Source organism: Equus przewalskii, chromosome 3 (assembly GCF_037783145.1).
Source record: "Equus przewalskii isolate Varuska chromosome 3, EquPr2, whole genome shotgun sequence".
In the NCBI taxonomy this organism is placed as follows: Eukaryota; Metazoa; Chordata; class Mammalia; order Perissodactyla; family Equidae; genus Equus; species Equus przewalskii.
Window position 1 is genome coordinate 64,278,269 of NC_091833.1, and position 72,089 is coordinate 64,350,357.

The 72,089-nt window shown below is 38.6% G+C and overlaps 1 protein-coding gene across 1 annotated transcript; it reads right to left on the bottom strand.

Annotated features, from left to right (window-relative positions):
* Nucleotides 1-443: 443 nt before the first annotated feature.
* Nucleotides 444-13,798, bottom strand: AMTN (amelotin). Its single transcript, XM_008530666.2, has 9 exons — nt 13,679-13,798; nt 13,501-13,569; nt 11,131-11,214; nt 10,089-10,154; nt 9,085-9,174; nt 5,922-5,957; nt 4,203-4,229; nt 1,432-1,696; nt 444-737 (listed from the first exon to the last, which is right to left on the bottom strand). The coding sequence occupies exons 2-9, from the start codon at nt 13,552-13,554 to the stop codon at nt 727-729; spliced, it is 633 nt and encodes a 210-aa protein (XP_008528888.1). The 5' UTR covers nt 13,555-13,569; nt 13,679-13,798; the 3' UTR covers nt 444-726.
* Between the last annotated feature and the right edge of the window lie 58,291 nt (nt 13,799-72,089).

Here is a 72,089-nt window from a genome sequence, read left to right on the forward strand (position 1 = left end):
GAATGAACGGCAATGGTCCAGGTTATAAATTTAAGTCAAATTAAATTCTACCTTTTACATGTGTGGAGCAAGAGTGATTTACTTTATCAATGTCATTTCTCACTCTCAGACACACCAAAATAAAACATTAAATGCCACAATTACTAGCAGCTTGAGGACAGGCCATATGATTTATAATTCTTTGTTTCCATTGTGTATTTTAGATGATAAAACATAATTTGCTTATTGAAAATTAAATTTGTGGCTCTTATGGGAGAGAGTGGGTCATAAGGTGGTTGTGAGGAAATCAGAAATTGTCCTTCCACTGCTGCATGTCCACTCCCGTGACAAGCACTACCTACTTCCAAGGAAAGTTCTAAACCTAGAGGGTCATCTACGGATCCTGAGGTAATGTAGTTTCTGAAAGGCTCCAACTCTCTTCCATTCCCAAAGAAGAAAAAGAGTCAGTTTCAGAATATGTTTTAATATACATATCTTCCAGGTCCAGGGTGGCATAATGTTACATTTCAAAGACAAACGTATCCATTTAATTATTCTTTTTCAAAAGTCAGTATTCTCTAGGAAGAATATGTTTTCTGAAATTTCAAGAAAGCTTTTAGATCAACTAAGAATTGATTTCTTCTGATTCTCTTCAGTATGTCTCACTGTTCCATCATATGATCAATGAAAAAGATTCACATGTACCACTACATTTGAGGTGGTTTAGTTGAAAAAATTGGAAACAGCTTACTGAATTCCTGGAAGAAAATAAAACATTTCTTAAATGTAGGTAAAAGCGTATTGAATTTAAACATTTTTACTTGACATCAAAATTTCTTTCCTAGGAGCAAGAGTATCAATATCAAACCATTCTTTTGTTACCTCCAAGGACATTTGGTTCTAGACATCTCCACTTGTTAAATGATTATCTTTGATCTTTGGTGTTAGAAGAGCTTATTTTTGCCACATTTCTTAAATCACATCTGACGGGAATGGCACATGGGTTCACCTACTATGTTAACTCCGGTCTATTACAGTGGCTGCTTGCAACATTAGGTTGAAAGGTTCTGAGGCTCATCCATTATTGGTGAGTAGAAAAGAGTATTATGATTGATTAACTGGGTCTGCTGCGGGCCTGTGTATGTTTGGGGGCACAGGGGGAGACAGGAAAGGGAGAGCACAGTCTGTTTCCAAATATTTCCAGCTCTGACCTAAGGTGGAATGTATGTTAGGTCAGCAATTAAATGTCTTCTTTTTGGGTTGATACATTGGGGTTGGTGGTCCAGTAAAAATATTCCCTCACATTGCCGGAATCAACTGTGAATGAACAAAGGGGTTCCCTGATTTTGTCAGGATCCGTGTTTGTCAGGGCAAGACAAGGAAGAACTCTTGTTTCACTCCGCAGGTGACTTTCATGGCCAAGGGGCATTTTTTTTTGCTGGAAGAACTTACCATTGGGGGACTTTGTGATGGTTTCCTCAGTAGTGCGCATGCCCCTCTGTATGCCTGCAGGGGTGGTCCCTCCAAAGTCATCGTCTGTGTCGCTGGTAGTTGGCAAGGGGCTCTCTGAGGTTCCCTGGATGGCGGGCTTTACTCCTCCTTGTCCTGCAGGAAGGATTCCGTTCTGGACGTCTGGAGTGGCCTGACTGGTGGGCAGGATGCCTCCAGGGAACAAGGGCTGGAAGATGAGGCCTGCGAAGATTTGCGGGGCCGCTGGCTGGAATGAGGGAAGGAAACAGAAAACGAAGTCAAAAGAACACATTGGAAGGCTGGTCAACCAGCCTTTTCTCCTTTGAGGGCAGTAAGTTTGGGCAGGAATGGCAGGATGGAGAAGGTAGAGTCAGAGAAAATAATAAAGACCGGGAATTGCTCAGAGGAAAGGCCTCCCTCTTCTGAGCCTGATTCTGGTTTCATTACTGGGCTTCCTTGCTGTGCCCCATTTCCCTTAGAAAGGGGAAGCCAGAAGCAAACCAGTCACAGGAAAAGGAATAATGCATAATTTGTTACCATCAGGTGTATCTGGAGGTAGAACCAAGGCAGAAAATCCACACAATTACAGAAGGCTCTATCTCCCTTATTGACCTACTTTTGCCCATAATTTTTTAAAGGTAATTTAGGAGACTAAAAATGAATGGACAAATTAGTTCGAGTAGATCAATCAATCTTCATCTCATGGTTTGCATCCCTTTAAGTTTCTTTTGATGTATTTTTCAAAGGCATTGGAATATTCAGTCAGAACTATTTCCCTTGGCAATTCCAGTTACTCAACGACACTCCTCTCTATCAGACTTTCAATAGTTTGCACACTGGTAGTGAATGCTGTTGTTGCCTACACTTGTTTTTTTTTTTCTGGGAAAAAAATTACTGTGAGAAGTTCCTCCTAAGAAGAAATAATTTGATGTCAGCTGGTTTTGGAGTTCAGGCAGGAACCAGTCCTCTTGGACCTTGCAGTTCTGATGGCATCTTCATAGAATAAAAAGAGTGGAGGGCTCATAATTAAGACACAGGTCAGTTTCCTTGAGTGTGGTTCTCAAATGTTAGTTTGCATATGAACCGTTTGAAGAGCTTGTCAAAAGGACACATTCCTAGGCTCCCCTGTTAGAGAAATTCTGTTGAGCAAGTCTAGGGCAGGACCCAGAAATCTGAATTATTTATTTATTTTTTTGGTGAGAAAGATTGGCCCTGAACTAACATCTGTTGCCCATCTTCCTCCTTTTGCTTGAGGAAGATTGTCCCTGAGCTAACATCTGTGCCAATCTTCCTCTATTTTGTATGTGGAACGCTGCCACAGCATGGCTTGATGAACAGTGCATAGGTCCGGCTTGGGATCTGAACCAGTGAACCCTGGGCCACCAGAGAGGAGCGCAAACTTAACCACTACGCCACTGGGCGGCCCCAGAAATCTGCATTTTTAACCAGCACTCCAAGTTGTCCTGATTTGGTGGTCCGGAACTGAAGTTTGGGAAATACTGTCTTAGATTTACAAGGCACTGAAACCAGAATTAGACTTATGCTGGAAGAGAGACAAGAATAGAATAGAGAAGTTTTCAAATTGGGGATGGTGACATCCATAGATTTGAAATAAAGAAGGTGGGTGTTGCCAATCTTTAAAAAATACAAAAAGAACAGACTATAAATTACCGAGTACATTCTATATAGTACAGGTAAATATTGTTTCATGAAACTTGTGTGCATATGTATGTGTGTGTTAGTTGAATGAAAAATGTAGCTGTTACTGTGGGTTTTACTGGAAAAGTTTGAAAACCACTGGTGTAGGGGATAGAAAAATGGCTTTTGATCTGGATTTACTCTTTTTTGACCTTGGAACCTAAGTTTCTTAAGCTCTCTGAGCCTCCGTTTCTTTATGTATAAAATTGGGCTAAAAAAATCTCTACTTTGTCCTTTGATGAGGATTAAAAGTAATGGGTGTAAACGGTCTACCAAGGTGCCCGTTATATAGAATCGGCTCAGTAACTGGTAGTTATGGGTGTTTGGGTATCATTGTTGGCAAAACATGCCCCGTTACTTGACTTTATTTATGTACAATCCAGAAAAATCTCTATCTTTTTCATAATAGAAAGATTTTTAAAAAACTCTCTCTCCAGGTATTCCCTCAAGTCTTTACTTCAGTGTCATATTTAGGTACCACATTAATTCAAGTAATTTTTCTCTAAAAATGACTTACAGGAAAATGCATGGAAGTACCTAGTAATGGTAATATGAGTTTTATTTAGGTTCAGCCCTCTACTTATTCATATGTATAGGGAAGAGTTCATTCATCACTGTAAGATGCTAGAAACATAATATATTTTCCTACAAAAGTTAAAAATTTAAGTCAAGAAAATTAATCTTTGCTGCAATAAATATCAATATGTATATTATTCTGTATCTGCATGTGTTTTAATAATTTGTCATCCTAGATTTTAATCAACACAAAGTTTAAAGATATGCCTTGGCTTTCTGGACAGAACTGAATCTGACATCAATATGTAGAAAACAAAAGCTAAGTCAAATTAATGGAAAAGTAGCTGAAGAAAGATGATGAAATCCCCAGCTAGACAAAGGACAACCCAATGCAAGGATCTACAAAAATGTTCAATTTTCTGTAGTAGGCACCAGGTTTAGGGTTTGTGGTCAAAAGAGACTATATGAGGACAGAAAATAGCATTATGGTAGCAGTGAAAAGAATTTGAAATGCTAGTAATTAAAAAATTTTTTTTTACCAATTCCTCTGAGCTTAGGATAGTACCCTAAAAGGAAAATAACACACTTTATTAGACAAATTTTAATATATTTGAGGCAATATGTGTATAAGATAACTTAAAAACTTAATAGTTTTAAAGGTTATAAGGACAGATTTTTTATTTTCGACAATATTCTAAACTGCCTTTGTGACTTGTATCACAAAACTCAAGTCAGCACGTGATATTGGACTGCTAACATTTCATATCTGAGTGATGTGAGGTCTTCTGTATTTTAAAAACTATGTATTTTTCTATTATTAAGTAATAGATGGACATTGGAGGGAACTTGGAAAATACAGAAAGCAATAAAGAAAAAAATATAATCCCATCCTTCAGAGTTTAATGTATTTTCTTCCAGATGTTTTTCACACATTTCTTCTTTACATGATAGAAGTCATGTCATATACACGATTTGTGTCTTACCTTTTCTTTTAATACTATACAGTGATCATTTAACCACATTACTGACAAATTTTAATAAATACCCTTTTGAATGGTCACAAAGTGTTTGCTTTTATGTTGTACAGTTTACTTAACCATTTTCCTTTTGTTTAAATTTAAGCTGCACTCAATATTCTTCTCTAGTATAAATATTATTTTGATGAATATATTTGTTAATAGACTTTTACTATATTTCAGATTATTTCCTTGGGATGTGTTCCCAGAGGTGGAATTCAGAGTTGATATGAATTTTATATTCGACTCTGCTTTTAGAAGTAAAAGCTGCCACTTGATGCTCTTATTTGATTTTGGTCTTTGGTAATTTTATCAGTGATCTCAAGAATTATCTTTCCCAACGGAAAATAGGGAGGGAGAAGAGAAAACATTTGATTTTTTTTTTGAGGATAAGATTTATAGTTAATAAATAAATTTGAGATTAAAAAATAAATCTTGCAAATCATTGATCATTAGATCAGCCCCATTAATTAATTTTTTTCTTAACAGTGTAGTTTAAAGAATCGACTGGTTGCTTCATCTGTGACATTTACTAACTATGTGATTGCAACTGCGTAACTGTAAGTATCTCCAGTTACTCATCTTAAAATTGAAAATAAAAATATTGTCTACCAAAGGTTCTTTCAAAGAGCACATGAAATAGTACATAATAAATAATAAAGTACTTAGAACAGGGCCTGGCATATACCAAGTGCTCAAAAGTGTTGGCTCTTGGTGACATCAGCCAGCCCTGGTGGTCTAGTTGTTGAGATTCAGTGCTTTCACTGTTCTTTCCCAGTCAAAAAAGCACACCACCCGTCTGTCGGTGGTCTTACTGTGGTGGCTGCGTGTTGCTGTGATGCTGAAAGCCATGCCACCGGGATTTCAAATACCAGCAGTGTCACCCATGGTGGACAGAGTTTCAGCGGAGTTTCCACACTAAGACAGACTAGGAAGAAGTACCCTGCCACCCACTTCCAAAAAACTGGCAATACCCTATGAATAGCAGCAGAACATTGTCTGATGTAGTGCAGGAAGGGGAGACGATGGCACCAAAAGACTGGGCAAGGTGCAGCTCTGCTGTTCACGGGCTTTTGAGGACTCAGAATTGACTCCATGGCACTAACAACAACTAGTTAATATCAGTGTCCATACAGTGCAAAGTAAACAGGAACTCAGCAACTATCTGGGGAATTGAGGCAGGATTCAATATTTCACACTAAAATGATTTCAAATCAAAATCATCTTAAAAAATAATCTTACCTGTGCTCCAAATTGTGCTACAAAAATCGGTAACATCTGGAAAAAATAGTGAAAAATTCAGTAAAAAAAAATATTCAAAGGTAAATTCTGGCAGATGATATAAATATTGAGACTTTCTTAAAAGGGTGCAGTATCTGTTGCAATGTATCATCTGTAATCATAGATATAGATTCATAGAGCTGGATGGGAAATGCAACTCATCCATTTTCTAAAAAGATTAGACCTGGAGAGATTTAAAAACCAGTCCAAGGCAGCACATTTAGAAGGTGGAATTTAGTAAATTGAATGAACAAAAAATAACTTTGGCCTCAAGCTATCTTCAAACTGAAAATTACTCCAAGTAATAATGATATAAAATGCGATAAAAATGCATGTGTTTCTTTTATGTGGCAGAAGACATTAAAACACATAATGGATATTTTAAAATAGATTTCTCGAAGCATATATATTTAGTTTCATAGTAGCTGCCTGGATATTTTGCTGTTAAAATAGAGCACTGATAGGAACTGATGAATGATATTGTTCAATAACCCCTGGCACCGGCCGAGCTCTTAGAACAAAGTGAGAAATAGCGCTATTGGTCACTGATAACTATGTAAATATGAGTTTATGGTTGAAGCAATTTGGGTGAAGGGTTGGTGTGCTGTAGTACTCTAAGGATTAACTTAGAGTTTGTCACGGATTTATTTTTATTTCTATAGAAATTCACACCGTTTCAGGAAAATCATCAAAATGGGATGTTAATACTAACCAACCCAAAAGATTTGAAGTCTTATGAAATAGACTCTTAATTTTATTACTTCCAAAGATAGTTGGTATAGTGATAACCATAATGCCAAAAGGTAAAAAGTACATGCATTTAAGAAAAAGCCTTCCTTCCTATCAGATCCTTGGCTTCTAACAACAACAACAAAACCCACTAATCTTCAGGGTGACAATGGGAAAATGGGTTGGGGAGAGGAGACACTCGGGTTTTGAGAGAAAACAAAATAGAAATTTCTTCTTTAAAGGGAAGTTAGAAAGAGCAAAAAGATACAAATAGGAAAACACGGATGTCTAAGTAAAAATTGTGATGAAAGATAATTTAATTGTTCACCAATGCAACAACAAGGAGAAAAGTTAGTATTAGTTGAAGATAGAGAATTTATTTGAAATAATAATACCTGGCACTTATTAAGTGTTTACTATGTGGTGGGCACTATTCTAAGTGTTTTGCGTGTATTTACTGCTTTAATCCTTATCACAGCTCTAGAGGTAGGTTCTACTTTAATCCCCATCTTAAATTATGAGAAAAGTGGGCCATAGAGCAGTTAAGTAACTTGGTCAACATCCCACAAGTAGTCAGTGGAAAGTTGGAATTTGACCAGAAGTTATATAGTTCTAGAGTTCACTCAACTACGTTGGCCTTGCTTTGATAAATTAGAGCTACAGAAAGGTGACCAAGTTTCTGACAGGGGACGTAAGCCACTCTCTGCCTAAGGAAAGGCAAGGTCAGAGGTTACTGGGGTTGTATAGGACAAAGTCAAGTACAGGAACCTTTGGTGGTGGCATAGCTGGAGAAACTGAAGGATCCTCACCAAAAATGGGGATTCATTCATATTATTGCATGTTGGGGAGTGTGTAATGTCAAACCCTCTCCATTGAGCCTGCAGTCATATCTATGGTGCCCACTAACACTTTTGTCTGGAACGGATATTCTTTGGCAAATATAAAGTTGTACTAAGTCTGACTTCAAGGGTCGAGCAGGGTAGCAATTGAGCCTGGATCTGGGCAGTTGACGTATAGATCACACCAGGATCACATGTTAAAGAGATTCTCATTTTATTTGCCCGTCTCTCTAGCCTTTTTCAGAGGATCACTTTTACTATTAAGGTATAAATAAGCAGCCAAACTTTGAGTGAAGCCTCTAATATATCTGGAAGTAGTAAGAACTGACTGATAGACAAAGATACATTTCAATTTTAAAAAAGAAATGTACAAATTAGTTATGTTACAAAACTTCACAAATATGAATAAATGAAGCAGTACAGAGATTTTTGTGTTATTTTGAACAAATGAAGGTATAAAGTATTAGTTGCATATGACATGGAATTTAAATTGAGCAGCTTAAAATTATGTTGTCAATTAAACTCAGACTTCATTGTAATTATTAATTAATACAAACTTGCTCTTATTTAAAACCTGGAAGTGTACATCATACAGGTAAGAAGATGGTTAGGATATATTGGTCTATGGCTTAGAGAAGCAAATTCTGGAAAAATAAACCCAATTTTTGCAATACAGTGAAATACTAGGCAATCCTCAAAAACAATGCTGTAAGTGAATATTTCAAACCGCAAAGACTATTCAAATTCCCTATAATTAACATATGTATGTACTAAATAATAAAGCTACAAAAAAAGAGAACATTATGTGGGAAAGATAGGGCCTGAGGTCACCTGATGGGGAGAATAAATTGTCCATAATAACTAACTTAGTCTATTCATAAAGGGATCATTATATTTTTCTCCAGAGACTATTAAGCTATTTAGAGAAATTTCATAAGGTAAAAATTTAGGCTTTGTCCGTAGTTAAAGATGCAAACACTTCCAAAAGGAGTGATGCTCTAAATGTGTCATTTAAATTTGAGTGTGAGAGGGTTTTCCAGGATTTTTCCTGAAAGCAAGTAATGATGGGAGGAGAGAAAGTACTAGAAAGCCTTAGGGACTTGAAAGACAGCATGAAAAAAGGGCACAAAACCAAGAAGATTAGATTTGCTGCAGATAAATGATCCACTTCTTAATTTTTCTTGGAGATGATTCTGTCACCCAGAAAGTCTTCAATAGAAAGCACAGCATGCTAGAGAAGAATCCCGACACCTCTTGATTTCGCCCTTTATATTTTTTACTTTTCAGTATTCCCGAACTTTTCACATTTTCTGTTACCCATTACAAACAAGTTCTAGAGAGGTTAAGGGAGAGCATGCTTAGTTTTCTGGGTGTGTTTTCATGGATTTTCAGCAAGAACCAAATTGCCGAAGATAGTTCTATGTTTGTAGAATATCCACCTGCAGATTTTCTGGAGGAAACTTTCAAAACCTTGAAGAGGTTCTTTTCTCCGCTTTAGGCTCCCATCTGAGTGAGAATGCTCCCCAATGTAAACTGAGTCCCCTCATTGAACTTACCTGTGACTGCAGCTGTTGTTGTGCCTTCAGACCCCCCAGGGTCAGTGGGAGGGTCTGGGCACCAGGTGCCACTCCTGCAGCAGGGTTTAGCTGTAGGGCAATGAAGATTTTCATTGTGTTGTTTCAGTTGAACATTCAGGAAACCAGAAGGTATTTGCTAAATGTAAAACACGTTTAAAGGGAGGATTTGCTATGTAAATATATAGCATACTCTTGCATTAGGAATTAGATATAGAAATGAAGTTCAAAGACTTGTTTAGTCTACTAGTATCACAAGGTCAGACTAACTTTTTACCTAGTAGGTTTTTCTTCAGCATTTGACTCATTCTCTTTGAAAATCATTTAGGTGATTTTATCCTCACCTTTCTCTTTTGCCTATAGCAGCAATGGTTCCTGGAATTTTTCTGATGGTTTTCTTCTGAAGAAATGAATTCCTTTGTAGGCATCCCCATGAAAATTGTGAGGGTCGGAATAAAATATCTAGTTTGAACATGGGATAATACTATATTTAAGTCTGACCACTGGAAAAAAGTCCACTCTAATCAGGAAAGATATTTTCATCCCCCAAACAGATTAAACTATACAGATATTATATGAGAAAATCAAAAATCTTCCTAGCTTTATTAATTTGCTCTTGTTATTAGGGTGATGACAGTGGTCGTAGTGTTTGTATGGGTGTACGGGTGTTATGGGGCAGTGAGGAAAATATGTGGGAGGAATGAGGAGAGAAGCTTGGAGAATAGGTGAGGAGAACTAAGACAGTAAAGACTGGAGAATTAGATTAATTCCTTTGGAGATTCTCTTGCCAAGAAAAACTTTTTTGATGTATTGAACAGCATTCGACTTCCTTTGGCTTTTCTCTGTCTTCTCTCTTTCAACTTATCTACAATGAATATGTGTGTATGTGTACATCTGTGGATACACACACACACACACACATGCTCAGCACTAGGTATTATATTTATTTAACAATGGATATTAAAATGATATAAAAGAGTACTCACCAGTTGCAGATCTGACCCCAGTTTGAGCATCTGTGTCAATGGTATTAGATTTAAAGAAGGGAAGACCTGCAAGGCATTGAAATTGATGCATGAGACAAGAAGTTGTCTGTTTCTACTATGCTGTCAATGGTGGATATCCTCAAGTAACCTATATTCCCATCAGAGGTGGATTTACCATGGATCTAAGTGAAGGTGAAGCTTCAGGTCCTCTCACTAGCATTGTCCCCTTCCATGGCCCTGGTGAGCGCCCTGGGAATGTGTTGTGTTTATGGTAGTTCTCATCTTAAAAATGTGTAACTCACTTACTTCTTATCTCACTATGAATTTTTCACTTTAGTACTTAATTTTACATAGCTAATTTGATATTCTTTTTCTAAAAAATGGTCTCCAAATTGTATAAGCTTCAGGTTCCTGAAGAAGTGAGATTGGCTCCTGACTTGAGTGTTTTCTAATGACCGTGGACTAAAAAGAGCGTGTTAGACTCTGGTGTTAATTGAACTGTTTCACAAAGTCTGGATGGAGGTAAGGAGAGGTCCTTCAGAGCAGAGGAGGGATAGGACTGGGAAGAAGGGTAGTAGCCAAGAGACAAGGCAGTTTTCAAAAGTATTTAAATATTCTTCGAAGACACACATTTTACAGTAACACATCAGTTCATCAGCAAAAAAAGAACTTAAGAAAACCTTGAGGAAATCTGCAGTTATTTTTAGAGATTACCTCTTAATTCCTGCCAGCTCTGGGAATATCACATATGAAACGTCACAGTATTTCAAGGGCATAGACGACCAAGCTTTGTCAATAGGTGTAGCTGTTGCTTTTCAGTTTACCAGATTTGCTTGCTAAACCAAATTATTATTTAGACAAAAGGAAAAAGAATGAGGATGATTTGTTTTCCTGGCTCAAAATTTTCAGAAAACTGTATTGGTTTTTGTATTTTTTTCTCCCCAAAGGAAAGCTTCTCTCTCTTGTTCAGTCACGAGACTCTGTGTAAATTTTGACTTCCAATCCACTGGTCTGCAAATGTTTCCTCTTGTGGGACTCTTACCTGATTTGGCTGCTGTTGGTTTAGTTGTGTTGCCTGATCCGGAACCGGCTTTGTGGGAGGAAGTCCCAAAGCAGGGAACTGCATCTGTGATAACAAATATTTGACAGAGCAGGGATGTGTTTGAGGTTTCATATCCATTTACTTCCAGGAGATAACAAGTTGTACCCAGTGCAAAAATGTCTATCTTTAGGCTCTGTGTGTTTTGGAGGAGTTTTAATTCCCTGGAGCATTTTGTGCATGATAGGAAATGGAATTGTAGAGTGCAAAAATCCCAGACAAGGAGGCGTGTGGTGGGGAGGGAGAGAGGGTGGGGTAGGCACGTAGATTTCCAGTGGTAGCTCCTAGGCTCACATATTTTTCCTTTAACTGCCTTCCTCCTTTTTCAGGGTGTGAAATACATAGTCTGCACCTTAGCTGTGTACACATTTGCTTTTCCTGATGCTTGAAGATAAATTGCCATAATCTCTACTGGATTTTCGTGGAGCTTCCTGCTTTTGCCTTTTGCCTGACAAGTCACTTCCTGTAATGGAAGTTCAGTCCCTTTCCTGGCCAGGGTATTTTCCTGGTGTATTAAGAATCGCCGAATTTAAGGGGTGAAAATGTCCTTGCCATCCATATGATCTAATTATATGGTTTTGTTTTATAAATGAGGAAACTGAGGCCCAAAGAAGTAAAGTGACATGCCCAAGGTGACATGGTGAGTGGCAGAGCCAGTACTAAGATCCCTGCAGGTGCTCTTGGTCCTTGAAGAAATGGATCCTTCCATAAGCTTCTCTCAGCAGTTCCTCTGCATTCAGGTGGAAGCTCCCTGGCCAGGTTGACTCTCATCAGCCTTTGCTCTTGGCTGCATCACAGAGGACAGTGTGGTGTGGCCCTCCAGCCCTGCATCAGCCCTGGGGTCACTTGGATATACCCTACAGCTGCCACTGACTCTTGGTTTCACTTTGGACTTTTCCCTCAGTTGTAAGAAGCAAGGCTGGCATTATCCGTCCTTAGAGGTCCCTTTAAGGTTTAAGGTTGGGTAAGAATAAATTCTGCAGATAGGTCTTTTTATCCCCCACAATCTATTGTCAGCGTCACAGCCCGAGTGGTCCTTTGAAAACAACATTCTGATCCTTTCACTCCTCTGTTCAACCCCTCCATTGACTTCCATTTTCACTCAGAGTAAAACCCAGAGAGCCTACCACAGCCTACAAGACCTCATGCCCTGGGCCCCACTGCATCTCTGAGGGCCCACCTCATTTCCTCTCACTCACTCGACTACTGCCATCCAGGCTACTTGCTATTTCTGGGACAGATGAGGCTCACTCTTGCCTCAGAGCCTCACCTCCACTTGTTCCCTCTGTCTGGAATGCTCTTTCCCCAGCCATTGGCTCACTCCTTCCTCTGCTTCAAGTCTTTGCTTGAATTCACCTTCTTCTTGAGGCCTACACTGGCCACTCTTCTGAAGACGCAACCTGCCCCATCTCCAACGTGCCTCCTGTTGCCCAACTTTTGATCTACTGAAAACAATCACCAGGCTGTCTTGCGTCCATACTTGCAAATTGATTCATTTTTTGTGCTTTTATGATAACTCAATAAATTCATTTACAAATAATAAAAAAAACCCTTGTCAATGTGTCCTGATTTTCATTTGATAATTGCTACTGTACCTAGTAGACATTTTAGTGCCACCTTCACATCCCCTGCAACCACTGCCCTCCAGCAGGTCTCATGCTGTTGGCTATCAGCAATCTGCGTTAACCTACATGCTACTCCTTTGTCCACCTTGAGTGATAGCTGTGCTCCTGGAAAGTTTTATTTACCTTGAGTTTTTACAAATTGTACGATAATTTAAGTACACTAGAGACACCCTAGTTAGAAGAAACTTTTGGTAAATTTATTTGGTAAAGTGCAAAATCCGTGTTTAAAAGAAATTAACCTCCTAACTAACCTTGTTTAGAAATTAAATTTTTGCAGACAAGTTCTTTTAAGAAGGGCATATATATATTTGGAATGAAATAAGAAGGCAGTTGGTTATTCACGTCTTGTTCCACCCTCTCTCCATTTTCTTCACAGAACTAATCACAGTTATAATTTAAAGTTTCTTTTGAAAAATTGTTCATTAGTATCTACAGTTTTTTGGCTCTGTCAAAATAATTGAAATTCTATTATGATAGTATGCATGCATTTAAAAGATGTAAGTACATTGAAATTTGCACTAGCACCTTATTAGTTTGTCATCTTTCACCTCGGAAAATAAAAACGGGAACCCAAGGGAATGGGTCACAGAACAGAGCAGTTTTGATGGAAGGCAGGAAGAGAGAGAGGTCGACAAGTAGAGATATTGCTAAGGCTAGTTGGCACAATAAAGAAACATATTGCACTTACTGGTAATGACAGAGTTGACCCAAGAAGACAAAATAGCAGAATCACAGTCTTCATGTTTCAAATTGCTGCCTGTAACAACAAAATTGTGTTACTCTTTCACTCCATTTTTTTTTCTTTTGAGAGAAGATGATGCTTGAAAAAAAGATTGCTCTATTTGAAACATGGTCAATTACTGTACCTTTCTGTCCACTAGGCAAAATGTACAGGTAAAACAATATTCAAAGTCCGGTTGATTTCTCCAGTTTCTGTGGAATTTAAACTCAACTCTGGGAGGCTGGCAACTGAGAGACCAATCAGGACTTAGCTGTCAGTGAAATCATTTGGTTTCTTTCACTTCCCAACACTTCATTAGGTGAGTTATTAGCCATAGACATCATATTACCCAATGTCTACCGTGTGAATAGAGGGTGTTTCAGAAAGACATGCCTTGTGTAATTAAAAAAAGCAGACAATAAAAAAATTACAATCCTTTTTCATCTCCAACTCCTTTCCGAATGACTTCTCAGATGTACCTGTTTTATCATGTGTGTATGAACACGTAAATCAAACATCAAAATATACTGCTTGGTGTATAGTTAAAAAAATGAGGCCTGTTATGTGTATTGCTCTGCAACTTACTTTGTTTACCTAAATAATGGACAACTTTATGTGCCAGTACATATAGATTTATTTCATATATTTAATGGTTACATTATATTATATTTCCTTTTGATGGACATTTAATCCATTTCCATTTTATTTTGTAATTATAAAAGTTGTACAATGAACATCCTTATAAAACTGTGTTTCACACATGTGGGAGTCTTTCTGTAGATATTATTCCTGGAAATACTGTATTAAAGGATATGTATGTTTTAAATTTCAATAAATGTGGCCAAATTGCCTTCTAGAAATTGAATGGTTTGCTTTATTGTAACTGGAAAAAAGAAACTTGGAAAAAGATAACCTAAGCAAAACACAGAGGTCCACTGGGGTTTCTTTCACAAAATAGCCTGAAATACTAACTGTAGGTTTCCAGGGCCCTGGGCTTCACCTGAGGTTTTTGAGATATGCCACCTCTTTAATAATGTGTTTATGGAGGAAGGTGGGGTCTCTTCAACAACTTCTGAGCCCAAATCAGTGATGAATCTGTGTCATGCTAGGATTTCATGTGGAAGGCCACCTTACATTTGGCTTGTCTTAGGGTACAGAATGTCTGTTAATGGAAAATTGTCTGGAACAATGAGGTGTTACCAAAAGCTTTTCTGTAATTATTCAATTCATCACCCAATCAACTTTTGTTACTGTCAGATAGGAAAGGGAACACTGTCTAGGCGGGGACACACAGAAGTTAACAAGTAATGATACGCTCGATAAGTGCAACACTAGGAGTATTCACATGTATGAAGGAGAGTGTGGTTAACTTTGTTGGGGGCAGAAAGGCAGATAAGGCTCAATAGAAGAAGTGACCCTTGAGCTGGGTTTTGAAGGATAAAAAGAAATTCATTACGAATGCAAAGAGAGCATCCAGGTAGACCAAGTGTCTAGACATGAAGGAGTGATGTTGCTCCCTGTCACTGGAACAAAATGGGGGAGGGTAGCAGTGGAAGATGAGGATGGGAATATACCTAATTTTAATCACCTGTAGTAGTTTTTTGTTTGTTTCTGTCACTCATTTTGGTTTTTGATCAGACATTATCTTATACGACTCCTTCATTACTTCCTGGTTGCACGTTTCTCTTGAACTAGATGGAATGTTCGTTGGGCCTTGTCCTATATGTCTTTAGTATCTTCCATGTTAATAATATTGCAAAGCACCAGATGATCACTGCATGTTGATGAATAAATGGTAGAGGTATATACTGTAGGGAGTTGGAGCAAGGTTGTGTTGAGGCAAGACTTCAGAGGAGAGATGGGGCTTTAAGTGGATTTGAAGAAGGTATCTGATTAATGGGACAGAGAATAGCATGGTAAAAGGAATGATGGTGAAAGGAGCCACGGAACGTAAGTGCTGAAGGGCGTGGAAGGGAAGCAACTTTGTTCATGTTCTCACAGGCTTTCATAAACACATTCGTTAATTTTTTTATTCAGTCAGTTCATTCTATCAACTCATCATTTAGCATATATTCACTGTATGTTCTCCTACCATTGTTTCAGTCCCTGGGAAGAAAAGAGTGAATGGAAGAGGGACAAAAATTCCCGCCCTCATGGAGCTTACATTTTGGTAGGGGAAGCATTAAACATTCAAGCAGCCTCATTGTGTGGGAGGGAGCCCCTGACACTGGGGGATCCACTTTCGCCTGGGCATTATTTTCAGTGGATGTCGAGGGGGAGGAGCTTTCTTTAACATTTATTTTTCTTTTTGGTGGAGGCAGAGCTGAATTGTATGCTGCTGTTGCTCCTGGCCTTAGGTGAGGAGACTTGTGTTCTTTCTGCAGCCGAGAGTGTGGTGCTAGCAAATAGCTCATTGGAATTGAATCACTGTTTGTGACTGTCTGAGCTTCGGGTGATTCAGGGAACTGACGGTGCAGTTATGGGTCCAGCTCCACGTGGGAAGGGACACGCCCTAGCTTGGAACTGAGCAGTCCATGGGATTTGACCCAAACAAACAAGAGAAATTAAGAAGGCTGAGTAATTTCTTAGACGAAAAATTTTAAGTCTGAAAGCAGCTAACTTGCAATAATATAATTATGGAGTTGGGTGTCAAGAAATGCATACTATAAAAGGGAAAAAATTCCTAAATCCCAAAACTGAGAGACATCAGCAAAAAAACCCTACAAAAACCCACAACAACCTGTGAGGTAATCTCTTTTTCTGAAATGACTTAGGTTATCAGGACTCATTAAAGTGTTTCACGAACTACAGGTGACATCTCTTGGTGTGTAGGTCTACACATTTCTTGGTCTTGTCTATTGGTTTTAGCTTTAAGTCTGTTTGGATTATAGGCCCTTTTGAGAATCTGATTGAGTCTACAAACCATCTCCTCAGAAGAATGCACGTATGCCCACGAACACAATGTATAGCAGACAACTTCAGAGGTTTCATGGGTCTCCTGAGAGCCCAACTGTGAAGACCGGGTGAAGAGTCTCTGGTTTAGAAGAATCTTGGTGGAAACCTCTCATGATTTGTGTGATCTCTGAACTTTCTAGGATTTCTCAAGCCAAGTAATGTACCCTCTCCCCACCTCCATTGTACCTAATGGGTATGGGAAGATCTGGAATTACCCAGACCCAAGGTACTCTGTTCGTGAATTCCAGCCTAAGAGGACCTGTTTGGCAATAAAAGGATAAGGCAGACTGGAAACCTCTCTTTCCTTCCACCACTTGCTAATTCAATTACAACGTTAAAAGGATTCGAGATACGTGATTGATATTAATTACAGTGATAGATTGAATAAATTAAGTAAATTAATAATTGGTAAAATTAAAAAGCAAAATTAATAACTTCGGTTAGCATTCCCCAATGCATGGTAATTCCAATGACACCTATTAAATGTAGACCTAAATCGTGTCAGGCCAGGCATTGTACTAGATGCTAGGGTGCAAAAGTGCGTAAGGCAGAATCTCTGCTTACATTCTGTGGGAAATTCAGCAAGTATCCAATCACTGTATAATGTGCAGGTGAAATGGAAGAATGCTCTAGAGGCCAGGAAAGAGCCTCAGTGCATTTTTGTCTTGTTTCTCTGCACTTTTTCATGGTATTCCATCTCCCCAGAGTCCTCCCTTTTGTCTCTGGCCGCCAGTGTTCTATTCATCCTTAAAGATCCTGCTTTATGCTACAATCTTCACTTAGTTTTTCTTTCTTCCTCTGATTTGGAGTCAGCCTTTTCCTTCCCTGACACCCTATTGGAATTCGTGACTTTCTTATTTCTTTCATTCTACCTTGGCTGGTGCTACTGTTATTTGTATTCCTGTTTTGAGAGATTAGATTCTAAGGAAGATCCTGTGTCTTGCTCACTTTTGTATTCTCTGTAGCACCCAGCAAAAGATCTTGCATGTGGTAGGTCAATAAATATGAGTTGAATTGCAGTAACACCTGCTTGACTTCGTAAACTTACAAAATTCTTTGAAGACGTTGGCCAGTTTGTGCCACCCCAGAGAAAATTAGAACACGTGCTTGGAAACCCGCAGGAGAGCCGCTTTCCTCAGGAGTGGTTTGGCGAATGCCAGAAGGCATGCACTAAATTAGGTATATCTAAAACGCTACTAAATATTATAAAACTATATAGGTTTTTACCAATCTTTTTGAAGACTAGGTATCAGGAAAATATGTCCGCACATTTTGGCATAGTGGGTTGGCCCTTGGTCATAGGTGGTAAAGTTCTGTATATAACATCATTAAAAACACAGGATATATTATACGAAATTTCCACATTCAACAGAGTTGAGCTCAATAGACTGTGGTCACATCGTACTCTGTTATTGTAAAGAAAAACTCACTCAATTAAAAGTACACACTTTTGGATCTAAAAACATGGGCTTGGTTGTAGGTAATTTTTCAAAATGGGAAAGAATGTCCTGCAAATGGCAATATACAAGGATGCTGAGGGGAGGAGTAAGAAATGCAGTATCAGTGTAAGGGAATAATTCATGCTTTCAGTGTCTGGATGATGGTATGGTGGTTTAGATAAGGTTTTGGAATGGTATTGGGTAGTCTCAGAGTCCATACAATATTGCCAATTGGGTAGTTACTTTTAGTTTTGTAGAAGTAATCAGGAAAATACATGGTTTCGAAGTCAAATAGGAGGTCAGTACATGATTCTGTGGTGCCATCAGGAGATTCTGTGTTTCCACGTTAGATGCAGAGTCAGTGTAAGATGGGGTGCCATCATAGAGAGATGCTTTTGTTTCAAAGTAATTGCTGTAGGTGCCAGTTTCTGGGCTATTGTAGGATGGAGTGGTTTGTTTTACGGTTATAGCAGATGTTAGTGTGGGAATTACGGTCAGAGCCGAGTTGCAGATGTGCTCTGGTGGTGGTGGTAAAAGTTGCTTTAGAAGAAGTGGTAGTAGAGGCGATGAAAGTTACAGTGGGGGTTTGTGTTTGAGGGTGACAGCATGAAAATGAAAATATCCGGATGTGGGTTTGAATAGAAGAGCACAGAAGGAAAAAATTCATTTTAATTAGGTTGAGTTTGTCCAAGTCTTTTGTTGATGTGTAGATTTGGATGAAGTTGGTGTGATCAGATATTTTTTGAGGTGGCTTTGGACAAGATTGACATATATATCTTTTTATGAATAGCAGATTTTAGAAAACATTTTGATAGATGAGATTTTTATTGACTAAAATGTTTTGTAGAAGTTTTTGGACAGCCAGCTCCTGACTGAATAGCTATTTTAAGAGAAGTTTCGGACAGGACAGTTTTTTGCTTAACAGCTGCTCTTGGATGACTCTATGGAAAGATAAGCACTGATGAAATAACTGCTTCTGAATACACGTTAGATGGGTTGGCTCTTTGCTTATTGGTTATTCTTGAATGTGTTTTTGTAGATACAGGTCTTAACTGAACAGCTGTTCCTGGGCCAGTTTTGGATAGGGAAGTATTTTTCAGATGTCGGTTTTGGCAGCTGATTTTGGATGAGTTCTGGATGGTGCAGCTCTTTCTATGTTGACTTGTTTCAGAGGAGTTTGTTGGAGGTAGTTTTTTCGGAATAGTTTCTTTGGACAGGAGAGTTCTTTGCAGATCAGCTTGTCTTGAATATTTGTGTAGAGCCAGGTCCTGGCTATACAGAGCCTCTGCATGAGCTTTGAACAAGGGAGCTCTTTTCTGACAAACTGATTCTGATGACTTTGTGTAGCCTACCTCTTGGATGAACAGCTGTTTTGGGATGAGTTTTGGATGTGGCAGCTCTTCGTTGATTAGCTGATCCCTGATGAATTTATATAGAGCCAAGTCTTGGCTGAACAACCTTTTCTGGATGAGTTTAGGAGGGGGCTATTCTTTGCTCACCAGCTGGTTTTGGAAGAAGTTGAATTTTTTTTTATTCAGATACAATTGACATGTAACATTGTGTAAGTTTAAGGTGTACAACATATTGATTTGATATATTTATACTGCAATATGATTCCCATTGTAGCATTACTTAACACCTCTATTGCATCACATAATTAGGAGGAAGTTGAATTTGATCAGACTTTTTTCGAGATGGAGTTGGCCTGAAAGCAGGTGAATCTTACTGTGCTCTTCATTTGGTTCTAGCTTGCCTTTGCTGACATCACCGGATTGATCAGACAGAAGAGTAAGGATGAAAAACCATCACTGAATCTCAGAAGAGAAACAAGTGGGTAAGCTGACGGTAGTGTTTTTATTTGACTCTTGTTATACTGGGAGATATAAGCTAGCTCTCATTTGTCTATATAGTTTAGTTGTATGAGTTTCTTGATTGTAGACCCCTAGTTAAACACTCCAAATGACTTCCTAATTGTGTTTCCAAATCACCAAATGTGGAGGAGATGCTGAAGTGTCAATTGTTGACTTCTTGGTCAATTGTACGGTCTAGGTAGTTTATGTTAATTGGCTTGAGAACCCGTTGATGTGGAATGGGGAGGAATTTCTTGTCTTTGTCTTGTTTTAGTGGCTAGTTTCCCAATGTGCCTCACCCCCTTACTCTAAGCCCAATCGAGTTCTAGTCTTATGACATTAATTATTCAAAAATATCTGTTGGATGTTTACTATTTTTTCAGAGACTGTGCTAGACAGTGGGGGATTGGGCTAGTGGGTGGTCAATTTCCTACCTCTGATGTAAAATGAGAATAGATGAGGCCTAAGATTCAGTCATGCCGAAGGCCAATGTCTTGAAGTGTATATAGAGGTGGAGAAGTCAAAAGTCTGAGAAGGAGCAGCAATTTAGGAGAAAAACTGGAAGAGGGTGGTTTTACACAGGGCAAAGTAAGAGAGTTTTTCAAGAATGACAAAGTGATCAAAGTGTGGAGAGTTGCTAAGAGGTCAAGTACAGTAATGACTGAAATATGTCCATTTAAATTAGCAACAAGTAAGTCATGGGTGAACTGAGGAATTGGAGTCATGGGGATGAAAGCTGAATTAGAGTAGGTTGAGAAGAGAATGTGAGGTAAAGAAGTGGACACAGGATGGTATGATGTCTCTAGACAACTCAGCCTCTTGAAGACTTTAGCTTTGAGTTGGTAAAGGAAAAATGGTCCTGGAAGGGTCCTGCAGAAATAGAGGCTCTGGGAAGGTAGGATGCTTTTGGATCTAGAGCAAAAATGGAGGGACTGGTCTTTGCCTGGGCCATTGTAATAGGAATAAAGGAGAAGAAGGTGGGAACAGATACTGGTAGATTTGTAGATATGGTGGCAGTAAATTGAAGGAATCAATTTAATGACTTCCCTTTACTCTGTGAAATATTAGGCAAGTTCATTTTCTGAGAGTTGGGGGGGAAGGGAAAGAGACTGAGATTTTAGACTAGAGAACATATAATCCTTTGGAGTGTGAGTGAGCATGTTGACAAGAGACTAGTGGTCTAGGGCAAGCATTTCTAGTAATTCCAGTTGTTCTGCTGTGTGATCATCTCCAGTAACTCTCGGCATCTTGGTTACAGTGATGTTTTTCATTTGTTTGTTTTTCCAGTGGGATGACTTTATTATTATGGACACCTAGCCTGGTGCCGAGGGCAGTCACAGTTTTACGGCAGGTATGGAACTAGCTAGGGATCTTCACTTGGGATTGTCCCTCCTCAAATCTCTTCCTCTTCCCTACCCCTTCCAGCTGAATACCTCACCTGCCTTAACTGAAAAGACATGGAGAAAATAAAAGCGATTATAGGGGAACTCCCTTATCTTCTCAACCTGCCTGTACCTGGACTCATCTTCTTCTTGTTCAGTGGAAGAAGTGTCCTTACTCCTATTAATGGACAAATCCACTTTTGTTCTCAATCCCATTCTGTGTCACTTTCTTAAGGACTTCACTTTTTCATTTAACTTCCCCTCTCTTTTTCTTGTATCATTTCTATCAGCATACCAACATGCCCCACCTTAAGAAATACAACATGACAAAACTCTCTTGACTCTACATCTCTATCCAGCAGCTGCTTTATTTCTTGACTCCTTTCTGTAGGAATTGTTTGCACTTTCTGTTTCTTCACCTCCCATTTCTTCATTTCACAAAGGCTTCCATTCCCACTGTTCCACTGAATCTGCTGTTGCTTAAGGTCACTAACGACCTCCAAGTTGCCAGAACTAAGGAACACTATTTGGTCTTCATCTTATTCAGTCTTTTGGTGGCATTTGTACCATTAACCACTGCCTCTTTCTGGAAATGCTTTCCTTTCCTCTCTAGGCTTCCATGATACCACTCTCCTGGCTTATCTGTTATCTCCCTATCTCCCTGATTGTTCCTTCTGCATTTTCTGTATTGTCTTTAGGAAAGTTAGAGGGCCTCAAGATTTGGTCCCTAAGCTTTCTTTTCTTGTCTTCTCTTTCGTTCTCTTCTCTTTTCATCTCTTCTCCCACCTCTTTCCCTGTGTGACCTCACTCAATTCCATGTGTTTAAATCCAATTCAAATGGTGATAACTCTCAATTTTATATTTTTGCCCAGATTGCTCCTATGAGTTCAAACCTCTATGCCTAATGGCTTACTTGAGATCTCTATCTGCATATCTAATAGTCATCTTGAACACAATATGTTTCACACTGAATACTTGATTGCACTCCATTTTCCTCCCAAATTCATTTTTCCTCAAATCTTCACCATCTTGGTAGATAGCACCATCACCTACACAGTTATCCAGGTCAAGCATCTAGGATTTATACTTTCTTTCACTCTCTTTGGCATGTCCTGTCAGTACTATTACTAAAATATATCCCAAATCTCTCACTTTTTCTCCAATTCCTTTTTCCCCTTCGTTTCATCTAGTTCTGGGTTTTTCAACCTTGGCCCCACTGATGTTACGGACTACATAATGCATTTTTCCAGGGAAATAATCCTGTGCATTGTAGGATGTTTAGCAGCAGCCGTGACCTCTACCCACCAGATGTCAGTAGCATCCCTCCAGTAGTGACAACAAACAATGTCTCCAGATGTTGCTAAATATCTGCTGGTGGGGCAATGTTGTGTCCAGTGAAGAACCTTGATGTAATCTAAGAGACCACTCTCTCTAATGTGAATTGCTGCAGTAACCTACAAACGAATCTCTTTGCTCTTACTCCTGCCTCCGGGTCCCAGGTGCTATTACCTGTGCATGGATTCCTACAGTAGCTTTTCCACTAATCCCCTCTTCCACTCTGATTCCACCCAATCACTATATAAAATGTCAATCAGATAATATCTTGCCCTACGTAAAATCCTTAGTGGCTTTTCAATGAATTTTGAGTGAAATACAAACTCATTATTATGGTCTACAAAATCTTTTTAAAAATTTTAATTTTTTTAGTTAAAAAAATCTGAAAATAATTAAGTTTCTGTTAACCTCATCTGGTACCAGTCTTCCTGTAGTTCACTTTGTTCTTGGCACTTGGGGCTCCATGTCAGAACGTTGCCTTTGCTTTTCCATCTGCCTGAAATCCTTGGCCCTAGATGTTTGCCTGGCTGTTTTTCAATCTTTAGGACTTGGCTTAAGTGTCTTATTTTCAGAGGCCTTTTCTAGAACACGCTAGTACCCAAGGAAGTGCTTTCCATCACATCACCCTGCTTCCTTCCTTCCTAGTACTGACCGTCACTTCTAATGACCTTGTTTATGTACTATTTACTTGTATATGGTGTGCTTCTCCCTGCTAGAATGCAAGTTTAATGAAAGTGAGGACACTGTCTTTTCCACTGCTCTCCTGATGCCTGGCACGTAATAGGCACTTGATAAATATTTATTGAATGAATGAATGGGGTAATTGGTATAGTGGAAAGAGCACTGGCGTATTAGAATCAGACACATTTGCACTTGAATTCTGACTTTGTAACTTACTGGCTGGATATCTCAGGCAAACTAAGCAATATTGCTAATCTTTAAATTCTTTATTTATAAAATAGGCATTTTCATCTTCACCTTATAGATTTGAAGGTTTGCATGGCTATGAACACCTAGCATTATGCTTGACACATAGTAGATACTTAATATGCATTTTCTGTTTGGGATCTGAGACCTAATGCTAAGCTGACAGAACATTGGTATCTGTGGGAAGGACATGTTCACTGAGTCCCTTTTCTTCTGGCTTTAGCAATAAAAGGTCACTTCTTCAAAAAAGGTGGAGAGCTTCTCCCCTCCATCCCCCATCCCTGCTGGTTCTCCATTTCTTATTGCAGGTGTGTGTGTTATAAGCCTGTGTGGGTTACAGACTGTCAGCATCATCAGCCAGTTGTACTGGGGACTCCTGTATTGCATGGGGCTCAGAAATTCACTGGAGAACATACACAGATTAGATAGTATGGGGAGGAGTTTAGATAATACAACCCTGGTCCCCATCCTCTCTCTTGTAGGCTCCTAGCAGAAAATCCTGATGCTTCCGACTTCTTAAGATGCCCTCTTTTGCCCTCTCTTTGTTCACATCCCACTATCCAGATTGGCCCTCAATTCTGTTTGCGTATCAAAAGAGTGTTAAAAGAAGGAGCCGTTCTTTCTGTGAAAGAAATGCTGCTCCTTCTAAGGCTCAAACTGCAGCCAGCTTTAAAGGTAACATATCTTTTGTAATGAATAACATTTGTAATTCAGTAGAGAAATAAAATTAATTGATCAGTCGGTAATGAGTACAGTTCCTAATAGATGCCCAACATTGACATCAAGTAGAGAAAACAGGAAGAAAAACAGTAAAATATCCAAGTGTTCTTCAAGGACTGTTCTGGAAGTTGTCTGACAAAGCAGTGGGGTTTGTTCAGAGACACTGTGAGGATGGTTCCCATTGTCTGTTGTTCAACACAGCTCTTGGTTAAGGCAAAGGACTGTTTACCCCCAGGTGGTTACTGGGTTGATCAGTTGGCCTTGGAAGATGAGGGATCTGAGACCTGCAGTGTTCACTCTGGAGAAGAGAATCTTGCTTCCAAGGTAGTTGATCTTCTGAAACCATGGGGGGATAATGTCTTTTTGTTTTGTTTAAGCCTCTTGCAGATGCTATCCGTACTCTTGTAGCATATCCATGCTCTTCTACATTCTTTGCACGTGCTAATGGATATTAGTAATACAGTTAGCAAGTTAAAGAACGAGATTAACGTACATCCTGCACCACAGCTGCTTAAAATGTGACACAGTGTACTGTTTGCAGTCACTTCTAAACTCCAGAATTTTAGATTTTTTAGATTGTACCTTATAAAGAGAGTCAGTCATACTTCAAACAAAAATAAGCAAATAAAATAGCAAAGCAAGCGAAAAAACAAGCAAGAAAACAAACCAAACCAAAGTAAAGAACCACCCAGACCAGAATCTGCACTTTGGCAAGGTTGCCAGCAGAGGGCGCCTCGGTCGAGGCCATGCTGTGAGACAGAGCGAGCGGATTTTTCTAAGGCCATGAGCACCTCCCCTTGGCTTCTTGTCGAACAGAAATAAAATTCTCTATAGAAAGCAAAAGGAAAACAATAGTGGTCAGCCTATTTGTAAATAAAAAAGATATTAAGGAAAAATAGCTTTTTAAGATACAATTTGGTCATCTTTTTACCAATATTCTCTTAACAGTTTCTGACTCTACGTTTTCTGGAACTCCTTAATTAGAAATTTACTCTATTATTTTTAACCTATTACTCTATTATTTTTAATTCTAGTAGTGGACAGACTTGACCCTAAAAGTCCAAACCAGATAATTTACTAAAAAATTCAAGGATCGTTTACTCACACATGTTTTAGGATTACTGATTTGTTTAGAGACTTTGAACTACAGATTGCTCTTTGCTTTTAAAGCTCAAAAGCCGCAAGAGCAGCTTGCTTAATTTTGTTTTTCAATGCCTCAATATAGAGCCAAATCTCTTCGTGGGAAGGGAATATAACTTAGGTGCCATCATAATGGCGTTAATCTCATGGAAAATGTACGATGAACTAATTGTAATATCTTTCCCTATTCAGCCATTAATTACTTTTTCCACAGGATGCTCCATAAGAAGGGATCCAAATAAGTTTGGGAGAGGCTGCATATTGTAAGTCTTCTTGGAGATTCACAATGTTCCTGAGGGTGCTCAAGGCTCCTGGAAGTCCTAGAATAAATGAATATGTTTCCTCTAACATACCTCAAACTTATTTGATTGGAAAATTTATTTTCATGCAACTACTCTTCTGTGGAATACATTTTGAGAAACACAAAGTACATTATCACCTGAAATTTACTTTTTTGTAAGTCTGTTTGATAGGTTTTTAGCTTAAATCGACTTTTTAGGAGGTTTTAGAAATGACTGAAAGATGAGTCATATTTTTAATGAATCACATTTTTTTAATCAACAAAACCACACTATTTATTTTATTTACAGTTGTAGAACAAACCATCCTAAAACTTTGTAGCTTAAAGCAATAACAATCATTTATTTGTTTATGATTTTGCAATTTGGTTGGGACTTGGTTGGCATAGCTCATCTCTGTTCCATTTGATGAGCACCTAGGTTGCTTCCATGTCTTGGCTATTGTGCATAATGCCACAATGAACACAGGGGTGCAAGTATCTTTATGCTTTTGTGTTTTCAAGTTCTTTGGATAAATACCCAGCAGTGGGATAGCTGGATCATATGGTAGATCTATCCTTAATTTTCTGAGGATACTCCAAACTGCTTTCCATAGTGGCTGCACCAGTTTGCACTGCCACCAGCAGTGAACAAGGGTTCCCTTCTCTCCACACCCTCTCCAACATTTGTTGTTTCCTGTCTTGTTAATTATAGCCATTCTGACCGGAGTGAGGTGATACCTCATTGTAGTTTTGATTTGCATTTCCCTGATAGCTAAGGATGTTGAACATCTTTTCATATGCCTGTTGGCCATCTGTGTAACTTCTTTGGAGAAATCTCTGTTCAGATCTTTTACCCATTTTCTAATTGGATTGTTGGTTTTTTGTTGTTGAGCTGTATGAGTTCTTTGTATATTTTGGCTATTAACCCCTTATCTGATATATGGTTTGCAAATATCTTCTCCCAATTGATAGGTTGTCTTTTCGTTTTGTTGATGGTTTCCTTTGCTGTGCAGAAGCTTTTTAGTTTGATGTAGTCCCATTTGTTCATTTTTTCTTTTGTTTCCCTTGCCTGGTCAGACATGGGACTTGAAAATATGCTGCTCAGACTGATGTCAAAGAGCGTACTGCCTATGTTTTCTTCTAGAAGTCTGATGGTTTCGGGTCTTACATTCAAGTCTTTAATCCATTTTGAGTTGACTTTTGTGCATGGTGTAAGGGAATGGTCTACTTTCATTCTTTTGCATGTGGCTGTCCAGTTTTCCCAACACCATTTATTGAAGAGACTCTCCTTTCTCCATCGCATGCTTTTGGCTCCCTTGTCAAATATTAGCTGTCCTTAAATGTGTGGGTTTACTTCTGGGCTCTCAATTCTGTTCCATTGATCTGTGTGTCTGTTTTTGTGCCAGTACCATGCTGTTTTGGTTACTATGGCTTTGTAGTATATTTTGAAATCAGGGAGTGTGATACTTAATGAATCACATTTTTAAGTGCCATCAAATTCATAGTTCTTTGACTTGATTATATAGAATATATAGATTGATGTAAATATCCTGGACCTTTCCTGAATGTTAACTTTTCTGCATTACATGTTCCTAAAAAAATGCCAAGAAATGTCATGGGGTATGGATGGGTAGAAAGACCAAATGCAGGCATTGTGTCAATCAAGCAGTGTTTTCTTACAGGAGGAAGTCAGTGCAATCAGGATGGCTAGGAGAGAGAGCAGCAACTTTCTCTAAGGTAGATATAAGCCCCCTGACCACTGTCAAAGAAAGATTGCACCAGACAGAGATCAATAGGCAGGGAAGACTTTATTCAAGACTACGGCAACAGGGAGAGGGTGAAGTCAATCCACTGAAGCAAAAGGCAGGAGGGATTTTAAACCACAGAGTGAGCTAGCGGAAAAGTGTTGGAGGACATTGGGGTGGGGTGGGGGGTTTGGTCAATGCGGTTAGGCCATCTGCATTAGTTAATTGGCATTAGGTAGTTAGACTTGTTAGGTAGTCGGGTAGTTGGCTCCTACCCTCCTGCAGAGACTGGGAGATAGGGACACTCTCTTTCTTGATGGTTACTTTTCAAAGGGATGGTTCCCAGGTCCTAGAGAAAAACATTTCCTGGGTTGGAAAACTGGAAAGAGGCTGCAAGATGATTTATGTACTTTTCAAAGTGGCAGAAAGAGAATTGGCAATTTTAAGTTTTCTAAAGAAAATGCTCCAAGTAAAGGGAGGTCAAGGGCTGATCATCAGGGAAAAAACCTGTCTAAGGTTTACTCAAGCTGAGTGGAATGGTAGGGCCACCTTAGCAGGAGCAGAATGTAGAGATGAGAGTAAATTGGTGAGTGAGATTCTTCTCGACCTTCTGGAAGCTTAATCATCTCTCTAGGTCCAGATTTATACTCACATACATGATGTTAAACTCATCCTCCATGTAGATAAATGTCGGGGACCGCCTTACGGGGACCTGGTACAGCCCATCATACTGTGAATTATACATTACTCAATACGACTGCTAAAATAATACACTGACTCTCAGAAATAAGTAAACTTCTCATGCATCCACCTCATCTTTCTAGACTACAACAGCCTGGTCCAAGCACATTTTTAAAGTTACTGGCTATTGAACCAAAACAAAGGTTAATTTTCCAGATGTTTCTAGAAGTCGTGGGTAGCAAGTCCAACGAGCAACTGAGGCACTTACACAGCAAAAGGGTAAAGTAGGAAAGATAATAATAGGTACAGTTTCCCCCTGATATTTTAATCATCATTAGCATCATCATAATCATCACGTTTTCCTCATCGCCATCAAACATATTTATTGATAATTCATAATACATAAAACCTTGCATCATGCACAGGATAGAAAAAAAGCATAAGAGAATCTAGAGCTTTGACGAGTGAAGCTCAAGATAGAAGTTTTCATTCCTTTCTCTTCTCTGAGGATGGCTCAGTGGACTTCTTAATTTCTTTTGAAACAAGTGATCTTTGTTAAGGGTAGGAAAATGCATTTTATTGAACTTCAACTATGAACTTGTTATCACTTAGAAAATTACAGGGGAGGGATAAAATTGAAAGTAGGAAGTTGAATAGATTTTCTGGAAAAAGGGAAGCTTAAGTTGAGACTTGGCTTTGTGAGTCTGATTTCTTTTGACCACAGATGAATAAGCAAAAGAGGAATCTCCTTCAGATTATATTATTTTAAAATCCATTTTTTATCGTTAATTTTTCCAATCACAGGAAATAGCACATGCTCATGGTATTTTTGAGAACAATCTAGATGTTAGAAAAGTATGTAATATTGTAGACAGCTGAAGTCCTCCATAAACACCTTCACCTCTCAGGATAACTTTTAAAAATTTGAATATATGTTTGTGCATATTTTTAAATTCTTTGACATTTATTATTAATGTTGATATTTTGACAAGATATAAGATTACAGTACACATGTTATTTGTAAACTTGCTTTTTTTTACTTAACAATGTCTTGGACAACTTCTTATTTGAGTCCGTAGCTAAAACCTGATTCTTTCTAGGAGTTATTTTCAGCTTATTTTAAGCATATGGCTTTGCCTTGATTTCAAACTAAAGTGTATTAATAAGAACATTATCACTTTACTTTTATATAACTGAAGGAGCTAAAATTTAATGAACATTTACTGTGTGCCGGTATTGTTCTAGGCTATTTAGGTATTATTATCCCCTTTTTCTGCTAGAAAATTTCTGGTTTAGAGAAATCAAGTAATTTTTCCAAAATAATTAAAGAATTATTGGGTAATTCCAACCTATATGACCAGATATACCTTGATTTTTCTGTTACATATTTCAAAGTGCTTTGAAATATGTTGGATTGGCTAAAATGTAAAGATAAGTATTGGAAGGAAGTAACCATACAAAAGTACACGCAACTTCTTGTAATCTTTTATCATTTTGTAAAACCCTGTCATGTTGCTTCTATGATTTGCCTGGACTCCTGTGGGCAGAAGAACAGAGCTGATGACAGAGTCCACTCTACACGATCACTAATGGATTTTATCACTAATATTTCTTTCACTCAGTTAAAGCTTCGGGGATGCACGTCAACCCTTCCTCACTAAAGTCAGAAATCCTTGATTTAATAACTGCTTTACAAATTTTAAACCTTTCCTTTTTAAAGACATATTATAAATAATTTAATAAAGAAGTTCAAGATGGTGTGCTGGTAATCCCTGTGTAGGTAAGATTTATGGTTACTAATTTGATATGATAACACAATAATCTGATGTTTCCTTAGAGTATCTTAACCACAGGATAGAGAAGATCTCCCAAATTATAGTGGAGATTGAAAGCTAAAAAGATATATATGAATATTGATTTTCATGATGAATAAAGCAAGATCAACCTTTATCTTCAATAAAGCAGGGCCAATGGACTGACAAAAAACAATGCTGGCATTTCAATCATGACACAAATGTTTTCCAAGGTATTTCACTGTATTGTCCTTCCTCAAAAGCAAAATCAACAATATAGAGAGCCAAGTTGATATTATATAAAAGTCTCAAGAGTGGAGCTTAAATTCATATGATCTGAACTTTTTGATTGATATTTTGTTTTAATATTCAGTTTGCTATTGAATCTCTGAAAGACACACTAAAGAAAATGACAAAAATCAAGGGCTAGTAAGGACTGGAGTTTACCTAATTTAACTCCCTGATTTTTAATATGGAGGCAGCCTAGTTTCCAGAATTTAACAGATGTGAATGAATGGGTTCTAGCAAAGCCAGGATCGATAACAACCTGTCCCCCTGGAGAGATGCTGCCTGCCAAGTGCTAAGCTGACGTGGAATGAGAAGAGCAGACAGCTTCCTAATTCATAGGTAGGAGGGCAGGAAGGAATAACTATAGATGATTTTCTGACAACAACCACCATTGATTTAGTAAGTACCCTGTGTCAGGTACCTGTGTCAGGTACATTATTTCTTTTAAACTTCTTAACTACTCTATAAGATGAAGCATTATTATTTTAGGAGATGAGAACACTGAAAACTGGAGAGGTTGCTCAAGGTGATGTTGCTAACAAATGGCAGGAATGACTCAACCCCAATCTGTCCAACTCCCATGCCTTTGCCTTTAAGCATTTCACAATATTTCCTCTTATTCTTTTTCACCAGAAAAAATTTAATTGCAATTTTCAATGAAATCTCTGAAAATCCACTAGTTTCTTCCCCTTCCCCAATCCCAATACCAAGCTTTGGGCCCCAGGGGTGGCTCTAGAGGTGTTTGTGTTTATGCTTTAAACGATCTAGTTCTCTCATTTAACACTTAGTGAAGTCCAGCAGAGATGGAGGAGGAGAGTGGTAGTTTAGAATGGCTAATTAGAAAGTTCTCTTCTAATGAAATCATAAAATACTTCATAATTTCACTTATTTCATCTTTAGTGTCTTTCTAAATACTACGGAAAATTATTTTAGAGAGAAAAAGCATAATCATGGAGTTAAAGAGTAGTGTAGTAATTGTGGTAGTTAGATGGTGATAGGGGCAGCTTGTGGAGTGAGTTCTGCAATTTCAAACTTAGTGGTATCAGGTGATTCATCAGTAACAGGAAGATCCAGTAGCATCAAATATGTAGCCAGCGTAGGGTAGTGCCACTACAGGGAAGTTCTGTTGTTTCATATCCTGACTCGGTGGTCATCCAAGTGCTGTGATTCCTTCTGTATCTGATGTGGATGAAGTGTTAGTGGAAGCAGTGGCATTTTGTGCAGAAGAGGCAGAAGTGGAGGTAAAGAGAGTTGTAGCTGTGAGTGTGACGGTTGTGTTGGAAATTATAGTTGGAACTCCAGCAGTTGCATATACAGTGGCAATCTCTTGTGTGGTGAAGGAATTGTTTGGATGGTAGCAGTGAGAGGAGTGGTAGTAGTGAAGGAAGCTGTAGTCTAGGGAGTTGGGGGGTTAGATGTGGTTGTGGCAGTTGGAGGGATGATGGCTGTAACTTGGATTTTAGGGCTGGAAACTGTGGCATCAGAGGGAGCTGTACTTTTGGAGATGATATCAGAGGGCATTTTGTTTGTGGTTGTAGCTGAGGTTGTGTTGGAGCTGATGGTGTGGGTAGTCATGGCAATGGCAGGAAATGGCGCTGTGGTGCTCACCACCTTACTAGTTAGTTGCACCTGAAGCTGAGGGTTAGGAATGAAGGGAGGTGGCTATGCATTGCCTGGAGGAAGAGGTGTATATGGATGTTCATTCACTTGCCAATTATTTAATAAATATCTACTATTAAATATGTGCTGGTGCTTGTGATATGTAAGTGAACAAAACAGACAAATTCCCGGCCTGTTAGAGTTTATGTTTTAGTGGGTAGAGACAAATAATAGACAAAATAAGAGAGAAAGTTATATACAATGCTAGGAAATGATAAACACTGTGGTGAAAAAATAAGGATGGTAAGGGGATAGGAGTGCTGGGAAGAAGCAATTTTCAATTAAAATCAGGTAGTCAGGGGGCTGGCCCCGTGGCCGAGTGGTTAAGTTCGCGCGCTCCGCTGCAGGCGGCCCAGTGTTTCGTTAGTTCGAATCCTGGGCGCGGACACGGCACTGCTCATCAGACCACGCTGAGGCAGCGTCCCACATGCCACAACTAGAAGAACCCACAACGAAGAATACACAACTATGTACTGGGGGGGCTTTGGGGAGGAAAAGGAAAAAATAAAATCTTTAAAAAAAAAAAAAAATCAGGTAGTCAGGAAAGGATTCATTATCAAAGTAATATTTGAGCTAAGACTTGAAGGAGGTCAGAGAACAAGCTATGTAGATTCTGGGCAAAAAGTGTTCCGGTTAAAGGAACAGCACATGCGAAAGTGCTGAGGCAGGAACAAACTTATCTGAGCAACAACAGTGGGCTGGTATGACTGAAATGAGGAGAATCATGGGGAGAACGGCAAGAGAAGTCAGAGAGGTAATGGGGGATGGGGAAGCAATCATGTAGGCCTGTCTACGACACTGTAAATACCTTGGTTTATACTTAGAATGTGGTAGGAGAGTTTGGCCTGAGCAGTGACATGATCTAACTTGGCTGTGTTGAGCAGAGACTGTGCAGCTAGAATGAAAGCAGGGAGACCAGTTAGGAGAGGCAGGAAGTAATACACCCGGTGAGAGATGATGGAGGTACAGATCAGGATGGTAATAGCAGAGGTGGTGAGATGTTAATTCTGGATAGATCCCACAGGATTTTCTGACATAGATAAGCAGTATGAAAGAAAAAGAGGAATCAAGGATAACACCATGATTTTTGACTTGTGCACCTAGAAGACAAGAGTTGCTATTATTAGACATTGGAAAGATTGTGGGAGGAGCTGGGTGAAGGTGGGGAATGATGAGGAGCTCCATTTTGGATTTAAGTTTAAGAAGCTTATTGGACATCCATGTATAGGTGTTGAATAGGACCTGAATAGGTAACTTCTGAAGTTCAAGGAAGAGGTCTGGTTGGAGATTTAAATTTTGGTGTTACCAGCATGTGGATGCTGTTTAAGACTATGAAGTTGGATTAAAAATACCTAGAAGATGAATATCGATAGAAAAGAGAAGAGCTCTAGGGACTGAGCATTCCCACATTGAAAGGTCAAGCAGGTATGCGGGTACTGGCAAGGTAGAAGGAGAATGAATGGCCAATGAGTAGCAGAAAAATATGGACACTGGTTTAGTGGAAGCCAAGTGAAGAAAAGGATCCAAGTAGGAGAGAGTGATCAACTTTGTCAAATGTAACAGTTGGAGTGGTGGAGATAAAAACTGGTTGGAGTGAGTTTAAGAGAAAATTGGAGGAGAGAAATAGAACACAAGTATAGATAACTTTTCAGAAATCGACAGCAGCTGGGAGAAATGTGAGAGGACACAGGTTTTCTTTTATTTCCTTTGTTAAGATAGAAGAACAAGTTTGCATGCTGATGAAAACAATCTAGCTGAGTGTGAGAGAAGAGAGAAGGGGGAATTATTGGAGTGATGTCCTTGGGTAGGAAGAAGGCATGAGATCTAGTGTATTAGTGGAGAGGTTGGTCTCAGCAAGGAGTTGGACTGCTCAGAATGTATAGGTATGGTTGAGAGTAGGTAAGCATAGATATGGTCGTGGGAACTTGTGAAGGTTTATTTTTAGTTGTTTTTCTCAGTGAAATGGGAAGCGAGTAATCAGCTGAGAAAGAGGATAGAGGAGGAGGGGGTTGGAGCTGTGAGGGGAGAGGGGTAGGTGCTGGTCATCTCGAAGAGTGAGAAAGTCTATGTGTGAGAAGAGGAGCAAGAAGTGATAATAATGATAGACCATGGAGTATAATCTGGCTAAGGGGAAAAGCGAGGACATGAGGGAACAAAATAGGCTCAAAGGATTTAGGGCACTAGCGGGAGAGGGCTAGAAAGATTGAAGTGTTCGTTGAGTGGATGACAAGATCTTTTGAAAGGGCAGGATGAGGAACTGAGAGCATAGGGTTTTGGAATGATTTTCGATGTGGACATTGAAATTACCACGAATGAGGACAGGAATAGCGTTAGAGAATGACAATGAACCAGCTGCTAAAATCTTTCAGGATGAAGGCCAGTAACCTGGAGACTGTAACTAGACAAGCTGGTGGGTGGTATAATCAGATGAGATGAGATTCAAAGCTAGAGGTTTTCAGGACTGTGGGAAGGAAGAATGGGCTGGAAGCAGTAATCATAAGCAAGGAGGTCAGCTATCACACCTCCAGTCTAGTGGAGTGAAGGAAGGGGAAGGAAGGAGCCTCCACTTGAGAGAGGTAGAGGGGAAGCCGCGTGCTGAGGGAATAGCCTGAGCCTGGTCTCGGTTACAGAGAAAAGGGATTGGGAACATCTGGAGAAGATATTTAGGAGGTGGGGTCTATCAGACTCATAGCTTTCCCTCCAGAGTTCTGAACTACTGCCTCTGTGATGAAATGAGGACAGTTGAAAAAAAAAAGAAAAAACTTAGGTGTTACATTAACAAGACTGCTTTTTCTCTTAAATAATTATACCAGAGCTTACATATTTAAATGAATGTCCTGCTTTAAAGTAGTCACTTGGTAGTTTACATTTCTGTTTCAACAATGCTGTTGTTGCTCCAGAGTAATTTTGAAGACTTTTTTGGGCAATTTGCCTTCACAGCTGATTTATTAAGCACTTGTGAAAATTTGTATCTTTATCATCATATCAATTATTTACTACTTTACTACAGTGTTTGAAGTCAGAGAAAAACTACAGTGAAAATTTTAAAAAGATGATTTAAAGTCATTGTCCACTATCAGAATTAGATAAGGATGGGGGATAATTGTGATTAACAGGACTCACCAGGGAGCATATACTTAGAACCCAAATAATTATATTTTCATGCTTAATTGCTATACTCTGAAAAAAGCCAGAATGACTGTTCTATTAGTCAGATTGATGAATACATCAGAACAAAATTTTTATTTATTCAAAAGGCATAGTTTGGGAAAGTCTCAATATTTAGTATATGAATGAGTCTATTGATGATGATGAAAAAGGATATTTATAAAATAAATGTAAAGATCAGCCTTTTTTTTTTCTTTTTAAGGTTCATGAAATAAAAGCTCAAGTAAATCAAGTAGTCCTGATATTTTTGGAGAGTATTTTTTTCCCTACAATTACTGTGCAACACCTGTAGTGTATTCAGGGGCAAGGAATCTAACAACATCCCATCTCTATGTGAAATCTGGTTTTTCAAAAGACTACCTGTAAACTAGAACTCCTTTTGTCCTATGAGGATTCTCGTATGTTTGCAAAGAAGGATTCTCTGGACAAAGTTAGAAGATATTTGCGTAACTTATCCTATCCATCTCTAAATGAAAAAAAATTCACAGGAAAGGTTTAAAATCCTACAAGATTATTACTAAAGTATTGATTTTACTATATGGCATAATTTTAAATTCTGCGTAACATTTTGCTATACTGCAGGCTTTTCTATAGATTATGGCTATATATTAACTGAACAAAGAAATTCATTGTCACTTTCTTATTTGGGTTGAGAATGAAAAATTATACCTAAAGATTGATACAAGAGTGAGAATTTTGGAAATAGATTGTATGCAAGTTTGCCTTCCTCTGTTCCCCCAAATTAGTTTTGATTTTTACCCATGTGAAAGACAATTTAGTTTAGTTAATTTTAGATGGAAAAAAGAAGAAATTGAAATGCTCACTCATTTTTAAAAATTGAACACAATGCTTATAAAATTCTCATATATTTAAGAAATCATTGAAAGAGAATTTAGTTCCTTATAATGGGATGTTATCAAAAAAATACAGATAGATGGAAGTTGTGAGAAGAGGATAGAAGTGTAGAAGAAAGAAGAGGAGAGGGAAAAGGGGATGGGGGGAAAAAGAATGGAAAAAGAAAACAATGGATTCAGGCAGGTTCCCTCTTCTCACTGTGTGCATCTCCCTTTAGCAATCTCCTCCAAGCTCTGGCTTCAACTGCCAGCTCTATGCTGCTGTCTCCCAAATCTGTATCTATAAAACAGATCTCTCTCTGAGCTCCCAAACTGTATATCCTACTTGATTTTCTATTTGCATTTCTAACAGGGACTTCAAACTGGCATCTCTAAATAAGCTAATAGCATTTATTTCACCCCACCCCCAATCTCTGTCTATATCCCCTTCTGAGTGAGTAACCCTACCATTCACCCACTTGTTTAGAGCAAAAATCTGGCAGTAATTCTTGACTCCTCACCCTCTTCATCCCATACTCCCACCTCACAGTCCAACAGAATTCATCACATCATAACAGTGACTGGATCTTCTCTGTTCAGTTCATTAAGATTTCCGTATCCTATCCTTTTGGCTTATTCCATGTCTCTGTATGTAGTTCAGTTCCTCACAACTTCTCAATATATTATGTGATAGCTTCCAAACTGAAGCACTACTGTATCTTCCACCCTTCAACTCCTGACCCTTGTGATCAGAATGTTCTTTCAAAAATGCAAATGCCTTCATGATGCTCTCCTGCTTAAAAATCCCTTGTTGACTTTTCACAGCTTCGGGATGAAATCCAAACTCTTTAGGCTGATGTACAAGGTCCTCCCCATTCTATCTAATTTTCTTTTATACCAACTACACCAACCTAGGGGACTTGCAGTTTTCTAAACACACTGTGCTCTCACTGCCTGTCTTGCTCCTATCTGGAATCTGAATTGGCTTCTCCCCTCCCATTGCTCCCGTGATTAGATAATTCCCACTTATCCTCAGAAACTTTGTTTGGCTGTGGCCCCCAAGCCTTCCCACGTTCTCACACACTCCCGTTCTGTCTCCTGAGCTATATTGTATTATTGACTCTTCTCCCCAGACCACCCCTACGTACTTCCAGACTTAGGAAGAGAGTTTCTTCCTAAGATTGGAACCTGAAACCTCCAAATCTCTGTATCTGAATTCCTGGAAAAGTACTTTGCACACAGCTAGCATTAATAAAATCTTCCTCACTGAGTGCAGGCTGGGAGGGAGAGGGAGGAGCGGTAGATTATGAAGCAAATGTTTTCAATGCTCTTAGCAGGCTGTTCATTTGAATAATGTGCACTACTCTTTGAGACAGGATTCAACTATAGGCAAAAACTTAGCTTTTTGTTTTATTTTTACATTGTGAGATACCTATTATTTCATTTTAAAGCTGATTTTTCTTTTGAAATGGAGTTTATTTTTCCTATTGAATCCTGAAGATTTTGCGCACACAAAGAAATGACATTATACATTTGTTTTCTAACTTTAGATATTTCAGTTGGTTTGGTTAGTTTGAAATAACATTTATCTTGGAGAGATAGCAGCTGCCTAAAGATTACATTTAGATGGGTATTTAATTATTCCAAGCGTTTGGTTAAATAATTTCATTTTTGATCTCGTAGAGTTCTTTTAGGCATAATAAATCATGGGAATAAAAAAATCATGGCAGAAAAACACCGAAAGGAAGAAAATGTCCTGTCCATGGTCACTCCATGGTTGGCACAGATAAAAGAAAATACAAGACATATTGGAGGTTTCCTGTCATCACATTTATTTTGACAAGTGCTAATTTAGTTTGCTTCTATTACCTGTTCAGGTGAACATTGCAGAAAATTAAGCTGTCATAGGAAGAAAATTTTATTCAAAGGAAACTTGGATGGGAACATGGTTAATAGCAAATATTTACTGCTAGTCTATTACATGGCAGAAGTATGCTGTGCATTAAGGATTCAGTAGTGAGCAGAGCAGAGTCCTTGCATTTAATGGAACAAGTTAGAGAGCCAAGCATTATTAAATAGAGACGCAAATACGCAATTAGAAACTGTGACAAGTGCAATGAAGAATGAGTACAGGTGCCACGAGAGAACATATAATGGGACAATTCTGATTGTGAGGGGAGAGCCATGGACAGGGAAGACCACTTAGGTGAAGTGACATTTATGCTGACACCTGAAAACGAGTAAAGTTAGCTAGATAACAGCTGATAGGAAGAGGATTGGAAGTAGAGAACTAAACTTCAAGTCCAGCGTGGCTGGAGGGTAGTGGTCCACAGCGGGAGCGGTTGAGATCAAGCTGGAGGAGTGCCAGCAGCAAGATAACACAGAGCTTTTTAAATTATGGTGAGATTTTGTATTTTGTATTTCCTCTTAGTCACAAGGGTTGTTCCCAAAATAACCGTCCAAAATACAACAAAAGCTCTTTTCATGGCCGTATTCAGTTACTGAAAACTTTAAATCTTAAAAAAACTATGTCCCACCTCTTTCTCTTAGGGCACATTTGAGTTTTGGGGTTAGCTGCAATGAATATCTCATGGCATTTCTCATCTGTACCCTTGATTAAGGATTCTACTGTCAGCTAAAGAATTTTAGGTAAGTTTATTATTTCCAAATACCCACTTACTTATCCTAGTAGGAGCTCTTTCTTGACAGGTTGATTCTTATCAGTTGCTGTGTGTGAGCATCCTCTTGATGGTATCCAGAAATTAAAAGGAAGATGAACAAGGAGAACTTGTAGCAAAATACTGGTAATTATATATGGCCCTTCTGCTGGATTTCTACTTGGGATAAAAAAGTTTTGATGAGCTTATTTCTAGTCTGATGAGCTTTTCTTAAACAACGGGTAGTTGTAGTGACTAGACATCATCAGGTATCTCTTTACATATATTCTTTTCCAGAGCAAATGCAGATTCATATTCTTCCAGTGCATAAGTTGTACTTTCAGAGTTGGTTTTGAAAACTGTCTTAACTCTTTTGGATTCCTGGGGTGCGTCCGCAGGAAAAGCTTTAGTTGATGGAAACTTATTACCTTGGTGTCTTTTAATGTTATTATATATAGCATCTAACATCCTTTCAGGAGGAACTAAAATATCAGGAGACTTTGAGATTGACCATTCCCTGGAAATGACATCAGACAGTATAGTTAATTGATATTTGATATTAGCAAGGCAGGCCTACTTAAAAGAGATAGTAAATGCAGACTGGAGCTATTTACCAGTCTGAGATCTTCAGCCATTACTTCGTGCTAAATTCCAGGGACAGGATAGTCTCTCTCACAATGTGACGCAGGGTTTCGACTCTCTAGTCAAATGCTTGAGTATCCAGTACTTGCAAACAATTAAAGTGAAATGAGCTTAAACAGGTGGACTATTTTATGTCTATAACATTAAATGACTAAATTTGTTGAGACAGCTGTGGGAAAGTTAAATGCAGAATAGACTCGACATTAAGCAAAATTATTTCTTCCAGTTTAAAAAAGTATGATTCTAAAGGATAGCTTTTAATATATTTTTAAGTTCTTTTTCTGCATTTGTATGCATATCTCCAGCACTGTAACGAAATTTAAAGAAAAAAAATTTGGTCAGTTACCTTTGTATTTATTTGAGATGAATTATTTTGAGAAAAGAGTAAAACCATTAAATGATGCCGAACTCTTTTCTACCCTGGCACACTGGCCTCTGTTCACGGAAACGTTGAACTGAGGCCAAACTGTAAGAAACATCACAATAGTTTCTGTTCTCCTTTCCGTGGTAGTGTGCATTGTAGAAAGATTAGACAAACAATCTGTACTTTAGAGTAGGTTCATTTGGAATTCTCTGTTTTTCCTGTTTAGATAAGCATCTTAGTTATTGATCGACGCTAATACATTTTTGTGTCAAGAGACAACTGAACTTTGAGAGGCTGTTAACAAAACTTTACAGTTTTACATTTAAACTTCACCTTCACATTGGCATTTCTTTTTTCTTTTTTCTACAACTCCCAAACTAGGAATCCTAAAGTTCGAACAGGTTGCCCTTTATTTTGGAGGCCGTTTCATTATTTGATTGTACCATCTGTGCTCTTGCAAGAGAAAGGGCCTGTAACTGAGCAGAGGGACCTCAGAGCAGTCACGGCACTAACTTTACCTCCTTAGAATCTCCAGGGTCGGAGTGCACCCACCCAGAGGTGTGTGTAAAGTGATCAGTTAAGTGTGGGAACAAAATTCTAGGACACAGTCTTTGATTAAAAATAACAAATAATGTAAACTTTACTAGTGTTTAATCTATGCACTGACAGGCCCAACGTCAAATGTTCACATGTCACGTTTCTCCCGGGGAGCGTTGTCTTTTGTTGGTAGAGCTATTGAGTTAATCTAAGTAGGGGGCCCATCACAGGCTTTGTTGGGTTTGGTAGTATGGATGGTGAAGTCATATGTCGAGAAAAGGGAGGGACTTTCACAGCCTCAAGTGGCCACTGCGCCTTCAGTGTATTGCAATGTAATACAGTTTAGGTGTTTTCTCCTGTAGAAATTTACCAATTTTATTGTTTTAAATAGTAAAATCTTTGCAATGTTTTTGTAATGAAATAGAGAATGACAATGAAAATCTTTTGTACAATGCAGAGGTTTGCTGGTAAATTTTTGGTAAAGCATTTAAAAAAGTTGTCAAACTTAAAGATGAGTTATGCATTTTCTTTCTACTAAAGTCTCCAGATTCTCTAAACTTTTTCTGAGTTGCTGTCAGTAGTAAGCTACATAGTGACATTTTTGAAAAATTAAACACATTTAATAGGTCCCTACAAAATAATTCCTGCAATGAACCTGCAATGATGAGAGACAAAGTAATTGCTTCTTGAGTACAATTTGTTTTATGGAGGACACAATTTGTAAAAGATGTTTGGAAATATTTCTATCACTATAAGTTTTGTTGCCAAAATTTCTTTGTGTGTGTCTCCTGTGTAATCTCTCACATCTATATACTTAAAAAACTTGGAAAAGAACATTCTAAAAACTATTAAAAACTTTCCAAAGGAAGAGTTTCAGTGGACTTTGAAACTGTTAAAAATGCAAGTCCATCTGACTAGTTTATGAGATAAACTGACTGATGTTAGGGAAAGGGAACATTTAGGAATTAACTTGCAAGAAAACATTTACAGACTTGCCAAGTAGGATTGAGAACAGATGTCGTGATTTAGCATTTATAGCCATGCCACACTGGGTATGCTGACTTACTAAGCACAACCCGAAGGTTCTGTTCGGATTGATACTTGTGAGGTCAAGTTTGCAGCTATGACTGCTTATAACGCCATGTAAAGTAAACTGAATGTGAAAGCAAACTTTTGAATTTCTGTATTGTATAGTATTAAATCAATATTTAAAAAAAGTAATAAATGGAGTTAATTTCATTGGTCCCACTAAAATAAACTTCTTGTACTTATTAATATATTTATGAAAAGAAAAATATTTGGGATCATTAATAAATAAGATAAAATTTTAAAGCATTGTTTTTTTTCCCTGTCTTTTTCTCATCTGTCTTTAATTTTTTTCTTCCCTCATTCTCTAAGGAGAATACTACCTTTATCTGCTTGATTCCTGGACTTTTATAATTCAGAATCAGGAGGCTGTTAGAAAGGAACAGCACCGGTGAGACAGGAAAAGGGGTAAGGGGAATTCCAAATGAAAGGCCCCTGAGCTAATATATTGGAGAAAGATTTTGGGGGCTGGCAGAGAGAGCAGGAGAGGTGGGGGAGCAGAGGAAATCCGTCCGCAGGGTTCTTCCCAGAGCCAGCAGCATGCCTGGAATGTAATAGGCGCTCGGAAAATATTGGGGTGCACGATGCACAACCAACTTGCAGATTAAAAACAAAACGAGACAAACACTTCAATCTGACAATCCCTTTGGCCTAATTGAATTCTCAGCAAATTTAATAGTTTGTAAAAAATATGTTGCAAAGAGTCAATAAAATTCTGTTTCTGAGTAGATGTATGTCAGAATTATTTTGAAAGCATTTAAACATGCACAATAGCACTCTCTTCTGTTCAATAGAAATTCTAATATCATTATTTTTAATACTCTTTTTTTATAATATTCTGCTTTGCTCAATTTGAAAATTGGAAAGCTACAACAAAGGAAGTATTTTCCTCTGTATAACCTAGTTATCTATGCAATGTATCGTGTGGGCAATTACTGTCATGTAATGGTGGCCTCTTAGCACACTACCAGAGGTCACAGAATCGAAAGATTCACAGACCAAATTAGAATGCTTGAGTCACATGGTTTATAGAATCAACCCAAAACACTCACTGAACAGTAAGGGGAAAGAGATGGGGCAGGTTTGACACTTTGCTTAGAGGACGGGTGGGTGGATTCCTGCGTTACACAGCGCTTATCTGTCCTGTTTCTCTGATGCATCAGCCTTTCCTACTGATGGTGTCATTACAAGGACCAGAGTTGAGGTTTGGGCAAGGAGGCCAACAGGAGAGTGGACTGGGCCAGTAGCGCATATTCACTCTCTCAAAGAGAGGCAAGGAAAGTCAGCCTGGCTTCTGCTGCAGCTCAGCTATTGCTGAAAGACTAGGGGTTTAGCTGTGTCTCCTGAAATGAGCATACACAAGGCCAGAATGGGGTCATATACTGTCATCAATGGGTGGCTGATGTCGGGATGACAGTTGTCAGCCCAGAAATGCCATGGTCATGACTTGGTCTTCACATCTTTTTCTGTCTCTAAATAACACTTTTGGGTGCTCCCTGTTATTTCACTTATTCTATCTTTTAGCATGTCTTACAGGTTACTAAGTTATTTATCTGTATTTAACACATTTTATGAATTCTGCCCATGTTTCACAAACCACTTACTCTTTGTTTATATTTAGCATACACTGTGTTTTGCCTGTATCTCATAAGCTACTATGCTAAATGCTGCTTATGAGTTTCATCCATTCTGTTTTTCTTGTCTTCTATGGCAATATTGAATATTCTCAAATAATACAGAAAACACACATTATGCAATCCCTTTTTTATGGGCCCAAAATACATATACCTTATTTTATGATCATATAATAACTAATTTCTGTCTCTGAGAAGGTGCAATTAGATCGTTTTAAACTAAACCTTTGATTATACTCTTATTGTTAAGAAAAATGACTTGGTTTAAATAAGATGGTTTAGTTTACTAAGAATTTTTGGTAGGCATTGATAAGCGAAAATATATTTTAATGGTTTCAAATATACTGGAAGCTGACTACCTGTGAATTCACCTATGAAATTCACGGGTGAGTTGCGGGTTTGGGCAATACACGGCGGCGTGGAGCAGGCCCTGGTTCTCCCCTGCTTGGGATTCAAAGTTCTTCCTTCTCTCCCCGGATCAGGGGAATGGCTTTCCAGGGTGGGGCAAGCTTCTTTCTTTCCAACTCTATTCTCAGTAACTTAAGCTTTTGGAAGTAAAAGCCAGGAAGACTTATGGATTATTTCTGCTTTCTGTCTAGCTACACACTTTCCTGAGGTGATGAAGCGGTCAGCCTGATTGAACATGCAGTAACGGAAAAGAGAAAAGAAATATAAGCTGATACCCGAAGAGTCCAGCTCGTGTCAACTGAGGTCACATTGTGGTAATCAGCCAGTCTGAAGGGTCTCTGAAGGATTCCCTGAGATGTGTGGTGTCTTGAAGGGAGGGCTGTAAGGCTGGTTTACCTGGGACTTTCTCCCAGGGAGCCTATGTATGCCCTCTCCAGCATGGTGGTCTCAGAGTGGTTGGACTTTATTCCTACACACATTTTTTTTGATATTACTGTAAATGGCATTTTCTTTTTTCTTTTTGAGGAAGATTAGCCCCGAGCTAACTACTGCCAATCGTCCTCTTTCTGCCCAAGAAGACTGGCCCTGAGCTAACATCCATGCCCATCTTCCTCTACTTTATACGTGGGACGCCTACCACAACATGGCTTGCCAAGCGGTGCAATGTCTGCACTGGGGATCCGAACCTGCGAACCCGGGCTGCCCAGAAGCGGACGTGCGAACTTAACCGCTGCGCCACCGGGCCAGCCCCATGGCATTTTCTTTTTAATTGTGATTTCTTCTCGTTTGCTGCATGCCTCTTTCCGTCTCAGGCTGCCTCAGTGAGAGGAGCTGCTGCCGCCTTGGCGTATCTGCAATGGATGGTCGGGAGCACTACTCCGGTTTCCTGATCAAGAGGAATAAACGGGCGCATGTGCAGCGCTGACGCCAATCATCTGGAGGCCCGCAACTCCTTCCGCTACAAGGGACTGATTCACTGCGAGGCTGCGGGAGTGGAGCAGGCAGCCGAGGACGAGGGTGTGGTGGTGTTCACGAAGAGGAGATCCGGCCAGCCAAAGCCAGCCACCTCCATCCTGCAGACCACATCAACAAGAACTCCTGGGCCACTTTCAGCGGCACCTGGCACGTGAACATCAAGAACAAGTACCGCCTGGATCTGCGTGTCTGCCATCCGCTGAGTCTGCGCCAGCCTTGCGCAGCCAGAAGACTGTGATACTGAAGAGGGGGTGGACCAGCACGGAGTCCCATAACGTCTCCCACCCCAAGCAATAAAGATGTCAACCGACTTTTCTCGACGACGACAACAAAATATACAGAAAGGCAGCTGAGTCTTATTCTGGGCACCGTGGTAAATTTTCCCATTATTTTAAATAATTTGCCTGTAGAGTATTTTAGTTTTTCTATGTAAATGATTATACTATGTGCAAAAGAGAATTTTGTTTCTTCTCTTTCAATACTTAAGTCTAATTTCTTTTTCTGTTTTACAGCATTGGCTAGGCCTCCAATGCAATAGCACTCTTGTGTATTCTAAAATTTAAAGTAAATTTATCTATTTCCCAGTTAGAATGATTTCTCTAGATTTAAAAAAATATTCTTCATGAGGTTAAGAAAGCTCCTTTATAGTCCTAATTATCATGAATTAAAAAAAATCAGGAGTGTTGAATTTATCAGATGCTTTTCCCCTGCGTATATTGAGATGATCATTTGCTCTTTAACATCTATACCACATTGAATTACGTGTATAAATTTTTTTTTATCATCTTAAACCATATTTCTTTTTTGAGAGAAACCCAATATGGTTGTTTCTTTAATAATTCTTTAATGGGATTTTATTTTCTAATATTGTATTGCTTTTTTTCCCCCCTCGTCTGTTTCTGAGTAAAATAAGCCTGTAATTTTTCTTTCTCTGGTATCGTGGTTGTGAAACAGAGAGCTTTCTCTCTCTGTCTCTCTCACTTAATGTCTGGAAGAGTTTGTATAAAATTCGACTAATCTGTATATTGAAAGTTTTGCAGAACTCCCTTCTTGCCTGTAAACCCTCTGGGGCTATTTTTTTCCTTGAGAGAAGATTTTTAACTACTTCCATTTCTATAATGTTTATAGGGCCATTTGAGTTTTTTCATTTTGAATAGGTCTGTGAGATACATTTTTCTAGGAACTTGTCCATTCAGTAAGCTTGAAAAATTGTTGGCATGTATTTGTTGATGGTATTTTTTCCCCTTACTTTTCATGTTCATTTTATCTGTAGTTATACTGTGCTTTAACTTATAATACTGTTAATTTGTGCCTTTTCTGCTCTTGATCGGTCTTAACTAAAGGTGGTTATTTTGTTAGTGTTAGCTGAGAACTAACCTTTGGCTTTTTAAATCTTCTCTATTCTACTCTTGTTTCCTATTTAATTAATTTTAACTCATGTTTATTATCTTTTTTCTATGTTATTTGGGATTACGCTGTTGTTCATTTTATAACTTCTTTTTATTAAACGATTGGCACCTGAGCTAACAACTGTTACCAATCTTTTTCTTTTTCCTTCTCCCTCCCAAAGCCCCCACTATATAGTTGTATATTCTAGTTGTGAGTGCCTCTGGTTGTGCTGTGTGGAACGCCGTCTCAGCATGGCCTGATGAGCAGTGCCGTGTCCGCGCCCAGGATGGGAACCGGTAAATTCCCAGGCCGCCGAATTGGAGCACATGAATTTAACCACTCAGCCACGGGGCTGGCCCAATTTTATAACTTCTTAAGATGGCTGTTTAATTCATTTTAAAAGACAGTATAAACTTTACTAAAGTATTAGTCATTTTTACTTCATGTGTCTTGCAGTATGTCTTGGATTTTTCTCTATTCTCATTCAAGTATTTTATCAAAAACTCTTTTTTGGCTTTTTGTGTGTGTGTGGCAGATAGCTTTTGTCTTTGTATCCCTGAGATTATTGCCCTCATTTGTTAATGCAGTTTGGTCAGCTAGAAAATTCTGGGTTCTCTTCCATCAGTACTCTGGAAACACCACTCTACTGTCTTCTTATATCCAGTGTTGGTTATGAAAAATCTGATGTCAGTTTGATTTTTTCTTTCTTTTGAAAACTTTTATCATTTTCTCTTGGTCTTGAATATTCTTAAATTGTGCTAAAAATGTCTAGGTAAGGTTTCTTCTGTATCATTCCTCTCTTACGCTGAGCTCTTCTTTTTAAATCTGAGAAATACATCTCTGTTTTTCTTCACATGTGGTTCCCCCCCATTTTAATTTTTTGTCCTTTCAGGGACTTCCATTATTTGGATGTTAGCAGTCTCCTTCTGTCCTCCATATTGCTTGCTTTTCTTTCATACTTTCTCTTTACATGTTCTTGTTTTTTCCTTCTGGGAGATTTCCTCAGTTTGTTCTTCTAATTGGCTAATTCATCTCTCTACTACATCCATTTCTATATATCCCAACTTTTGGGCTTTTTATTTCAATTGCTACATTTTCATACATAATATTTCTGCTTGCTTCTCTTCATATTATTTGTTCTTATTGCTAACATCTTTCCTTATTTCTTTAGTAATTTTATTAAGGTCACTAGTAGTCCATCTGTTCTAATATTTCTGCTTCTTATAGATTCAATATTCCAACATGTATTTTTCTTTTGAAATAGTTGTGCTCTTCAAGTATTTTGTTGATTTTTCTCATGTGTCTGTTTTTCCCTGGTGGTATCAACTTCTCTGTCAGGCAGCACTCAATCCCTGACAGCCTCACTTTGCTCAGTGCGTTGGGGGGTGACTGGCTTTTGAGTCTGTCCCTCCTCACTCAGAAAACAACCCTCGGGCCAGAGAGCTGCTCTTTGCATCACAGGGAGAAGAAAGGTTGGGAGGAAATGCTCCTCAGATGTAATTCACCAGCCCTGGTGCTTGGGCTGGGAAGGATGGGGAGGCAACTCCTGGAAGTTACTTAGTTTCTGTCTGTTTTCTAACTTTTCATAAACTGTCTTGGGCCAGGGGGGGATTTGTTTGCAGGAATTTATTGGAGCATGGTTTCAGGAACAACACCCGTAAGCCAGTAAGGGAAGCAGCACTGGGCAGAGGGAGGAGTGAACTGTGATGCCGTTGCAGCAGGGGCTTCAGCTGATCCTGTAGAAACTCTGGAGCCAGGAGCGCCCTTCACAGTGTCTAACACTGAGGCAGGAGGGCTAGCATTTGGTACTACCCTCCCACCCGCATTGACTAGTAACTGAATGTAGGCTGCTCCTGGGGAGGGGTCTTGCGTTGCTTCTTTCCAAGGCAGTTCCTGGAAAGGAACGCTGCTGTGAGCTGTTAGCAACCAACGCTCCAGGTAGCTGCAGGAATGAGCGCCTCAGCCCTGAGGTGGGATCTGGGCTCTGCGCTATAGGCCTTCTGTGCTGCCCTGATTTTACCCTTCAGGACATCTGAACCAGAGGTCCAAAGGCAAAAGTGAGGGGCAGGAAATCACAGAACCCCTGGAGTTCCTTCTCTGTATTATTTTCTTCCCGTAGCCGGGCCCAGCTGCTTCTTGCCCAAACCAAAAGCTTCCAGGTCACACACCAGTTTAAATAGTTGCCTTACCTTCGTTCCCTCTATGCTTTCCCACAGTTTTCTTACTTTGTTCGTGTTTTTCCCTCTGTAGTTTCTCTGGGGTTGATCTTAGGGAAGGCACTGAGGGTTGCTGTGATGGTTAATTTTATGTGTCACCTTGACTGGCCTAAGGGATAGCTAGATAGCGGTAAATATTTTTTTCTGAGTGTGTCTGTGACTGTGTTTCTGGAAAGGATTAGCGTTTGAATCAGTAGACTGATTCAAGAAAGTCACCCTCAGCGCTGTGGGTGGGCATCATCCAATGCATTAAGGGCCTGAGTAGCACAAAAAGGCAGAGGTGGGGTGAATTTGCTCTCTGCTTGAGCTGAGACATCCATCTTCGCCCCTTGGCAGTAGTGCTCCTGGTCCTCATGTCTTCAGAATCTGAGACTTACACCGTTGGCTCCCCTGGTTCTCAGGCCTTTGAGTTTGGACTGGAGTGACACCACTGGCTTTCCTGGGCCTCCAGCTTGCATACAAGATTGTGGGACTTCTCAGCCTTCATAATTGCGTGAGCTAATCTCTCATAAGAAGTCACTTTCTATATATCTCTATATATTCTTTTTTTTTTTTCTGGTGAGGGAGATTGGCCCTGAGTTAACATCTATGCCAGTCTTCCTCTTTTTGCTTGCGGAAGATTGGCTCTGAGCTAACACCTGTGCCATTCTTCCTTTATTTTGTGTATATATGGCTCACCAGCACAGCGTAGCTTGATGAGTGGTGTAGGTCTGTGCTTGTGATCCAAACCCACAAACCTGGGCCACCGAAGCAAAGTGTGCCAAACTTAACCACTAAGCCACTGGGCCAGCCCCATGTCTCTACATATTCTATTTGTTCTGTTTCTCTGGAGAACCCTAACTGACCCAGTTGCTAGTGCAGCAACTTTAGCTATCATACTTTCCCACGTAGTGGCTAAGGTAATCTTAAAAAAAAGGGAAATCAGATTATGTCATTCTTCTGCTTAAAACCTTTTGTTGTTTCTTCGGTGTATTTAGAATGAAATCCAGAACCTCTAACCTTGGCCTGTAAAGATCTTTGCAATCTTGCCTCTGTCTCTCTGACTTCCTCTCATGTTGCTCTTCACCCTGGCCTTGTGTCTGTCTTGAAAACATACCAAGATCTGCCCGTTCCCCTCTATCTAAAGCGTCCCCCTCCTCCAATTGTTCTTTACCACAGCACCCTGTACGCTTCTTTCTTTGCACTAGTAAAGTCTTAATTATTTTGTTCACTTATTGGCTTACCTGTTGACTGTTCTTCCAGCCGAATGCAGATTCCACGAGGACCAGGCCCATGTTGGTTTTGTTCACCACTGTGTCACTCCTGGCCACAGTTCTTGGGGCTGAGTGCTCTGCTCAGTAAATATTTATTGAGTGGATTCTCCGAATATCAAAGATACTCTTTTCTTTTTTCATTCTTAAGCTATACTCGTTCTTTTTTTCTAGCTTGTATACATGCTCTTCTGTCTCCCAAATTAGAAAAATCTTCTCTCTCCATGCCTTGTTTGTCTCTCACGACCACTTTTTCTGATTCCCACACCTCTAAGCTGCATACTAGTTGAGTTTACAATGAAAGTCTGTACTTCTTTGTCAGCCCGTTACAGCTGGGCTTCTCGCCACACCACTCCGCTGTTAATGTCTCTGGAAAAAGTCACTCATGCCCTCTGTATTGCCACATCCAACATGAATATATTCTTATCTTTTTGGACTTCTCTGCTACATTGAGCTGAGTTGAATACTCTTTTTCCTGAAAATTTGTCTCCTCCTCTGCTGTGAGCTCCTGGAGGCTGGAAACTGTGTTGTACTCACTGTTTGTGTTCACTCTTTCTGTTCCTAGTGTTTGCACATAATAGGTACACAATAAAAGTTTGTGGGACTTTTGAGTACTTCGTCAACAAAGGGTGCATATTTAAGAGTGTGGGGAGGTTAGGCAGGGCCAAATAATGTAGGGCAAGTCTTGAAAACCCCAGTAACCACAGGACGTAGGGTGATATGGACTCTAAATCAGTATAGTAGGCTGGGGAGGATGGTGGCAGATGGCAGAGGATACAGTTTGTCTAAGGGGATGAGATGCTATTCAAAGCCACTGGATGGCTGCCCTGTGGGAATGCTGGTCCAGTGTTGTCACATCTTATCATGGAGCCAGAAATCTGGATGCTTATATAAAATTATCTGATGTTTAAATGTTGAGTATCAATTTAAAAGTCAATTTAAAATATTGTGTAGGCCCAACAAAGCATGTATGTAGACTGTTTGTCCATGGGCTTCTAGTTTTCTACTTTGAGGTTATTCTCAAAGCTAAGGGAAGCCAGAGATGGATTTTAGGTAAGGAGTGGCATGTTCAAATTTATCTTTCACAAAGAACACACTGAAGAACAGAACATAGACTTTACTGCAATGATAAGAGTGGAATTTCAAATAAACGGTGACAGAAAGGATTTTTTCCCCAATAAAAACCATTGGGTTAACTTGTAATTATCAGAAAAAAGGTTAGCTTTTTCCATCACTTAATATACAAAGATTTTACAATGAACTTACTATTTGAATATGAAAAATGAAAATGTATGTTATCAAAAAGTAATTATAGCTGCTTATTTCATTTAGAAATGGAAAAGTTCTTTTAAAGTTAATACCTGAAAACAAATACCAAAGAGAAAGCAATGATAGATATGATTATGTGAAAATTAAAATATCTCCCCATATCAAACTAAAAGGCGAAGTACAAATGAGCAAAAATATTTATCATATGTCACAAAGAGATCATGTATATATAACTAGCAATTGCAAATCAATAAGAAAAATATTGCAATAGGAAAATGGGCAAAAGTTACGTGCTAACAATCAACAAATATAAAATACAAATAGTTAACAAATAGAAATATTTCAACATGCTAATAATCAAAGCAATAACTAAACTATAATGATAAATTTTTTTTTATACAGTTAAAGGTAAAAAGATGACAATATAACAACTAATGTTAATGAGAATGTGGGGAAGTGGGTGTTCTGACCCAGGAGGTTGTGAGGATAAATTGCACAGTTTTTTGAGAGGGCTACTTGACAATACGTATGTATTTTTCGAACCGGAAGTTCCACTTTTGCAACTTTATATTGTTGAAGTAATAATATGTCAAAACACTTAGTAAGGATATTCATGGAAGCGTTGTTTATTATATTGAAAAAACAAAAACAACTTGATGCTTCCAAATAGGGAACTAGTTAATAAATTGAAGATATACACTAATAAAATAAAGTTCAACCATTACACATTATGTTGTACAAGAAAATTTGATGACCATGGAAATTGTTGGTTACACTGGTAAATGGAGAAAGCAAGTTGCAAACTCTACTGTAGTGATCTCATTTTTGTTAAAATATATATGTCTGTACAGAAAAAGCACTGGAAATGCAGACAAGAAAATACTATCAGTGATTATCTCTGTGCCGTGGGAATTTTCACATATTCCTCATTTTTCAGTGACCATGTGTGTTTGTTTGCTAGGGCGACCTCAGCAAAATTTCACAGACTGGATGGCTTAAACAACAGAAATCTATTTTCTCACAGTTCTGGAGGCTGGCAGTCCAAGATCAAAGTGTTGGCAGGTTTGGTTTCTCCTTAAGCCCCTCTCCTTGGCTTGCAGACGGCTGCCTTCTTATTGTGTCCTCATGGCTTTTTCTCTCTGTCTGTACATTCCTGATGTCTCTTCCTCTTCTAAGGACACCAGTTGTGTGGAATAGGGCCCCATCCAAATGACCTCATTTTAACTTAATCACCTCTGAAGACCTTATCTCTAAATATGGTTATGTTCTGAGAAACTAGGGGTTTGGACTTCAACATATGAATGTTAGGGGGATAAAATTCAGCCTATAAGACCATACATTTATTTTGTAATCATGCTTCTTCAGTACATGATTGTGGAGGTAAGATTAGAGACTTAACTTACGTGGATAGGAAAATTTTTATTTTTATTAAGAACATGTTTCATTATTCATAACCCTTCTAGGTAAAATTGACTTAAGTTTATCTGATGAGAGGTCAAAAATATATCCATTTAAATTATGTTTGGAAATTGACAAACATAACTTTTGATCTGGCTGCTGTGCACATTATTTGTCTGGCTATAAAGGGAAGGAGAGGTCTCTAATGAATTCTTTGTGAGTACTAGTAGGCAAGCTCAATACTAATGAATACTGCTATGTGCTAGGCTCTGCATTTTACAAACACCTTGTTTGGCCCTCACAAATAGATTAGGTAGTTTACACACAGTGACACACATAAAGTCCACAGATAGCTGATGGTAGAGTCCTATGGAACTTAGAACCACCTGACTCCAAACCTACTGCCCTTACTTGCTACACTGCAACCACCTATCAAGTTTTGTCAGATACTCTGTTAACTTAACACTTATCACTCTTCATTGGAGTGCTAAGTCTGATTTTCTTCCTTAATTTTTTTTTTCCTGAAAATTCTAAGTACTACACTAGTTTATTGCATTGCTTCTTCTATAATAGCGCAGAGAACTTTGGACAAAGAGTTTGATATTTTGTCATTTAGAGAGATTATTATACCTTTCGTTCATAATTTTCAATCTGCCAACCTAAACATACACATATGCACAAGCACATACACACACACAGAATTGTTTCAACGGATTTATTAGCCAGAAAACAAACAATTAATACTAAGATTTGCATAGCTGTCAGAAGTGTTTACAGAAAACAATGACTAAACATCCTTGAAAATAAGGTTGTCTTTTCTATATCAGAGGAAGAATACATTTATTCTTCAATGATATAAAATTTAAAGTTAGCTTTTTGGAGGATTGATGGCAGACCGAAATTTCAGTAGTGCATTTTTTGGATTGATGAAGATTTGTGAGAAAGAGGATATAAAGACAATTTTAGTTACTAGAGCCACATGTTCTGAGAAGAATAGAAATTTCTATTGCTTGTCATTTTAATTTTGTAGGTAGAATCTGTTATTAATTGACAAATTGCTTCATGGCATCTTGTAAACACTCCGTGGACGTTTGCATGGTAATATTTTTCGGCATAACTGATATCAACAGTTTTGGTAAAAAATACATGATTAAAATTTGATTTGTGATTAATGAAGCTTGGCCTATGGACAACATATGCCTCTTATTTTTTACTAGCTTCTTCCATAATTAGGATATCATGAAGCTACTTATTGGCAGATGTCCATTTCTCTCTATAGGCGTGTTCCATTTTTTAATGTTAAGGGAACATTCCAAACTTATTAACAGATTGCCAGATATTGTTACTTATCATTGAATTTATAGAAAAATGAAAAATAAAAGTACTAAAGAGAGAATTCAATAATATTTTAATGGTCTTCAGGCTGTATGGATCATTCTAGCAATTGGGATGGCAGAGAAGTTTCCTCCGGAGTGGCTCCATTGGCTTGAAGTCACCCACGTTTTCAAGTGATGACTCATAACTAAAGTTTTATTTTTGAAATTTAGCCCAAACGCTTTCCTCTACAGGACTATGTTTGACTTTCTGGAAAGAAGTTATTCAGTTGTGATTACAGGTAACGTAATTTGAGGGTGCAGTAACTAAAGCAGGAGAATAAGGGCATTACTCTAAGTTGTGAGTGATTTTTGTTTTAGTAAGTGTGATAGATGAGTACTTAACTTTCATGATTGGTTGTGATAGAAGTAGCAGAAATTGTAGTTTGCCCTTTGTACTTTTATATCACTTCTACTAAAAGCTCAAAGCACTTTACAACTATATATTTAAGTCAGGAGTTTTAACAGTAATGCTTTTAGTTTGGAAAAGAGTAGGTTTTGAGAGCTGATGTTCCCCAGTTGGACTGCGTGCTTGTCTGTCTGGATTGGCTGAAGAAGTGGTAGAAGTGTTGAAGTAGAGCTGAAGCTGTATGTGTTGTGTTAGAAGGGAACGTTGTTAGACAAGTTGTTATGGCTAGTTCAGTTGTGGTCGAGGTGATTGTAGTTTGCAGTGGATATTTCAAGTCCAGGGCTGGTCATTTCCCGTTTGACAGTAGGGGCTGAAACTCTTGTGTTCAAGACTGTCGATGGGGTGACTTCAGGTACAGTGGTGTGCTCTGGGGTGATTTTAAGTACAACAGTGGTCACTGGGGTGGTTTCAGGTTCAGCGATTGTTAATGGGCTTTGGCTTCAGTGGTAGTCTCAGGGGTTTTTTCATGTTCAGTAGAGATTTCTTGGGTGTTTGTGCGTTCAGCGGAGCTTTCTAGAGTGATTTGGAGTTTGGTGGTTGTTCTTGGGATAGTTTCAGGTTCAGCAGTGGTGTCTGGGGTGGTGTTTCCATTTGCTGGTAGTTTCTAGGATGGTTCCCTATTCAGATGTCTTTTCTGGTGTGGTTTCATGCTCAGCGTGTTTTCTGGAGTGGTTTTGGATTCAGAAGTATTTTTGGGGTGGTTTCAAGTTTGATTGTGGTCATTGGGATAGCTTTAGGTTGGGTGGTGATCACAGGGAGGTTTTGGGTTCCATGATGATCTCTTGAATGGACTCATGTTGACCAGTGATTTTTGGAGTGCTTTTGGGTTCAGCAGTAGTTTCTGGGGTAAGTGTGATTTCAGGTTTAGCAATGTTTTTTAGGGAGGTTCAAGGTCAGTCAGCACTGGGGTAGTTTCAGGTTCCGTGGTTGTCTCAGCTGTTCTTTTGGGTTCACTGGTGATTTCTTGGGTGGCTTTAGCTTCAGCAGTGATCTCTGGGGTAGTTGTAGTTTCTGGGGAGGCCACTGGGATGGTTTTGGGTTCAGCAGTGCTTTCTGGGGTAGTTTCATTTCAGCAGGGGTCTCAGGAGTGGTTTTGTGTTCAACAGTATTTTCTGGGGGTGTTTTCAAGTTTAGTGGGGGTCCCTGGAGTGATTTCAGGTTCAACAGTGTTTTCTGGGGTAGTTCCAGTTTCAGAAGTGGTCTCCGGAGTGGTTTTGCGTTCAACAGTGTTTTTTGGACTGGTTTTAAATTTAATGGTAGTGTTTTGAGCCATTTCACTTTCAAGGATGTTGCCTGTGGTGGTTTTGGGTTCAGTGGGGGTCTTATGGTTAGTTTCACGTTCAGCAGTTGCTTCTGGGGGTGATTTCAGTCCTAATTGTGGTTTCTTGAGTGGTTTCATGTATTTTAGAGTGGGTTTGGTTTCAGGCCTGATTTCTGGGGTGGTTTTGAATTTGGTGTTGGTCACTGACTTTGCTTTGTGTTCAGCAGTGATCTCTGTGTTGGTTTTTGGTTCAGTGGCATTTTCTTGTGTGGTTTCATGTTCGCCAGTGGTCTCTGAGGTTGCTTTGGGTTCAACGGTGATCTCTATGTTGGTTTTCAGTTCACTGGTGGTCTGTTGTGTGGTCTCATGTTCACCAGTGGTCTCTAAGGTGGTTTGGGGTTCAGCAGCGATCTCTGCGCTTATTTTAATTTCTGGGGTGGTTTCAGATTCAACAGTATTTTCTGAGGAAGTTTTAGTTTCAGAAGTGGTCTCCGGAGTGGTTTTGTGTTCAACAGTGCTTTCTGGTGTGGTTTCAAGTTTAACAACAGTCGTTTGGGTTGTTTCAGGTGTAAGGACGTTGTCTGTGTTGAATATCTGTTCAGTGGTGATCTCTTGGTTAGTTAGATGTTCAGTAGTTGTTTCTGAGGTGAATTCAGTCCTAATTGTGGCTTCTTGAGTGGTTTCAGGTTCAGCAGTGGTTTTTAGAGTGGGTTTAGTTTCAGGCTTGGTTTCTGGGGTGGTTTTGATTTTGCTGGTGGTCGCTGACTTTGCTTTGTGTTCAGCAGTGATCTCTGTGTTGGTTTTGGGTTCAGTGGCGGTCCCTTGTGTGGTTTCATGTTTACCAGTGCTCTCTGTGGTGGTTTTGGGTTTAGCTTTGATTTCTGGGATGGTTCCCAGTTTAGTAGTAGCCACTGTGGTGGTTTCAGTACCTGGGGTGGCCTCTGGGGTGGTTTTGTGTTCAGTGCTGTTTTTCTTGGCAAGTTCAGTTTTGGCAGTAGTCTCAGGCATGTTTTTGTGTTCAACAGTGTTTTTGGGACTGGTTTCAAGTTTAGTGGTGATCGTTGGGATGGTTTTAGGTTGAGTGGTTGTCTTGGGGGTCAATTTGGGTTCAGTGGTGATTTCTGGGTTGGTTTCAGGTTGAGACCTAATTTCTAAGATAGGTTTGGATTTGAGGATGTGTTCTGGGGTGGTTTTGGGTTTGATGGTAGACACTGAGGTGGCTTTGCATTCAGCAGTGTTCTCTGGGTGAGTTTTAGATTCAGTGGCAGTCTTTTGTGTGGTTTCATGTTCGCCAGTGGTCTCTGAAGTTGCTTTGGGTTCAGCAGTGTTCTCTGGGTTGGTTTGCAGTTCAGTGACAGTCTTTTGTGTGGTCTCATGTTCACCTGTGATCTCTAAGGCAGTTTTGAGTTCAGCGGAAGTCTCTGGGCTTGTTTCAGTTCCTGGGGTAGTTTTAAGTTTAGTGGTGGTCATTGGGATGGTTTTAGGTTCAGTTGTTGTCTCAGGGGTTGGTTTGGATTCAGTGGTGGTTTCTGGGATGGTTTCAGTTTGAGAAATGATTTCTAGGTTAAATTTGGGTTCAAGGGTAGGTTCTGGTGTCGTTCGAGTTTGATGGTGGACACTGAGGTTGTTTTGGGTTCAACAGTGGTTTCTGGGTTCATGGTGGTGCCTGGGATAGTTACACTTTCAGTCAATTTTTGTAGAATGGGTTTGGGTTCGAGGGTGGTTTCTGGGATGTTTGTGAGTTTGATGGTGGTCACTGAGGTTGTTTTGAGTTCAGAAGTTTTCTCTGGGTTCATTTGGCATTTATTTGCGGTTTCTTGTGTGGTTTGTTGTTCAGCAGTGATGTCTGAGGTGGGTTTGTGTTTAGCAGTATTTTGGGGGGTGGATTCACGTTCAGAGGTGATTGGAAAAATTGCTATCATAGGTTCCGTAGTAATTGGAGTGTGGGTAGATTCATATAGAGAGCTAATAGCAACTTGGTTGGGCAGAAAGGAGGTGGTAGATACTTCTGAAGGGATTTTTGAAGGGATTCTTTTAAATCAATTTAGAAAGACTTGGCCATCAAGACACATTACAAGACCTGAAGATGGTATTCGATATGGCCTCTTACACAATTTTTTAGCTGGATGGTTCTGTTTTGGTTTATCTTTTAGAGTCCATAAAGAAGGTTTTTTCAGATAATGTCTATATGTTATGTGTGGGATTGTGTGAAAGTGAGTATTACTAGTTTTATAAACAGGACCATGTTTTAAGGAAGATAGAAGAGCTTTGGGGCCAGTTTTCCATTGAAGGTGTACCATGTTTTTTTCCTGACTCTCACTAGGCTGTAAAAAGAGAAAGGAGAATATTATTCATGAATAACATAATTATTGAAATTTAGATGAATCAAACTATGTAAATTTGGAAGTATCTTTTTTAATTTCAATTTTTGATCAAGTACAGCACACATACCTAAAACACAGTGTATAGTTCAATGAATTAAGAAGGCAAATACCTATGTAACTACAGCACAGATAAAGAAATAGAACGTTCCCATTGTTCCAGGAGACCCCTTTGGTCCCTTCTCAATTTTTACCTAACACTTGTATAGACCTGTTTTTGAATTTTGTATAAATGGAATCATGTAATATATACTAATGATTTCTTTCTGGCTTCCTTTGCTCAACATTCTGTTTGTGAGATCATCCATATTGTCGTGTGTAACTGTAATTAATTTTTTTAAAGTCACCATAGAGTAGTTAGTCTCTTCTATAAATCCACCACAAATGTATCCATTCTACACTTTATAGGCCTTTAGGATCTTTCCAGTGTTTGGTTATTAGAAATGATGCTGCTATGAACTTCTGTTTACGTGTCTACTGGTGTAAATGTATATGCATTTTCTTGGAAAATACACTAATGTTGAATATATCCATTCCTGATGACTTAGTATATATGTATATCTTCAGTATTAGTATATAAAGCCATACAACTTTCCGAAGTAATCTCACTAACTTATGCTCTAGTGGTAGTGTGTGAGAATTCCAGTCTTTTTAATCATTCTGATTAGTGTGTAGTAGTATCTCATCATGGTTTATATTTGCATTTGCCATTACATATGAGGGTGAATCCTTTTACATATGTTTATTGGCTTTTTGAATATGACCAATATCTTGAAGATATTCTGTTGTCTTCTAGACACTTTAATGTATTGTATTTTCCTTTAGGATCTACAATTCACTAGTCTTTTTTGAGAGAAAGAGAAAGGCGGCAGGATATGAGTTTGGGGTCAGGTCTCATTTTGTTTTCCAATTTGGACACTAATTGACTCAATACTTGTATTGAAAGGGTATCCTTTCTCCATTCATCTGCAGTGTCACCTTGTTGTAAATTAGGAATCTGTGTATCTATGACTCTGTTTCTGGGCTTTTAATTTTGTTTCAGTGATCTCTTTATTTATCCTTTGCCAAAACCACCTTTCATAATTTCCGTGGCTTTGTATTGTCTTAATGATCAGTAGAGAAATTCCACAAACCTTTCTTTCTTTTTTTTTTCTTCATTTTTTTTTTCTTCCAAGAGTGTCTTGGCTATTCTTAAATCTTTGCATTTCCATATAAGTTTGATGATTTTATGTCATTTTATGCAAAAGACATGTTGGGCTTTTGATTAAGATTGTATCAAATCTATAGATCAGTTTGAAAAGAATGATATTTTTATAATATTGAGTCCTGTCATCATGGACATTATATGGTCCTCTACGTAGGTCTTTAATTCTTTCAATGGCATTTTGTAGTTTTTAATGTAGAGAGCTTGCATATCTTTCATAGTTTTTTTTTCTTTAGGTGCTTCCTTATACTCCCATGTCTTCTGGCAAAAATCAGTAGAAAATTATATCACCTCAATATAGAGAAACTATTAATGCCATCAACAATTCAGGAATGAAAGTTAGGTCATCCCACCAGGCAGAGAACTACCACCAGCTGAAGTCCTTGTTAAGGGAAAAGGGAATATGGGCTAGGTGATTGAAGAAAGATTGTATATATTTGTCTCTTAGCAGTTTAAAATTTTTTCTCTTTATCTTGGTTTTAAGAAGTTTTATTACGAAGTGTTTGATTTGGTTTCCTTTGTATGTATTCTGTTTGCATTGTTAGGTCTTAACTTTTACAGGAAAGCCTGTTGTATTTTCTCATTAAATGTGATGCTGTTTCTGGGCTAAGGTATGGAAACTTTATCATATCGAGGAAGTATCCGTCGATTCCTCTTTTATTTAGTGTTTTTAACCTGAATGGGAATTAAATTTTTTCAGATTCTTTTTTATATCTACAGAAATGAACAAATAAATTTCTCCTCAATTCTGTTAATATGCCGTGCTGTCCATTGTGTCCCCAGGACTTATTTATCTTAGAACTGGAAGTTTGTTCCTTTTGATCACTTTCACCCACTTCACCCTCCCTACAACCCTGCCTCTGTTCTGTGTTCCAACCACCAATCTGATCTGCTCTCTGTATCTATGAGTTTGTTTTTTTTTAGATTCCACATATAAGTGAAATCATGCAGTATTTGTCTTTCTCTGACTTATTTCACTTAGCATAATGCCCTCAAGGACCATCCATCTTGTCACAATGGCAGGGTTTCCTTCTTTTTTATGGCTGAATAATATTCCATTGTATATATAAACCAAATTTTCTTTATCTATTCATCTGTCCATGGTTACTCAGGTTGTTTCCATCTGTTGGCTATTGTAAGTAATGCTGCTACGGGAGTGCAGCATTACATTTTTTTTAATGCAGACCCCAGTATGAGCCAAAGACTGCAAGGTAAAATAGTTACAGAGGTGGGACAAAAGAAACAAACTAAACTGCTGGTTAAAATTTCTCCAACAGGCATGGATAATGTGAGTGTGAGAGAAAATGTATGGGTGCATATAGGTAAAGGAAAAAGAACAGAAGAGAAAGAGAGAGAAGATTTTTGTCCTAGCTTGCCCTGATTGCTTGTAATTCCAAGTCTCTGAAATGAGCCGAGAAAAGCTGCCAAGCAAGGAGGTAGAGGATAAGGACATAAATGCACATTTAGTTTTTAGTGCTTTGCAAAACCCAAAGACTACTTATTGCATATTCTCAACAACTTCTGCATTGTTGTGCTGGGTTAAAATTGTGTTGGATTTGGTCACTTTGGAAATTTTTGCATGGCTGGATTCTTTGTAGGGAAAAAAGGAAAGGAACTCTGACACACTTGATTTCCAGTTATAGAATAGCTGTTAGTTCTTATTTAATTGTATGATCTCTTCTGCTATATCAGTTGTTGGCAAAGCTTCCTTTGCACCATTTTAATGCTTCGTGATGTAGTTCTTCTGTGATTTAACATGTGCCACTTAAACTTATATTTCCTGCCTGTTCTTCCCACGCTAATTTGAACTATGTGAAAAAACTTAAACAAAAGAGGAGAAACTTCTTGCAGGATAAATAAAGATATTGTACTGGGGCAATTCTTAATTAGAGTTAGCATTTTACATAACAATACAGGATATGGCAAAAATCAACTCAAGATGTGGTATATTGCAATTGCATTATGACTAACCAAGTCTAGACCCAAATTTTACACCAACTGTGAATCATGAACTAAAATAAAACTCAATGAAATCCATGCCTACACTAGAGTTTGCTTTTCTTGATTTGGCAACAAACTACTAACTTTGCATAGGATAGGCAGCAGAGGAGAAAATATTACATTTCTTTGAACCAATCCATGTTAGAAAGAATAACTAATTCTATTTGGTAACCAGCTAGATTTTTAAATAACAATATCCAACAGAAGTAGAATCATATCTGTACAAACTATAACCAACAAAAGCAATATCCAAACAGAAACTTTGTCTAAATGACGTTATTGAAACTTAAAAAATAAAATTAACAAAATCTATCGTTTATTAGAGCCTAGCATGTGCTAGTTAGTAGGTTAGGTAGTGTATGCACATTGTCTTGTTAGATGTTTTTAGAAAACTTTATTTGTCTGTTTGTTTATTAAAGTCCTTAGTTTCCATTAGGGTTCACTCTTTGTATTGTACATTCCATGGGTTTTGATAAATGCCTAATGCCGTGTGTCCTCCATTGCAATATCAGACAATCCCTATGCTCCACCCATTCATCCCTCAGCCCCTTGTCCCAAACCCCTGGAAACTACTGATCTTTTTACTGTCTTCATAGATTTACCTTTTCTATTAGGTCACATAATGGAATCATACAGTATGTAGCCTTTTCATACTGGCTTCTTTCACTTAGCAATATGCTTTAAGATTTCTCCATGTCTTTTCATGACTTGATAGCTCGTTTCTTTTTATTGCTGAATAATACTCCATTGTATGGATCCACCACAGTTTGTTTATCCATTCAGTTATTGAAGGGCATCCTGGTTGCTTCCAATTTGTGGCAGTTATGAATAAAGCTGCTGCAAACATCCATGTTCAGGTTTTTGTGTGGACATAAGTTTTCAACTCATTTTGGTAGATTCTTGGGAGCAGGACTTCTGCAGCATGTGGTTAAACTAGCTTTTTAAGAAACTGCCAAACTGTCTCCCAAAGTGCCTGTAGTATTTTGCCCTCTCATTGCTTCCTCTTTTAGCAGCTTTTCAATTTATGTATTTTACATCTGTTAGATGAGACAACTGAGATTCCAAGAGGTTAAATAACTTGTGCAGTGTCACGCAGCAGAATAAGGGCTAATGCTTAGATTCAAATTCAAGTTGCTCTGACTTTTAAGCTGATGATCTTTCTACTATACTACGCTACATCTCTGAGCAAACCAAACACTGAGCTGGGCAGGGTCCTTTAATGGTGCAAGTGTATATAGCCAGTCTCTACTGTATGTATTAATGTGTGTCCTGAGTCTAAAGCCAGACATCAGGGAAATGGCCTATTGCACAAGTCTTATAACTTTCCTCCTTCCCTTGAATCTCCCCCTTCTCCTTGGCCACAGCTCCAGGGCGGGGCTACAAGGCCCTATGAAAATGGCAGAAGGCAGACGCTAGATGTAGCCACGCCTCAATACAACTCTAGCTGTAGGCAAAGACAGTTTGCTATCACTAAACTTTGTATTATCACTCCATAACTGCACTTTCAGTAATGCAAATACTAACTTCAAACCCCCAAATGAGCTTTCTGAATTCAGGACTTCTTTCAAAGAACTGGAATGCCAGCGGCTGACTGTTCTAGAATGGGAAGCTGGGGGAAAAAGTCACTGGCTGCTGCTTGTAAGTTGTTTTGCCAGAAAGAACTTAAGATGACTATTGTAGACTCATACCTCTAAGCTAACTAAGGGATTTAGCCACTTAAAAATGTTTCTAGGTTTTTAGCTCAAGAGTTAAGCATGGTACTCCTGAGGTGTGATCTGAGATATTCCTCATTTTCAACCAGGGCAGAAATCCGAGTACATTTATTTGTACCTCAGTGAACTCATCATCACAATACACAGCGTGGGTGTTGGGGAGGGGTGACAGGCATTGATGGCTTGGGGGAGCAAGGGGCATGGCCAGCCTAGGTTCACTGTTAGGACTGGATTTGAGGCCCAACCCTGTTGCTTAGTTATTATGACCTCGAGGCATGATATGGAGACCATTGCACCATCTGGAAGGCAGAGAATAATATTTGCCATGTCATAATATGCATATCAGCCATATCATATTCTGCAAAGTGTCCAGTGAGATTCCCTATTCTCAAAGTATATCAGTTGTTTCTTTTTTTCTCTTCTCCTTTCAGCAATTCCAGCTATATTGATCACACCAGCTTTCAAACAGGGCACAGAATGCCCTATTTTAAGAGGAAGCACAATTTGGTATAGCCTGGAGAAATAGCTTAAGAAACTTAAGAAGAAGAGTGATGCTTGTTCTCATGAATAATATGATTTGGTTAAATTAGGGAGTGTGCTTTACATAGCAATTTAGATGAGATAGGATCACCATCCTTTGCTTATGGTCGTTTCTTTAAAAGGTTTATATAACTCTTTAGTTGTTGGTTGAGGTTATAGGAGAATATTACTTTGGCTGCCAGTTGTAGAAGGGGCTAGATTTCTATTTCAGAAAGACCTAGGTTGAGGGGGAAGGGATGAGACTGTTGACTATAAAAATGGACTACATTAATGGAAATCTTATGAAAATTAGGGGGCTATATCCTGCTTAGACTCCAGATGTTGGAGAGATGATATCCCCAGCCCTAAAGATTGCACACTGCATTGTATCAAATTCCTAAGATCTTTTAAGATAGTAAATATGTACTTCCTGATTTCGTCTTCATTTCCTTGAAAGACAAAAAGAGACCACATAAGTTTCTGGGTTCTATTCTATTAATAAAACTGAAACCATCTAGGGAGAGTGTTCTGTTTATACAGAAATTGAATAAACAGCGCATGTGTGTATGTCTTAATTCCTTATTTTTTACACAGCACATCTGTACTATCAAGCCTGGGTGACTAGCTCATGTATCTGTGTTTGAAGGTCACTAAAAGCAGAGTCAGTCTGGTTTTCAGAGCGTTCCCAGCCCTTCAATCCTTGTCTCCGGATCTGCCTATTCCATTCCAGTTTTCTCCTCATCTGGACCCTGTGCTTCTCCTCTTTGTGCTTTTGAATAATCTTGGTGTCCTTATCTTGACCCCCTGTACCCTCTGAAATACTGTGGCTTGTGTTCAGCCCTGTGGCTCTTTGGGCTCCAGGATGCTTCAAATGGGATATATCACTTTAGCACCTAAGACCTAACCAACTCTGCTTGTACTCCAACTTCTCCCAGGGAAGAATGTAGGCCTCAGAAATTATGTTTTTTCCACACTGACACAAGTCAAAGAGCCATATTAAAAAATTTTTATTGTCCTAATCAATGGCTAGTAACCATATATATATATATATTTTTTTTGCTGAGGAAGATTCCCCTTGAGCTATCATCCATGTTGATCTTCCTCTATTTTTCAGTTTGTGGCCACCAGCACAGCATGGCTGCTAAGAGGGCCATGTGGGTCTGCACCTGGGAACCCAACCCAAGCCACAGAAGCAGAGCCTACTGAACTTAACCTCTAGCCCACTGGGGCTGGCCCTAACCATATTTTTTAAGATGAGGAGAGGCATCAGATTTATGCTGTATAGTACAAGTTGAAGTTGCAAAATCCAGCTTCAGCGAGTTCAACACACATATTTCAGAGAAACATTCAAGTTTCTAAAATTCTGAACATTAGAGTTACTGAAACCAGTGGGGAAAAACAATACTACTGTAAGATTTCACCAGATATCTTTTTAGGATAGTGAGTTCATTTTACTCAAATACCCAGAAGTGGAATTATTGGATCATGTGGTAGTTCTATTTTTAACTTTTTGAGGAACCTCTGTACTGTTTTCCATAGTGGCTGCACCAGTTTGCATTCTCACTAACAGTGCACAAGGATTCCCTTTTCTCCACATCCTCACCAACACTTGCTATTTCTTGTCTTTTTGATAATAGCCATTCTAACAGGTGTGAGGTGATATGTCATTGTGGTTTTGATTTGTAGTTCTCTGATGATTAGTGATGTTGAGTACCTTATCATATACCTGTTGGCCATTTTTGTGTCTTCTTTGGAAAAATATCTATTTATTTCTGCTGCCTGTTTTTTAATTGGGTTATTTGTGTTTTTGCTATTGAGTTGTAGGAGTTGTTTATATATTTTGGATATTAACCTCTTATCACATATATGATTTGCAGATATTTTCTCCTATCCATAGGTTGCCTTTTCATTTTGTTGATGGCTTCCTTTCCTGTGCAGAAGCCTTTTAGTTTGATGTGGTCCTATTTGTTGTTTTTTCCTTTTGTTGCCTTTGCTTTTGATATCAAGTCCAAAAAATCATTGCCAAGACAGATGTCAAGGAGCTTACCCTCTATGTTTTCTTCTAGAAATTTTATGGTTTCAAGTCTCATATTCAAGTCTTTAATCCATTTCGAGTTGATTATTGTGTATGGTCTAAGTTAGTAGTCCAGTTTCATTCTTTTGCATGTGGCTGTCCAGTTTTCCCAATACCATTTCTTGAAGGAACTATCCTTTCGTCATTGTATATTCTTGGCTCGTTTGTCCTAAGTTAATTGGCCATATATACATGGGTTTATTTCTGGGCTCTCTATTCTATTCCATTGATCTGTGTGTCTCTTTTTTTGCTGATATCATACTGTTTTGACTACTATAGCTTTGTAATATAGTTTGAAATCAGCAAGTGTGATGTCTCCAGCTTTATTCTTCTTCCTCAAGAGTGCTTTGACTGTTCAGGGTCTTTTGTGGGTCCATACAAATTTTAGGATTATTTTTTCTGTATCTGTAAAAAATGCCATTGGAATTTTGATAGGGATTGCACTGAATCTGTAGATTGCTTTGGGCAGTATGGACATTTTAACAATGTTAATTCTTCCAATCAATGAGCACAAAATATCTTTCCATTTATTTGCATCTTCTTTAATTTCTTTCATCAATGTCTTATCGTTTTCAGTGTACAGGTCTTTCACCTCCATGTTAAATTTATTACCACGTACTTTGTTCTTTTTGATGCAATTGTAAATGGGATTGTTTTCTTAATTTCTCTTTCTGATAGTTCATTATTAGTGTATATAAAGGAAACTTATTTTGGTGTATTGATTTTGTGTCCTGCAACTTCATTGAATTCCTCTATGAATTCTAACAGTTTTTTGGTAGAGTCTTTAGAGTTTTCTATATATAATATCATGTCATCTTCAACAAGACAACTTTACTTCTTTTCCAATTTGGATGCCTTTTATTTCTTTTCTTGCTTAATTGATCTGGCAGTGACTTCTAGTACTGTGTTGAATAGCAGTGGTAAGAGTGGGCATCCTTGTTTTGTTCTTGATCTTAGAGGGAAAGCTTTCAGCTTTCACTGTTGAGTATGATGTTAGCTGTGGACTTGTCATATATGACATTTATTATGTTCAGGTATGTTCCCTCTGCACCTCCTTTATTGAGAGGTTTTATCATGAGTGGATGTTGATTTTTTTTCAAAATGTCAGATGCTTTTTCTGCATCTATTGAGATGATCATATGATTTTTATCCTTCATTTTGTTGATGTGGTGTATCGCATTGATTGATTTGTGGATATCACACCATCCTTGCATTTCTGGAATAAATCCTCTTGATTATGGTGTATGATCCTTTTAATGTACTGTTGTATTTGTTTTGCTAATATTTTGTTGAGGATTTTTGCATCTGTGATGATCAGGAACATTGGTCTGTAATTTTCTTTTCATGTAGTGTCCTTGTCTGATTTTGGTATCAGGGTGATGATGGCCTCGTAAAATGAGTATGGAAGTGTTCCCTTCTCTTCTGTTTTTGGAAGACTTTGAGAAGGGTTGATATTAATTCTGTAAATGTTTGATAGAATTCACCTGTGAAGCCTTCTAGTCTGGGACTTTTCTTTATTGGGAGGTTTTTGATTATTTGTTTAGTGTGCTTACTATTAAGAGGTCTGTTCATATTTTCTATTTCTTCATGGTTCATCTTATTTGGAATCCTCCAGGCTTCCTGGATCTGCATGTTTGTTTCCTTTCCCAGGTTTGGGCAGTTTGCAGTCATTATTTCTTCAAATAAGTTTTCTGCCCTTTCTCTCTCTGTTCTCTTTCTAGGACCCTTATAATGGGAATATTGGTCTTCTTCATGTTGTCCCATATGTCCCTTAAACTATCTTCAAAGTTTTTCAGTCTTTTTTATTTTTGGTCCTCTGATTGGCTGAATTCTGCTGCCCTGTCTTTGAGTTTGCTGATCTTTTCTTCTGCTTCATCTAGTCTGCTATTGAACCCTTCTACTGAATTTTTCATTTCAGTCATTGTATTCTTCAGCTCTGTGATTTCTATTTGGTATTTTCTTATATTTTTCTATCTCACTGGTGCAGTTCTCACTTTGTTCATGCATTGTTCTTCTGACCTCAGTAACCATCTTTATGACCATTATTTTGAACTCTTTATCAGGTAAATCACTTATCTCCATTCATTGAGGTATTTTTCTGAGTATTTTTTTTCTTGTTCTTTCATTTGGTATATGTTTCTTTGTTTTTTAAATTTTCCTTGGCTTTCTGTGTTGGTTTCTTTGCATTAGATAAAGTGGTCACCTCTTCCAGTCTTGAAGGAGTGGTCTGGTGTAGATGAACCTTATCATTCAACCTTGCCTTAGCTCTTGGTTGTCTCTCAAACATTTGTGATTGTCTAAGCAGCCTCTTTCTTCTCAGTAGCTGAGTGTGTGCCAAGACACGTCATATCTCAAAGGAGAGGATCTCAGTCAGTACCTAGTTGCAGGCTGATTGGAAGCTGGACCCTCGAGCAGCACCTTTTACGGTATGCGAATGTACCTCTTTCAGGGGAATGCTGGGATATGAATGTTTCTGTCTGCTCCCTGTGCACTGAGCCCTGAGGGGATAGCCAGTTACAAACTGTTTCTTTGTTGAACCTGTGAGCACAAGCCCCACTGGCTATCAGAGCTAAGCAGTTTAGGGGTGTCACCTAGGTGGCAGCCACAAAAACTGGGACATGAGACATGTACACAAGCTCCTTTCTTGGAAGTACCTGTGAGAGCACAAAGATGGAGCCCGCTGCTCTCTGGGGTCTCTGGAGAGTATTACGGTTGGCCTTTTCATGTGTGTTAAATTAGAACTCTTCCCTTTTGGCCAAAGCTTTAAGAGAAGCAAATAGTCCCCTCTCGCAGAAAGAATGGATGTTTCAGTCTGCTGCCTCTGCACTGGGCCCTGGGGTTAGCAAGGGTGCATCTGCAGGTGCCCTTTAAAAACTGTCTCTCATTTCCCTATAGCCTCGTGAATCTCCTGGATGCAAGCCCCATTGATTTACAAAATTAGATGTTTTGGGAGCCCATCTTTCTCTTAAGGTGAAAGTTTTAAAAGTTGGGGAGCCAGGTGTGGAGTCCAAACTCTTCACTCCTCAGGGAAAAGCTGGGAGTTGTACGTTCCCTCTTGGTTGTGTGTTGCCAGGGGTGAGGTTTATGGCAGGAATGTCTCAGTCTTTTCTACCCATTTCCATATGCGTTTTTTCTCCTTTGCCTGACGTGTATGAATTGCTCAGCTAGTTTCTGAACTTCTTTCAGAGGGAATTGTTGTGTTAGTAGCTGTAGATTCCGTGTGTCCGTGAGAGAGGTGAGCTCAGGAGCCTCCTACATCACCATCTTGAACTGGAACTCCACATTTGTTTTTCTCAAGCTTGTCCTTTAGTCAGATTCTCCGGGAGGAACTCATGGTGACAATACACTTTGGGTTCTTCAGTTTCCTAACCGTATATCTGCAGTCATTACATTTAAAGATCAATTTGGCTGAATATATTCTGGCTTATATTTTATTTCCTTGAAGATCTTAAATATTTTACTCCATTGTCTTGTACAAAATAGCCATTGAAAAGACTCATGTCAATTTAATTTTATTTTTCTTGTAAGTAACTTTTTCTTTTTATCTGAATGCCTAATGGATTTGTTTGTTTGTTTGTTTTTTTAAATTAAAGGTCAGTAAATTACTAGAGTATATATTAGTGTTTACTCTCGGTTGATATTCCCAGGTTCATGTGTGGTATGCCGTTTCCATCAGTAATTTCCAGTCTTCTTTTATTTCAGAAAATATTTCTTTAATTATAGCTTTAAGTATTTGTTCTGATCTGTTGCATTGATTTTCTTCAAGGACACCTGTAATATATATGTTGGATCTTCCCTCCTACTCCTTATTTTCTATCTCTGTTACTTTCTCTTACATCTTTTAATCTCTCCTTAAAAATTTCTTTTTTGATCAAAACATATTTTTTCCTATTCATTTCTATTTTCTTATGTATTTATTTGCTCATGTGTTCCATGTGTTTGATCTTTTTCTTTTATTTCTAATTCTTTTCTGAGTTCTGTAAGCTCTTTTTTCAAACTTCGATTTTGTCCAATCATTTTTTTCTGAGTTTTTTAAATTTCTGATTTATGTAGTTCTTTCATAGCTTCTATTTTTTTCCTCCAAATTTTTAACTTGTTTTGATATATAGGTCTACCTTTTCCATCTGTTTTTGGGCATGTATTTCTGACATGCCTTCCTTACTCCTAGGATCATTACTCTGACTATTCTTTTCTTTTGTTTTTTCTTTTCTTTTCTTTTGTTTTTTTGCAGGCAAAGATTTGCCCTGAGCTAACATTTGTTGACACTCTTCTTCTTCCTTTTTTAATCCCCAAAGCCCCAGTACATGGTTGTATATCATAATTGTAAGTCTTTTTAGTTGTTCTTTGTGAGCCGCTGCCACATCATGGCAACTGACAGACAGGTGGTGTGGTTCTGTGACTGGGAAATGAATCCGGGTCACTGAAGTGGTGAGAACGCTGAACTTTAACCACTAGACCATCAATGCTGGCTCTCTTTTGTTTTTTCTTAAAATTGTTTTGAATGAGTTCTGCTATAATTATTTTTTGTGGCTAATCTTTAAGTGGGATAGACTCTTGTCCTGTGAAGGAGGATGTAAAACATGCTAGATTTCCTAGCTTCATGGCTCTAGGATTCCCTTTTCTATTGTTATCACAAAATGTTAACTGATTATGGCCTTAAAATTTTTGAGCTCTACCTTTTCTGCTCCTCTCCCCTCCTTTCATCAGCACAGTCTCTTTTCTTTCCTCTACTTGTCCCTTTCCTGATCAATTTAGATACTACTCCCAACAGTTTCTCTTGAGTGTTGGGCTTCTTTTTCCTGGAAGAGTGCTTTGATTGGTTAATTTACAGAATTCACAGAGCTTCATTTGTCCCACACAGTTAGACCTTTTCCTGATCCCCTTGGCCTCCTCAGCACATTGGGGACTTTTTATATTGTTAGGGTGAAGAGGTCAGTTGTTTTGCTTCACTTGCTTCCTTTAATTCTAAAAACGTTATTTTCAATGAAACTGGATGTCATTTATTAATATACTAGTGCTAAACTAGTGACAGCTTGAATAAAGCATTAGCTCTTTGCAGATACGGGAAGCTGACTTATCAGTTGAAAAAAGAAAAATTTTCAAAATCAAATGCTTAAATGATATAAGATAGCTTGATGAATTTATGTCAACAATGAGAACACATCTACCAGAAGGACTGGATGTTAAGATGGCAAATGCAAAGGACATGATGTTACTAACCCTTGTCAGTATTGTAAGTTGTGGAAACGTTTTCTAGGTTCAATGTACATCAACACAAATTATTCATGAATCTTTACAGAAAAGGTCTATTCAGACTTGAAAACCAAAGGCAAAGCTTATGTTATTAATTATTAAGACTCACATACTTAAAGAAAGGCAAAGAAAGTAAAAATTCCAAACCCACTATTTCATTTCAAAGAAGAATCACACTGTGGGTTAGTGGTTCTTCCCTTGTGGCTCTTTGGCATAATCTGAACCCTTGAGAGAACTGTGATCATCTCTGCACACCCTGACATTTTTCTTATACAATGTCATTTAGAACTAGGTACAGTTTGATTCTAATAAAAGAGGGGGCACGGCATAGTGTCATGCTGGCACCAAAGGAAGGTAAATTTTTTTTGTATAGCATTAGTGCCCTTGCTGCTTGAGGCAAGAGGTCAGGGGTATAAAAATTTTACTCACACAGAAACACTGAACTGAAGGGTGACAAGTGAATAGCTCAATATATGGATACAATTAAATGCTGTTAAGTGTGCTGCGAAAAATTCTAGCATTTGGAAAATTCAGAGAACATAAACAAAGTTGAGAAGTATCACTGTGGATTTGTTAAGATGGTTTGAATAAAATAGGAAGGGTGAAGGATTGCAATCGATGGGACTTACCAAGAAGCCTGCAGTCAGAACCCAAAGTCCAAGAATCAGGGATGGTGTTTTCATCTTTTCCTGTTATGCCCTGAAAATGGTCAGATGGTTATGTCTCTCAGCCACATTGATAGATATATTAGTGAGGCTCAAGTTATTTAATTGAAAAAATGCATTTTACATTTTTATATATAATCTTCAAGAGATAGGGCCTTCTGGATAATGACCATGAGAAAAGTTTCAGGAATTTTTGTTTGTTTGTTTTGTTTTTTGTTTTTCTTTAAGGAAGATTAGCCCTGAGCTAACTACTGCCAATCCTCCTCTTTTTGCTGAGGAAGACTAGCCCTGAGCTAACATCCATGCCCATCTTCCTCGACTTTATATGTGGGACACCTACCACAGCATGGCTTTTGCCAAGCGGTGCCATGTCCACACTCGGGATCCGAACCGGTGAACCCCGGGCCGCCAAAGCAGAATGTGCACACTTAACCGCTGTGCCACTGGGCCAGTCCTAAAATGTTTCAGGAATTTTATATAAAGAAATGGACCATTTTTTTAAGTAATAAAGGCACTGAATAATTAGGTACTGGTAGTGCTTCTTCTAAAAAATTATAATAGGGAATTCCTGTAAATTTATGGTTAGAACATTTTTTATTTTCTTAGATAATGCACTTAAAATTATAGTCTTTCTTGGGAACTTATGCATGAATAAAAGACAATCATTATTACCCTGTTTTCAGGTGATAAGAAATTCTTTTCCTAAAAATTTTTAGTCTTTTTGAAAAAAATTTTTATTATTACACAAGAGTCTTACTAAGAATTAAAAGTTCACATCAGTGTTAAAGCATTTTCATATTCTCCTCTACCTCCCATCACTAAGAGCAGAATCATCCAAGACATCCTCTTCTCTGTGCATCAGACTAAACTCACACGCTAGTGTGTTTCTTTCATTTCTTCTAGATGTTTTCTGTGAAATAATTAGATGTACTTTTAATGTTGATGTAAGGAAGGAGAAAAGGTGAGAAGAACACAGCCCATTGATCTTCATTTTTGAATTGTGATTTTCAACAGTTTTTAAGTATACGTTATTTCAGATAGGGGTCTCTGCTAAGTATGACCACAGATAACTATGTTTATTCAGTATGAGTGAGAGAACGTATAGCCTTGTAAAAAAAATATCTGAGGTGGATAATCCTAGGTTCCCTATGCAGGATTGCGGAGAAGGAAGGCATATCCGGAAGCTGGAGAGGACCTTCTTGGAGGAGGTGGTACTTGAGTTGGTGGAGCACAGATGCCCAGGACAATCCTAGAGAACAGTCTCCCACACTATACTCCCCAGGATGGGAGTCAGACGAAGACCAAAAGTGTTTTTATTTGTAAAAGAATAAAATGCTATCTTTCTCGTGGGCTCACCATAAATGCCTAATAATGTGAAACACTTCGAAAGAGATAAAATGACTTCTAATTGTATGGGCCTTATATGATTACGATCATTTCAGATATCTCAATTTCCAAATCCTCAGCTTCTTAGATTATTTAAGAGGCATTTGTTGCATGATTTCTCTATGCCAGGCTCTGTGCTAGGCACAGTCGGGGATAAGGACATATCTAAAGCAAGTTGCCTGTAGTAAGAAGCTCAGTGTCTAAAATAATGTAAAATAATGTAAAATAGAAGTCATAGGGCCAGCCCCGTGGCTGAGTGGTTGGGTTTTTGTGGTCCACTTTGGTGATCTGGGGTTCG

Bases quoted from the DNA above. Each gene is read 5' to 3' on its own strand.
- AMTN (XM_008530666.2), bottom strand. From the start codon at position 13,554: ATGAAGACTGTGATTCTGCTATTTTGTCTTCTTGGGTCAACTCTGTCA. The intron at 11,215-13,500 runs GTAAGTGCAATA...TTGTTATCACAG, and splicing joins GGTCAACTCTGTCATTACCA to ATGCAGTTCCCTGCTTTGGG. The intron at 9,175-10,088 runs GTGAGTACTCTT...ATTGCCCTACAG, and splicing joins TGGGGTCAGATCTGCAACTG to CTAAACCCTGCTGCAGGAGT.